The 72089-nt window shown below is 34.2% G+C and overlaps 3 protein-coding genes across 3 annotated transcripts; 2 read left to right on the forward strand and 1 right to left on the reverse strand.

Moving 5' to 3' along the window:
• The first annotated feature begins 20692 nt into the window (after positions 1-20692).
• On the forward strand, positions 20693-22001 carry LOC145035765 (uncharacterized). The gene is made up of 2 exons (XM_078984272.1): positions 20693-21145; positions 21297-22001. Exons 1-2 carry the CDS (start codon positions 20693-20695, stop codon positions 21999-22001), a joined length of 1158 nt encoding a protein of 385 aa, XP_078840398.1.
• Positions 22002-24734: 2733 nt separating this feature from the next.
• Positions 24735-26334, forward strand: LOC145036991 (uncharacterized). Its single transcript, XM_078985528.1, has 4 exons — positions 24735-25127; positions 25245-25412; positions 25491-25770; positions 25849-26334. Exons 1-4 carry the CDS (start codon positions 24881-24883, stop codon positions 26171-26173), a joined length of 1020 nt encoding a protein of 339 aa, XP_078841654.1. The 5' UTR covers positions 24735-24880; the 3' UTR covers positions 26174-26334.
• Positions 26335-32666: 6332 nt separating this feature from the next.
• Positions 32667-33819, reverse strand: LOC145035766 (uncharacterized). The gene is made up of 2 exons (XM_078984273.1): positions 33365-33819; positions 32667-33276 (listed from the first exon to the last, which is right to left on the reverse strand). Exons 1-2 carry the CDS (start codon positions 33817-33819, stop codon positions 32667-32669), a joined length of 1065 nt encoding a protein of 354 aa, XP_078840399.1.
• Positions 33820-72089: the final 38270 nt, after the last annotated feature.

Below are 72089 nucleotides of genomic sequence, written 5' to 3' on the forward strand. Positions count from 1 at the left end.
TAGACAAACATAGTGTGCATACTTGGGGTATGGCATAACTATTGTTTAGAAAACAAAGTGTACATGCTAGGAGCATGGGACGACTGTTGTTTTTATTCAAGTCTTAAGTTGATTATTTGAAACATTGAATAATGTGTAATCAATATGGTGATAAATAAAAGGTGGTTTTATTTATATTCAAAAGGGTTCTGAGACCATATTAGATTCGATTATTATTGTGTTTCACTTTGCATGTTTTGACTTCCAAAATAGCTAGGTTATTCTTTCCGAATGACTAAGTTATTTAAACAATCCACAGTCGTTCATATGTTGGAAGTAGGTATGAATCAAGATTGTCATGAATCGGGTTTGTAGATGGCTAAATGGGTTTAGTCATGGCAATGGTGCTACAACATTCATGAGTGCTCATAAGTTATGAGTATTGGAATAAACCCACGCTCACTTGTATCACTTCATGGAATTTATCTCGAGTGATCGTGAGACGGTAATATCATATAAATCTTCAAACCTAGAGATATGAGTTATTACCTATGAGTTGGTTGTGCATTGATTGCACGTAAACGCATCAGTAACTTGATGTTATAAAACGTGCCTTTGTGTACAATTCAACAAGTAGTAGAACAAGCATATGAGTCGAAGTTTATCTGTTCCTTCTAGAAATAGAAGCGATATTTGGGCCCCTCGATGATTTTGTTGTGACCTATGTACCGGCCGGTCAGAACTGAATTGATGTGTTCGATTAAGTTCTTTGTCAAACAAATCGAAAATCGGGAAACAAACTGCTGGATAATAAGTACGACGTTGTTCCATGTATTTGTCCGGCTGATATCATGAGAACAGAGGATTATATGATCCCTTATCTAATGGACAAGTCATTGACAAGGTCAGAGTTCATCTACAAGGTCAGAGTTCAACAGAAGCTTTTGAGAGCTACGATTGTCGGTTGGTTCCTGAAGTCATACGCAATAATAGTTTTAGACTTATCCAAGTGGGAGACTGTTGGATTAATGTCTAAGTCCATAACTATAATTGGTAAGACTTGACCCGACCCGGCATGGTCCATTTGGGTTGCATACCATCATGCACTTGGATAGACTATAATGAGAGAAATAAGACACTTATGGTTATTAATATATTATAAGTTCTAGTATATTAATAATAAGAATAATAAGATTATTTAATTAGTATTGATCAAGAATTAATCTAGGATTAATTAAGTGATCAAAAGAAGACTAATTAAATATATGGGTTGATTGTGTAAATCATTCATACTTATATAGTGGGCTAATGCTCCATGGATAATCAAGTTGGGCTAAAACCCATAGGATGGTCCATGGATGCTCCATGGTGTATTTGAACCCATGGATCCAAGGAAATGGAAAGCCATGACAATTAAGGATTTACCCTAATTGTAACACTATATAATGATATTATTCTTGACAAAAATCGGCAACTAGAGAGTGTAACAAAGGGCTAGCCGATTTCATGAAGTGTAGGACTCTCTCAAGTTATTCTAAGAGTTTTGATGATTGTGATTCCATTTGAGGCTTCCACACTATTGGGGCTAGGCACTCAAGCTTCATGAAGACTTTCTACATCAAAGAGGTATGTATTCTATCTTGTTATATTCATGTTTTGTATGATAGATTAGGATAATACCTTGGATATTCTTATTTGCATGTATAATAGAGAAAACATAGATCCAACGTATTTAGGGTTGCATGTACACTTAGGAGTGTTAGAATGCTCAAAACCCAACAGCTATTTCTTGGGTTCTTGATACCGGTTGTGGTTATCACATTTGTTCTAATGTGCAGGGACTAAGAAGAAATAGGGATGTGGAGCATGGAAGAATTAATCTAATCATGAGGAACAGAAGATCGTCACCTGTGAATAAGATTGGAGTGTATTCTTTAGTGCTTAGGAATGGTTTATGTTTAGATTTGAACAATTGTTGCTATTCGCCAGAAATGGCTAGAAACATCATTTCATTTCATGGTTTGTTTAGACAAGGTTTTAGATTTTCTTTTAATAATGAGAATGGTTCTATTTTGGCTTATCTAAATGGTGTTTTTATTTTGAAGCAATACCGTGTAATGGAATTTATGAAACTTTTATGATTGTTGATAACTTAGGAAATGATGTTTTATGCATGGATTCTTCCAATAGTATGGATAAGGCATCCTTGTGGCATTGTCGTCTTGGACATGTCAACAAGAAACGCATAGCCCAACTCCAAAAGGATGGAGTGTTGGAGTCATTCGACCTTAGGGAAGTGACACATGCGAGTTGTTTACTTGGAAAGATGACTAAGTCACCCTTCGCTGGTACGTGCGAAAGGGGTGAGGGTCTATTGGACCTCATACATACCGATGTGTGTGGACCGTTTAGATCTACCACGAATGATGGAAACCGCTTCTACGTGACTTTTACCGATGACTATAGTAGATATGGGTATATCTACTTAATCAAGCAAAAGTCAGAAACTTTTGAAAAGTTCAAAGAGTTCAAGAATGAAGTGGAGAATCAATTGTGCAAGAAAATCAAGATGCTTCGATCCGATCGAGGAGGAGAGTACCTAAGTTTTGAATTCCATGATTATCTCAAGGAGTGTGGAATAGTTTAACAATTAATGCCACCTAGGACACCGCAGTTGAATGGTGTGGCAGAAAGGCGTAATCGAACCTTGTTAGACATGGTTCGCTCTATGATGAGTCGTGCTTCGCTATCTATCTCTTTTTGGGGGTATGCCTTAGAGACTGCCGCCCATATCCTTAACCGAGTCCCTACTAAGAAGGTTGCCAAAACACCTCACGAGATGTGGACATGGAAAGCTCCCTCATTGGCACATATCAAGGTTTGGGGTTGTAAGGCTTTCGTAAGACGAGATACTCACGACAAGCTCAAACCTCGTAGTGAGCGATGTATTTTCATCGGCTACCCGCAGAAATCCTTTGGATATCTCTTCTATAGACCGAAGGATAATGTTGTCTTTGTTGCGAGGAGAGGAGTTTTCCGAGAGCGAGAACTCATAGGCCAAGGAGACCGTGGGAGGCAAATCGAGCTTGAAGAGATTCAAGAGCCGATAGATGAAGGATCCTCTACTGCTGGCACTCAACCCGAGGAGGAAACTCCGGTTGAACCGATTGACGTATCATTACCTCTTAGATGTTCCGAAAGATTTAGAGTTCAGCCCCAGTTATATGGTTTTCATATTACTACCGAAGGGGACACGTATATTAGTGATAGTACACTAATAAACCTTGATGAGCCTAATAGCTATAAGGAAGCCATGGCAGGCCCGGAGTCTGCGAAATGGAAAGAGGCAATGGATAGCGAGATCCAATCTATGCATGATAACCAAGTTTGGAATTTGGTTGATAATGTACCCGGACGTAAGACCATTGGGTGCAAATGGATCTTCAAGAAGAAGACCGATGTGGATGGAAAGGTACACACATATAAGGCGCGATTGGTTGCGAAGGGCTTTACTCAAACTCCCAGAGTTGACTATGATGAGACCTTCTCACCAGTTGCGAAGATAAAGTCTATTAGAGTGATGCTAGCTATTGTTGCATTTCATGATTATGAGATTTGGCAAATGGATGTCAAGACCGCTTTCCTTAACGGGAAGTTGGCTGAGGATGTTTACATGGCTCAGCCAGAGGGTTTTGTGGATCCGAAGCATCTGAATAGAGTGTGTAAGCTTGAGAAGTCCATTTATGGACTTAAGCAAGCATCTCGCAAATGGAATCTTTGCTTCGATGAGAAAGTCAAAGAGTTTGGATTTGTATGAAGCGAAGATGAATCGTGTGTATATGTCAAAGCCTGTGGGAGTATAGTAAGCTTTCTCGTTCTATATATCAATGACATATTACTCATAGGAAGCGTTGTCCCGACTCTGCAGGAAGTTAAGTCCTGGCTCGGGAAGTGCTTCGCTATGAAGGACCTCGGAGAGGCTTCCTATATTTTGGGAATAAGGATAGTAAGAGAAAGAAGTAAGAGATTGATAGGACTTAGTCAGAACACTTACTTAGAGAAGGTACTAAAACATTTTAGTATGGAAAACTCAAAGAAGGGAGAATTACCGATACAAAGTAATGCCAAGTTGAGTAAGACTCAAAGTCCGAGTACCGAAGCTGAGATAACTGAAATGAGCCGAGTTCCATACGCTTACACAGTTGGCTCAATCATGTACGCTATGACTTGTACTCGCCCTGATGTAGCCTTTGCTTTGAGCATGGTTAGTAGATATCAAGGGAATCCTGGCAGAGCCCATTGAATTGCGGTGAAGAATATCCTTAAGTACCTTCGGAGGACGAAGGAATGGTTTTTAGTCCTTGGAGGTAGTGATGACTTAAAGGTGAGAGGGTATACTGACGCCAGCTTTCAAACCGACAGGGACAACTTGTTGGATTAATGTCTAAGTCCATAACTATAATTGGTAAAACTTGACCCAACCCGACATTGTCCATTTGGGTTGCATGGCATCATGCACTTGGATTGACTATAATTAGAGAAATAAGACACTTATGGTTATTAATATATTATAAGTTCTAGTATATTAATAATAAGAATAATGAGATTATTTAATTAGTATTGATCAAGAATTAATCTAGGATTAATTAAGTGATCAAAAGAAGACTAATTAAATATATGGGTTGATTGTGTAAATCATCCACACTTGTATAGTGGGCTAATGCTCCATGGATAATCAAGTTGGGCTAAAACCCATAGGATGGTCCATGGATGCTCCATGGTGTATCTGAACCCATGGATCCAAGGAAATGGAAAGCCATGACAATTAAGGGTTTACCCTAATTGTAACACTATATAAAGATCTTATTCTTGACAAAATCGGACACTAGTGTGATCTAGAGAGGGCTAGCCGATTTCATGAAGTGTAGATTTCTCTCAAGTTATTCCAAGTGTATTTGGTGTTGTGTGAACCATTTGAGGTGTCACACTTGGGGAACTAGGCACTCAAGCTTCATGAAGACATTCTACATCAAAGAGGTATGTATTCTATCTGGTTATATTGATAGTTTTGTATGCTAGATTAGGATAATACCTTGGATGTTCATATTTGCATGTATAATAGAGAAAACATAGATCCAAGGTATTTAGGGTTGCATGTACACTTAGGAGTGTTAGAATGCTCATAACCCAACAGTGGTATCAGAGCTTAGGCTTGTTTTCTTGTTATACTTGCAAATGGAGCTGAAAAATAGAGTTTTGATGTTGTGTGCCCAGCAGACTCGCCGAGTGCAGGAAGGGACTCAACGAGTCCAAGGCAAAAAGCATCCAACTCGCCGAGTTGGTTAGTGCACTCGACGAGTTGGACCCCCAGACAGCATAAATTCGACCTTTTTGGCTGGAATTGGACTAGGAACATTACCCTAAGATGTTTTGAACTTATAAACTTGTTTTTGATGTGGTAATGTTCATGCTAATCCAATTTCAAAGATAATTGTCAATAGATTCATGTTTTGTATTAGTTTAAAGGTTAGACTAATTACATGAAAAAGTTTGATTTGAATTATCTTGTTCTTATGAGTTGCTTAGATTAATAGAAAAGTTAATTGAAATAGTTGTTTTCAATCCATTTTAATCTAATAGTTGAGTATAAAATGTGTTTGTGTAACTTGTCCTCAAGTTACATGAAGAGTCACATTAAAGACTCATAAAACTCATAAAAGTTGGCAATGGTTACAAAAGATGAAGAGTCTTGTCCTTAAGTTATGGAGGTTCAAGAGTCACTTCATTAATAAATAAATAAATAAAATATGTAACCATAATTAAACCCATAAGTTATAAAATAAAGAAAAGTTAATTCTTTTATTAGTTTAAAGTCTTCCATAACTTGTCCTCAATTTATGGAGCTTGAAGAGTTTTTGGGTTAAAACTACTTTAAACACATAAGTTATGGAATTAATTAGTTTTAAATAGTTTCAAAACTTGCCCTCAAGTTTTGGAATTTGTAAAGTTTTCTCTTATGAATACTTTAATTCCAAGTTAGCCCTTAGAATTTTAAAAGTTAAAATTCAACCCTTATACTTTATAATATTATAAGTGAATAATATATATATGTATAAGAGTAAAGTCAGTCTTACCGCTAGTACGCCTCATTCACGAAGCCGGTCTATAAGGTGGGTATAAGGTTGTTGCCTATAAAATGGAAACTTAATGGGTGTCCACTCTCACCCACCGCTTGCTTGACTGGTGGAGGGTCGTTAGTCGAACTGGTATGACAGGACTATAATTCTCCCTTCATTAAAAGTATTAATGATAAACACTAAGTAACTGAACTCTTAATAATACCCAATCTTAGTTACTTAGGAAAAATGTGAATAAGGTGCTAATCCATGAAATTACACTTTGCACTTTGTTTAAGTCGGTTAGTGGAGCGTGTGTGGTTAACCGGCACACTAACTCGTATTTAACAAGGTAGGCAAAGGGTAACTTAATGTTTATCATAGTATCGATGGAGCGTGTGTGGTTAACCGGCACATCGATTGAGGGGTAAACACTTAAGGGTACCCAGTAATTTGCGTGGTTACTTCACACCTTGTTTTGTGATTCTCGACATCCCAGTCACAAACCCTGAAGGGCACACTCGAGATTGAAACATGCCATTGAACAGTTCAATGAATCTCAAAGATCTAGGAGTTTCAAAACCAATTAAAACCTAATAATACATTTCGTTTATCTTGGTGTAAATTTGTGAATCGTCATTCACCTACCTTCAAATATTTTATAGCTTGGATTACGGCATACCTCTTCTAAGTTATAAAAATAGTTTGTTGGGTCCTAGCCTTAATATTTCATATTGGGTGTCATATTAAGGACTTTAAATCAACTATCTTGAATATCTCCCAAAACATGTCTGGTTTAGACATTTATGATCTTCCCAAATCTCTTGAAACAAGCTTTCCTAAATGAAGATGATGTCCCATGGAAATCATACTTCTTTCACCTCCTCAAATTATTCTCCCAACCCACAAGTTCAAAGTCACTCAAACCCTATTGGCAAGGCAAGGTCTAGGTGTGATCACATCTTGGAGATGTAGTCACATATTGACAAGCCGGGAGAGAAGGGTGTCAAAGTCTTGAGAAAGTTGGTGGTTCAACTACTTTCTAAGTCACATAGTGAGTTCTTTTGGAACACCTATGAAACAGACTATGACAATACCCTTAATGATCTTATTTATTTGTTAAGATCAACTTCCTCAAAACTTGATGGACATTGACAATAGTGACACAGGAAATACAGAAAAAGCATTCTCTTCCCAATGGAAAGGGATCGGCCATAGTCAACTCGGTTGACCAAATGGTAAAGAGAAAAACTAAGTCTGTGATAGTCCCGTGTACCATTATCAAAAGTTCCATATGTTTATATTGCCAAAGGAAGGGGCATTGGTTGCGAAGCTGCCAAATTTACCTAAGGAGGTTAAAGTCAATAAGTTGACTCTACTTCAGGTAAAGTCCACTATCTAACTCTATTGAGTTTCTATTCTGAGATTCTTGATACATGATGTGACTAGGTCACATGGTGATATTTTAAGAATCAAAGAAAAGTGAAGAAACTTAAAGAAAGAATATGCTGAATCTGATCGCGTAGATGGATTTCTATCGCGTAGTTTGAAGATCGGATTCTTGAGATACTTCTTAAGAGTTATGATATATTGCTTAGGAATAGATAACAACAAGTTTTCCATATGGATTGTAAGGGTAAATGTTTCCGCAAAGTCTTAAAATAAAAGAAAATGGTTTTGATTTTATTTATTTTAAGTATCCTTACAATGGCATTTGTGAAAAATTGTTGATTATATGTTTCCATTGATAAGCAATATAGGAAATGGATTTGATTCTTTCATTTGTGGTAGTGTCATAGTTTACCAAATAAGGAAAGATTCTCATCACCCAAGTTTCAATTGGATAGAAACTTGGAATCATGCAAGTTGTATTGTGTGATGAATGAGAATTTTCATCTTTGGTAAATTAAGACTAATTCCTTGTTCACATTCGCATGTGAGTCAAGTGAAGGACTAAAGGATTGGGTACACTTGGTTGTGTGTTGGTCAGGTCCACCACAAAGGTTGATAAGATTTACTAAAGTTTAGTAAATATGATTATGCTTACAAGTTTAAGTGTAATTCTGAAACATTGGAAAAGTTTCAATGTATGGCAGAATGAAAAAGAAGAATCAAATAAGGCAGAAAGATAAAAGTTTCTCCAATCTGAAGAGATGGGAGAGTACTTGTGTACTTTGTGTTATGATTATCTTAGTGATTATGAAACCATGTCACAATTGATCCTCTGAGGACACCTTAGTTCATTTTGTTTGACTAAGGAGAGGAATCGTGAATTGTTGAAATGGTTAGATCAAAAGATAAATTATACTTCGTTCCAATACAAGTCTTAGAGTCATACTCCAAGATTGTAATTTGAGTGACATGTCTTTAAGAAGGTTTAAAACACGTGTCAAATGTAAGAGTAAAAGTTTTCTACTCTTGTACATTTGAAATTGGTAAGTTGTGATGTTTTGGATAAAACAAAGACCAACTTAGGCCAATTGTGTGAAGTGTTAGAATCCACACTATCTCTTGGATGTTTGACAAGGGAGTCTTATAGGTCAAGAGGACAGTAGGAGTCTTAAAGGTCTTGAAAGTCTAAAGAACTAATCAAGAATAGAACCTAGAGTTCTTCTCTAGCACACGACTTAAGGTTTATAACCTATCGTGTTGACATATTCTGTGCCCATTCCAATTAAATTTGGCTTTGCATATGAGTTCTTAGAGTTCTCAATTGGTTGCACAACAACTTGGAAGCAATGGCAAGCCCTTGAGCTACCAGGTGGCAAGAAATTAAGATTGAGTTCAATCCATATGGTTTTGGATTTGTCATTATCTTTGTCTTGTGATTATGGTTTTGACAAATTCATATGGGTAGGAACTCATACACCATATAAATCTAAGTGTCATAAGGTTTCTCTCCGATTCATGAAAATGATGGTGAGGAAACACTTTCACTAAGTAGATTTTAGCTAGATAGCAATTGTGATGTTTGCATTCTCAAAGTCGTTAGTGGAGTGTGTGTGGTTTACCGGCACACTAACCTGGACTTGTGAGAAGTGGCAAAAAGGTCTAAGCATTATGATTACGGCATCCCTCTTCATAATTGTTTAGACACACAAGTGTGCTATCTAAGGGAAGGTGTATGTTTTTGATAAAGTCTTATCAAAACAATCTAGTATCAGAAATCTGAACTTTGGTAAGAAAGTCAATAAAGTATTGATTTCTAGAAGTCGAGCTTTCTGAGTACATGTCAAAGCTAGTGGGAGCATAAATGTTATGCTAATAATCATCATGTTAGTGGGAGCATGATAATTATGATAAGTATTGCAAGTTAGCAATGTTAATTATAGAAAACAAAAGTTTCAACTGGGTAAGAGTTGTTTTGCTATAATTAAGGGAGAGGAAATTATACTTCATCTCAAATTTGTAAGCTTAGATCGTGAGGTTTTAATCATTTAGTCAAGGATATATATATGAATTTCATGTTGGAATGGCTCAACATAAGGAAATTCTGTATATGGGTCCATTATTTGCGTTCTAAAATTCGATTATGATTACGGCATCCCTTTTCATAATCTAAATTATGAGAACTTGGCAAATAGAAATGGAAATATTATAGCAAAAGACTGTTTTGGTCTTTATGTGAGACATCATGAATCGTGTCCCATATGCTTCGGATATAGGATCGATTACATGTGCTATATTCACCCTTTCTAAAATTTTCCAAATGCCTGGGGCATTAAGAAAGGAAAAGGTTTAGAAATAGATATGACTAAAAGGATAAAACAATTGTCGAGGACAATCTAAGGATTACCAAAGATTGGTTGCTCAAGGACAATTGGAAGTATAGTGATAATTCTGGAAGGACCATATTGACATAATCTGTAAGGAGGCAACTCTTGTTCAGAAGTGATAGTCAAAATGGAATCTGGAAATGTTTCAATGTTAGAATTTTCAATCTGTTTAAGATTAGGAAACTTAATGCAAGAAGGATGTTTCTAAGGAGCTGATCTCCTTTGGAATGCTCTGTAATGGTTGTTGTCAAGTCTTTCTGAATTTGTGCATAATCATTACAAGAGGATCAATGCATATAAGTTTAGAATCTAACAGATTTCAGTAAATGGCATGAATTTGGAATTCTTGCATTTGCAGTAAGGATTTGGGACTGTGAAAAGAGAATTATTGAAGTTATGTTCAATTGATCTAGTTCACAAAGTAAAGATCATAGAAAAACATAGTATGCATACTTGGTGTATGGCATGACTAGTGTTTAGAAAACATAGTGTACATGCTTGGAGCATGGGACAACTATTGTTTTAAATTCAAGAATAAAGTTGATAGCTGAAACAGTATACAATGAATAATGTGTAATCATATGGTGATAAATAAAAGGTGTTTTATTTATATTCATAAGTTCTGAGACCATATTGGATTCGATTATTATTGTGTTTCATTTTGCATGTTTTGACTTCAAGAATAAACTAGGTTATTCTTCCGGAATGACTAAGTTATTCAAACCATCCACAGTCGGTCATATGTTGGAAATAGATATGAATTAAGATTGCCATGGGTTGGCTTGTAGAGGTCTAAGGTGTTGGACAAAGGGCTACAACACTCATGAGTGCTCATAAGTTCTGAGTATTGGATTCAACCCGCGCTCATTGGAATCACTTCATGGATTTTATCACGAGTGATCATGAGACGATAATATCTTATATTCTTCAAACCTAGAGATATGAGTTGTTACTATGAGTTGGTTGTACATTGATTGCACAAAACCGCATTTGGTAACTCGGTGCTATAAAACGTGCCTTTGTGTATGATTCAACAAGTAGTAGAACAAGCCATATGAGTCGAAGTTTATCCATTCCTTTTACCTTCGGGATAAAAGCAATATCTGTGGGCCCCTCGATGATTTGATGATGACAAATGGAAGTGCTCGGCCGGGCCAGGACTGATTTGATTTGTTCAATTAGTCAGTCGTCATAAATCGGAAATCGGGAAACAACAAATGGACAGAGAGAATGATTATAATCCATGTCTCAGTCCATATGATATCTAGAATGGAGGAATACATGATCCCTTATCTAATGGACAAGTCATTGACAAAGGTCAGAGTTCATCTACAAGGTCAAAGTTCGACAGAAGCTTTTGAGAGCTACGATTGCCAGTTGGTTCCTGAAGTCATACGCAATAACAGTTTTAGACTTATCCAAGTGGGAGACTGTTGGATTAATGTCTAAGTCCATAACTATAATTGGTAAGACTTGACCCGACCCGGCATGGTCCATTTGGGTTGCATGGCATCATGCACTTGGATTGACTATAATTAGAGAAATAAGACACTTATGGTTATTAATATATTATAAGTTCTAGTATATTAATAATAAGAATAATGAGATTATTTAATTAGTATAGATCAAGAATTAATCTAGGATTAATTAAGTGATCAAAAGAAGACTAATTAAATATATGGGTTGATTATGTAAATCATCCATACTTGTATAGTGGGCTAATGCTCCATGGATAATCAAGTTGGGCTAAAACCCATAGGATGGTCCATGGATGCTCCATGGTGTATCTGAACCCATGGATCCAAGGAAATGGAAAGCCATGACAATTAAGGGTTTACCCTAATTGTAACACTATATAAAGATCTTATTCTTGACAAAATCGAACACTAGTGTGATCTAGAGAGGGCTAGCCGATTTCATGAAGTGTAGATTTCTCTCAAGTTATTCCAAGTGTATTTGGTGTTGTGTGAACCATTTGAGGTGTCACACTTGGGGCACTAGGCAATCAAGCTTCATGAAGACATTCTACATCAAAGAGGTATGTATTCTATCTTGTTATATTGATAGTTTTGTATGCTAGATTAGGATAATACCTTGGATGTTCATATTTGCATGTATAACAGAGAAAACATAGATCCAAGGTATTTAGGGTTGCATGTACACTTAGGAGTGTTAGAATGCTCATAACCCAACACAACTAACGTTCGCAGTCGGCCTGGGTCTTTACCCTAAATGGAGGAGCAGTCACTTGGAAGAGTTCCAAGCAGGAAACCGTAGCTGATTCAATGTGCGAATCAGAGTACATTGCAGCGAGCGAAGCGTCGAAGGAGGCAATATGGTTGAAGAACTTCATCGGTGACCTTGGAGTTGTACCTACCATAAAAGGAGACCATGGAGATTTTCTGTGATAATGAAGGAGCGGTTGCCTTGACCAAGGAACCGAGGAATCATGGTAGATCTCGGCATATTGACAGAAAATATCACTTCATCAGACATCGTGTAGAAGAAAGACAACTCATAGTGAAGAGGATATCATCAGAAGATAACCCAGCAGATCCGCTTACGAAGGGACTGAGTAGGGTTAAGCACTTGCAGCATGCTAGGAGTATTGGGCTGAAGGATGATATTAGCATAGATTAGATAGTATTAGAAACGTGTAATAGATAAATGTAATTAACATTTGATGATTAAATAAAGGAGTTTTATTTATAAGTAATGTTACTATCTTATGTTAATTGTTTAACTATTGTTTCACTTTGCATGTTTTGACTTCCAGAATAATTGAGTTTATTAAGAATAATCGAATTATTCAAATTGTCCACAATCGTTCATATGTGGGAAGTAGATATGAATGAAGATTGTCATGAATCGGTGTGTAGATTGTCTAAATGGTTTTAGACATAGCAAAAGGTTGTTGCAACGTTCATGAGTGCTTATGAACTAGTTTTGAGCATTGGAATAAACCCGCGCTTGCTGGAATCACCTTATGGAATGTGATAAAAAGGGTGATCGCAAGACGATAATATCATGTAGTCTTAAAACCTAGATATATGGTTTGTTATTTGTTAATTGATTGTACATTGATAATGTGAAAACGCATCAATAACTCGGTGTTATAAAACGCATTGTTGTGTATAGTTGATTAATGCATAGGTAAATGCATATAAGTCGAAGTTTATCTGTAACTTTTATCCTAAGAGGTTAAAAGCGATATCTCGGCCGCTCGATGATTTGATTTGACTTATGTGTCGGGCCCGGTCAGAACTGAATTGATGTGTTCGATTAAGTTCTATGTCAAATAAATCGGAGATCGAGAAACCTAAAGGGTTGACTAATCATTCCATAGAATTGTCAGCATGATATCTAACAGAGGACTGTACGATCCCTTATCTAAAGGACAAGATTGATTAGATCAGAGTTTGACAGCGTCTTTGAGAGATACAATTGCAAATCGGATTGTACTTGTGCATATAGTTACTAGACTTATCCAAGTGGGAGACTGTTGGAATAGTGTCTAAGGCTGCAACTATATTAGGCAAGTATTTGACCTGATTGTGCATGGTCCTTTTGGGTTGCCTTCACCATAGCAACTTGATAGGATGATTTATTATGAGAGAATAGATATTATTAATATATTATGAGAATAATATAAGAAATAATAATATTGTTATTTGATTAATATAAGTCATAGATTAATTAGTATTAATTTGGTGACTTAAAGAGATTAATTAAATAAGAGGGTATAAACTGTCAATTGTTTGATAATTACACTTTGGGCTGTAAATCCTTAAGGGATAGGTTTTGGACGATTTCTAGGGCTAGGATAAGCCTCAAATTCGTCCAAGGCTTATCTAAGGTAAGGATTAGGATTGCTTAGAGTTTAAGTTATCCAATTAGGGTTTAAGAGTGAAACCCTAGGAGCCTTGCAAGTATAAATAGACCCTTAGGGTATGGGAAATCGACATCTCTTCTAAAGTAAGGAAACCCTTGCCGATTTCTTGCCTCTCCTCTCTCCTAAATCATCCTCTTGCTAGTTGGTGTTTGTAAGCCATTAGAGGAGTGACATTTGTGACTCTAAAGCTCCAAGAACAAGAAGATCAAACAAGTGTTTCAAGGTAAGCTTCTAACTCTGATTTTGTATTGTTCTTATACCTTATTAGTCATTAGAAGTCTTGGATTCAATGCATGTTTAATTAGAGAAACCTAGATCCAAGCATTAGGGTTTTCATGTGCACACAGGAATGTTCATATGGCCAACACACCATCAGTTTTCACTAAGAAAATGTTCGCACAAAGAGAATAGTCGCACAAAGCTCAATTAGGGTTTAACCCAGGATACTATATAAGACTACAGAAAATGGAGATCCCACTATTTTAGATATATATTATAATCTATGTAAAGTCTGGTCCTAATAATTAAGATTATAGATTAGATATGTATTCGATAATTACAGAGTATATCTACCTAATATACAAAACAATCACTTAGATCATGGAGATCAGGTTGTCGCTGATCAAACTATTGTTGGCCCTGGCGCCAGTAGACAACATGTTATGTGTTTGACTCATCAGATTATAAGGTGTGACTTTACAATAAGAGATATCCAATTGCTAGCCTTGCAAACATTTATTACATTTAGGGATAAGCATAGATGGGTACTTGACACAATTTAGTGGAACCGAAACTAGAACCGACAGTTCCTAGGATGTTGAAACTAAAACCATAACCAATTACACCAATTCCTAAATTTTTTTGAACCGCTACAAAAACCGTCGAAACCAATTCCAATTTTGGATACCCGCCTGCTCTGGTATGTTGCCTCGGCGTTCTTGAGACTGCATGGTACTTTCCGAAAGAAAAAAGTGCCACAGTCGGTATGAAAGGTCATTTTCTCTTCATCTGGACTTGATGATATCCCTTGTAGGCGTCGAGGAAGCATTTGAACTGGAACCCTTCCAAGGATTCAACCTTTTGACCATAATGAAGAACAAACAAAGAGTAAACAAGAACATAAAAACAAGGATGATCACAAAGATGTTTTCACTAAGAAAATGTTCTCACAAAGAGAATAGTCACACAAAGCGACGCACAAAGCTCAATTAGGGTTTAACCCAGGATACTATATAAGACTACAGAAAATGGAGATCCCGCTATTTTAGATATATATTATAATCTATGTAAGTCTGGTTCTAATAATTTGGATTACGGATTAGATATATATTCTATAATTATAGAGTATATCTACCTAATATACAAAACAATCACTTAGATCATGGAGATCAGGTTGTCGCTGATCAAACCATTGTTGGCCCTGGCGCTGGTAGACAACGTGTTATGTGTGTGACTCATTAGATCATAAGGTGTGACTTTACAATAAGAGATATCCAATGGCTTGCCTTTCAAACATTTGTTACATTTAGGGATAAGGATAGACGAGTACTTGACACAATTTAGTGGAATCGAAACTAGAACCAGCGGTTCCTAGGATGTTGAAACTGAAACCATAACCAATTACACCAATTCCTAAAATTTTTGGAACGCCTACATAAACCGTCGAAACGAGTTCCAATTCCGGATACCCGCCTGCTAAAATTTTCAAACTATTTTAAACCAAAAATCATGAGATTCTTAACAATTTTCTATACAGAGAATTCATAATCATTGTTTTAAAAACATTCAAAGTTGTTTTAACGCATTTTAATTTGCAACTAAACAATTGTTGAAGCTTTCTTCCACCAAGCGATGTGGGATAACCGGCTTACACATCATCTCGTTTGTGAGTATTAAAGATAATTACAATATGATTTGATTGTATTTTTTATTAGTTCTTAATAAATATTAATATCTTATTAAAAGGTTTTAAAGTCATGTGCGATACATTTGAGACAACTTGAGCTTTATTTAATAACAAGTTACTCCTAAATTATTTCTTAAACCTATCCAATTATGTCACAATAGAATTGAATCCTAACCAAGAAGGAAATACACCTGTATTTTATACATATTATTTGACCATAGGGAACCACAAACTCCATAATTCATATTACATGGGAACAAATAATATATATATATATATATATATATATATATATATATATATATATATATATATATATATATATAATGATTAAGGACTTTAAAAAAAAGTATTAAAACCGTCTTTATATAAGTAGGTTCATACAAAAATATAAATATCTTGCGAAATCGGGAAAACAAATTTTATCTTATGAAAATCAAACACATGTACTATAAAAAAATATTAAAAATCACGTCCTTAATCATTTTTGAATTCATGTTTTCATAATAAAAATGTTAAAAATCATACTTTGCTAATATGAAATAATTTATCATCTATCATCGATTATCATCATGTATTTCAAAGTTTGGATGAATTATTTTCCAAAATATAATGTTGAGGTGACAGAATATGTGACAACCGTCAAATTCTGGTCAATTCAAAGTCAAATAAAGTCAACAAGTCAAACCGGTCAACTCAACTAACCCTTGTGTACTAGGGCTTACGTTATGTATTTACTAAATAACTCGCTATTCTTATGAGAAATCATAAATCGAAAAGTACGTACAACTAGATCTCCTTAACCTAAAATTGTGGTAAGTGGCAAGCCAAACCGATAAAACAATGTTGCATACTCATCGGGAGTGTGTAAGATCCTTAAACAAGGCTTAACAGGGTTTACGGACCCATCATTGCGAAGCCGGGTACTCAAAAAGGTCACAAATGAAACCTCTCCCAATCATTTTCACTAAATCTCTCTCAAATATCTATTTGTATGAGAAATCCCTCCAAGAATGTCAAATCTCTCCCAAATCTCTCCAAGTATGTGAAATCTCTCTCAAATATCTCTTTGTATGAGAAATCTCTCCAAGAATGTCAAATTTCTCCCAAATCTCTCCAAGTATGTGAAATCTCTCTCAAATATCTCTTTGTATGAGAAATCTCTCCAAGAATGTCAAATCTCTCCTAAATCTCTCCAAGTATGTGAAATCTCTCTCAAATATCTCTTTGTATGAGAAATCTCTCCAAGAATGTCAAATCTCTCCCAAATCTCTCCAAGTACGTGAAATCTCTCTCAAATATCTCTTTGTATGAGAAATCTCTCAAAGAATGTCAAATCTCTCCCAAATCTTTCCAAGTATGTGAAATCTCTCGCAAATATCTCTTTGTATGAGAAATCTCTCCAAAAATGTCAAATCTCTCCCAAATCTCTCCAAGTATGTGATATCTCTCCCAAATCTCTCTCAAAAGTTCCCGTAACTTTTTAGAATCATTCGGGTCATTTCGACCCTTAACCGGGTCAAAAACGGCTCAAAACGGAGTGAAAACGAGTAAAATAGGCTTTAGGAACCGAAACCCTTCTTAGGAACCGAAACCAAGAAGAGAGACCTCTCGGGCCGAAACTCGCGAGGACCGAGCCTCTGCTCTGGGTCTCCCCTCTCGGTTCCCTTACGCGCCTCTCGGTTCCCTTGCTTCCCTCTTTGTCTCCTCGCCTACTCTCGGTCTCTGTCTCTCTACGCGCCTCTCTGCTTCTGTTCGCCTCTCGGCCTTCTCTCCTCTCGGTTTCTGTCTCTTTCTCTCCTCTCTGTCTTCTCGCGCCTCTATGTTCTCTCTTCCCACCTCTTGGTCTCTGCTCCCTCTCTACTCTTCTCTCGGTTTCTTCTCCCACCTCTCGGTCTCTGCTCTCTCTCTTCTCCCCTCTCGGTTTCTGCCCTCTCTCCTCTCGGTTCCAACATCAGAAGACCGAAACTCGGCCAGATTTCGGAATTTTGTCATTTTTAGCCCATTTTTGATATTTTTAACATTTTAAGCCCGTTTTTCGTGATTTTAAAGCGGGGTTTTCTCCAGAAATTATATTTTAACATAATAAACCCTAAATATTCATAATTTAAACATATTTTCATGAAAATCATTATTTAAATAATAAAAATCTAATGGGTGATTTATTTAAGGTGGAGTGTTGACCTTGCCTTATTTTATGTCACAAGCAACCACCCCACACCCACTCTATGACCAGCCACACCTCCCCACCTTACCTAGGTCACTTCAATGTCCCTTACACTCAATTTCCACCCATTCCCACGTTTTTAGAGCTGAAGCAAAACATCCTCTCTCCTCATTTGCTCTCATTTCACCAAGAATCAAACCACCACTTTTCTCTCAAACTTTTTCTACAAAATTCGAGATTCAAGGGCTGATCTTGAGTTTTTCCTCCACATTTGGTAAGTATAATCCATCCTCCATATGATTATTTCACTTCCTTCTACACAAATCAAAGATATCTTACACAAACTCCATCATATTTGTGTTAGATCTTCGAATCTTCAAGTGATTCTTCAAGTGTTCTTGGGTTGAACACTTTTCTTCTTCAACACTTATCTACTGAAATCACTCAATGTGAGTTCATACCCCTAAATTTTCATGTTTTCTCAAGTTTTTAGGGGGGGAATACAAGTTAAAACACCAAGAACATAACTAAATTTTTCTAACAGCCTTCATCAGAAAATTTCAACTCCATTCACGGACTGTTTTGGGCATTTTAAACATTTTTGTTTTCAAAACTGTACAAGGTGAAAATAGTTCAAGTTCTTAGCTTTAAAATGACTACTTGCACATCTCCATACGATTTTTCTACAATTTATGGTGATTTTTACAAAACTGCCTATCATTTCAAACAACAATCCGGACCAGTCTGTGATTTTGGACTTATTCACCCAAGTTTGAGGTCATTAAAAATCGTAATAAAAATTATGAGTAAACTAGACACATTTTGTGAACTCTCAGAATTTACGGATCTAGTTTTCGACTTCGTATGATTTTCTATGATTTTTCTAAAACAGTGCAAGAAGATTAAGAATTAGTTAACAGCTTCTAACTATCAAAACACTTTGTAACATGTTGAGCAAAGTGTTAAGTCTTTGATGACTTCGTATATTTCATGCATTTCTTGTTATGATATATTTGTATAATAGGAAATTACTTACTGAATTTATAAGAATCCTCCATCATAATCATTAGCACAAAACAAAGCAAGTTAAACATAGCTATATTGTACTATACATTTAACTTACATAGAATGGGATTCTTAAACCCCACAAAGAAATATACTAAACTATAATAGGTATAGTTAGGGTTTATATACATTCAAACATTTTAATAAACTATAATAGGTATAGTTGATCATTTACATAACATACTCGTACAAAAGGGGGTACAAATACAAAGTGTCGGGTTTATATATAAAAAGGGGTACAAATACAAAGTGCCGGTTTTTATACAAAAAGGAGTACAAATACAAAGTGCCGAGTTTATATACAATAAGGGGTACAAATACAAAGTGCCGGTTTTTATACAAAAAGTGGTACAATTACAAAGTGCCGGGTTTATATACAAAAAGGGGTACAAATACAAAGTGTCGGTTTTTTATACAAAAAGGGGTACAAATACAAAGTGTCGGGTCTTTATATACAAAAGGGGGTACCGATACAAAGTACCAGGTTCACTTAAAATAGTTATTATGATATTAAAACTATATTTCATCTAGAATTGTTAGACTTCAACTAAAATCGTTGAGCGTACATGTTTGAGTCATATAAGAATTTAGTCTTGATTGGCCTAGAATTAGTGGTGCCTGCCTCATCTCCTGTTCCTTGTTTGGTTGTGGACCTAGGGCAGACCCACTATATTCAACGTTTTATCTAATTTAAACCTTATATAACTTATATACGCTGGACGATTATAGAGGAACTCTACGGGTCATTCTTGGGTTCATTAATGCATCATATAGGAACATTTCTATTCACACTTAACTAAGAAAATATTGGATTTTCTGGAAATCAAACCATATCGATTTTACAAGGAAAACGGTTTCTACTTCAAACAAAACTCTTATGAACTCACCAACTTAATTGTTGACCCTTTTCAAAACTACTTGTATTCTCAGGAAATCAATGAAACAGGAAAACTTCAGCGCTTTGAGGATGGGACGTTAAACCGTAAATAATTTACTTTTGTCATCATAATGTAATTGATTTTGAAACATGTAAACATATACTTTGGTGTAACTTTTTCAATTATATTTATGTTGGTTGTATTTACTTTGAGCACTATTATATTTGTTGTTGTGATACTGTACATGAAGTCCTCTACCCCTGGACATTTCCGCCATCCTTGGTTTGGGGGTGTGACACAATATCATAAGTTTTTCTTGTTTTCGTTTTTTTGCAAATTATTTGCATTTTCACATAAACCCTCCACTATATATATATATATATATATATATATATATATATATATATATATATATATATATATATATATATATATAATAGGTTTCGACAAGTAGTGGTTTTAAAAAAATGATAACCGAAACCGAAACTACTTAAGACGGTACTGTAATCAGAACCGCCTTAAATGGTCCCGATTCCAATACCAATGATTTCGGTTCTGAAATCAGATACCCAGTTCTAATGCTCATTTAGGCTACACAGTGTGGTGCGGTCCAGACCGCGGTTCAATGCCACCTAATCATGGAACACCGCCCCCAGGACGCGGTTTCCTGCGGCCAAGACCACGGTGTGGCCCTTGAAGACCGTGAATTCTGATTGGTTGGTCACCTTTTTGACCGTTGAACACAAGATTCTTGTAATTTTCTTCTTCTTCTTTTTTTTTCTTTTGCTTTTTCTTTCCTATATATACACATATCAACTTAATTTTTTTTTTCACAACACAATCTCCTCTCTCTAAAAAATAAATAAATAAATAAATAAATAAAAAATAAAAATAAATCACCACTCTCCTAAAAATGTCATCTTCTGAAGAATTTCAAACTATTTTTGATATCGCTATTGCGTGTGTTCAAATGGCGGAACAAACATACAACGTTGTATGTAACAACGCAGCTGCAAGTTCTCAACAGAGAACACAAAGATATATTTACAAAAATCGTGAAGAAGCCAACCAACGTTTGGTGCAAGACTATTTTGCAGAGAATGCCACTTACCAAGGGTATTATTTTCGTAGGCGCTTCAGAATGCTCAAAGGTTTATTCGAACGTATAGTTGAAGATGTAACGAAGGAGTGCAGTTTTTTCCAACAAAGCTACGATGCTAGAGGTACACTCGGTTTCACTCCCTTACAAAAATGCACGGCCGCACTTCGTCAGTTAGCATATGACATTCCGCCTGATGCGTTAGACGAAAGTTTTAGGATGTCTTCTAGGATAGCACGAGACAGTCTCCATTTTTTCTGCAAAACTGTGATTCAGTTTTATGGTCCAAAATATTTACGTAAGCCTACACGTAATGACATCCTGCAATTGCAAACTCATCATGCTAGTGTGCATGGGTTTCCTGGAATGCTAGGAAGCTTAGATTGTCTCTATTGGGTATGGGAAAATTGCCCTACAGCATATCATGGGCAATTTACCCGAGGTGATCATGGTCACCCAACGGTCATACTTGAAGCAGTTGCATCACAAGATATGTGGATTTGGCATGCTTTTTTTTGGTTCTTCTGGTTCGATTAACGACATCAACGTTCTTAACCGTTCACCAATATTTAACAACATATACGATGGATCCGCACCAGATTCTTCTTTTCAAGTGCGTGGAACGCCATATAAGTATGGTTATTATCTGGTCGATGGAATCTATCCTGAGTATGTTGTGTTTGTTAAATCGTTTTCAGCTACACATGGTTCTAGACGAAAGAAATTCAAGAGAGCTCAAGAAAGAGCTAGGAAGGATGTTGGGTGTGCTTTTGAAGCTCTGAAGAAACGGTGGTTCATATTGAAAAAACTAGCAGCTTATTTGGGCGAGGAAAAACTTCAAGAAATCATGTATACATGTATTATATTGGATAACATGATTATTGAAGACGAAGGAAGAGCGATATGTGCGTTTGACGATAAAGAAATCATACCAGAGACACAACCAATAGAAATTGGTGGCGAAGAGTATATAAACAGGAGAGTAGAAATACGTTGCACTGAAACATTTCACAATCTTTGTAATGACTTGGTGAAATACATTTACGGGGTTCAAAACATTAACCTTAATTTGGATCCACCGGATGATCCCGAAGACGAGTTCTCGGATAACGACTTTATGTAGTTTGCTTTAGTTATTTTATTTATGTTTTTTAAGTTTCTAGGATTATTTAAATGTCGTGTGTGTGTGTGTGTGTGTTTTTTTGTAACGCAATGTACTGTTTTTTTTTTAATTTTCAAGTAATGAAGAATTATGTTTTTTTTATTAAAATAGAAGTTATATTAAATTAAAATAGTTAAAAAAAAAGTTTTATTAAATTAAAATACTTAAAAAAAACAAAAAAGTAAAAGAAATGAAAAGTGTGGCAAGAAACCACACTTGAGTGGTAAAAACTGACATGACACGTATGTGGCGGAGGAGGGAGTGTGGTTTCGGTAGCACTACTCCCTCCAGCCTTATAATTAGTAATTACATTTGTCTCATCAAATTTTTATTAACTTTAATTTGATAAAAAAAAAACTTTTTTCTTAACTTTCTCAATGTTTAGCATTTCCAAAGTTTTTTTTAATTAATTAATTTATCATTTATCTATTTTAAATCATCTTTTATAATTTATCATTTTTAAATACGCTTCGTATTTCGAAAACATAAAACGTGAGACAAGTTTCACAATATATGGTTATAAAAATAGAAAAGATAATATAAAATATTATGCGATAGCGTTTTGTTTTATAATATTTTTTTAGTTGTTTTATTTTAAAAGTTTTCAAAATCACTTTAAAAGATAAAACTTTTCTAAATTGTATTAATTTTTATTTTGTATATTTAATCTAATAGATTATGTATAAACTTGTATGTTATTCAATATTGGTATTCAAATCATAAAAAGAAACTAAGAAAATTTTCTTTCGTCCTAAAAACAAAAAAGTTTGTAGAAACTTATTCCAAAAATAAAAAACTTATTAGACAAAATTACATGGTCATTGTGGTTGAGTATAGGCCAACTTTAGTCCTTATGATGAATTGTTTGGATGAATAGACCTTGTAGTTTTAAAATATTGCAAAGATGATTCTTTTGATTAATAGTGTTAAATTTTATAGTTATGTCATATATGAAATGATATATTTATCCTTCCTTTCATAGGGGTCATTTATGTAATTTGTTCAAACCACATGAATCATTTATGTAATTTTGTCTATTATTTATTATCTTTATATTTATTTATTTATATTTTTTATGAATTAGTTTTTTTTTACGTTTTTTTGATATAATGTTTAATTTTTTTTATATTTTTTTTCACTTATAGTTTTTTTTGACCTTTTTGTTCAAATAAATTTCTTAAATTTTTTAACACTCTATTTGAATACATGTATTAATGTTTTCCTTTGCTTTTATGTTTTTTAATAAAAATTTTGATTTTTGTTCGAATATATTTTTAATATTTTTAATATTTTTTTACGTTTTTTTTATAGAGAAATTGAGTAATCTAACAATTTTTATATTGTAATCTATTTTAAATAACACATTTATTTTTTTCTGAAAAATAATCACTTAGTCCGAAATGCATACTTTTCAGGTGATGTTATTAAAGGGGTTAGATCTGATCCCATATTGTGGTCCCCCTGTCAAAAACCTCTATTTCGTATCATATTTGGATTTCTTTGTTTTTGGCTACTCTACGTTCGAAAAATATCTTATACCGAGGAAAAGCTCTAACATATGAGGGTACGTGTCAATTGTTTGTATGATTATATGTTCAAAATAAAATTGATATGTTTTTTTTTATGATTATATGTGATTAATCGGAAATAATTCGTTTTTATTCGGTTGCGGAGGCTAACCTTAATTAATTGGAATTATTTTTTACAATAGTACGAATTGGAAATAATTCGTTTTGCTTTGATTTTTTATAATTTTATGTGATTAATTCCAAATTAATCACTATTAACCACCGAAATCGAAGCATGAATTATTTCCAAATAATCACATATAATTATACAAAAAACAATTCAACTTTATTTTGAAAATATAATAAATATAATCATACAAACAATTGATACATATTCATAAATGTTGGAGCTCTTCACCAATATAATACATTTTTTAAAGTTGAAGTAGCCCGGAACAGAAAAATCCAAAACATAATACAAAATTGATGTCTTAGACTGGGGAACCACAATACCGAGACGGATTTCACATTTTTAATAATATGGCCCTAAATGTATACATTGTTGACTAAGTGGTTATTTAAAAAAATGGTTAGATTACTCAATTTCCCTATAAAAAACAAAAAGTAAAAAAAAAAAAAAAAAAAAAAAAAAAAACTTTAAAAATATATTCGAACAAAACATCAAAAAAAATATTTGAATAAAACATAAAACAAAACATTAATAAATGTACTTGAATAAAACGTCAAAAAATTTAAGAAATTCATTTGAACAAAAATATCAATAAATATAAGCGAAAAAAATAAAAAAAAAATTAAACATTATATTTGAAAAAAACATCAAAAAAATATAAATAAAATAAAATAAGAAGATAATAAACAATAGATAAAATCATATAAATGTTCCCTCTAGCATAGACAACTTATATAAACAGTCCCTATGACAGGAAGAACATATGTGTCATTTCAGAAAGAGGTTAACACCGTTAGTTAAAAGGATCATTTTTGCAACATTTTGAAACCACGACGACCATCTATGCAAACCGTTCGTCATAAAAGTTAAAATTGGTTTATTTTGTCAACCAAAAGGACCATATATGTAATTTTTGTCAGCTTACTATGATGAAAGATGCTCAAAAACAAATTCAACTCAAATAATGCCAAAAATATATAAAAGCGGCACAAACACCCTCAATAGAAGACGAGTGTTCCACTTCAAAATGGTCTGAATGTCTTCCATATACTCCTCATTCCAACATTTCTCTCCCCTTATCTCTCTTTAATTTTCTTCTTCCTCCATGAAACTTCTACAAATTTGATGTGTATTTGAATGCCATGGATTTCAGCATCTCAAATTTTAGTGAAAACCCAAATAACAACCAGAAGATTCACGAATCTTGGTTCTTGAATCAGAAAAGATCTGACCCAGACCCACATCTTGATCAACGACCCATCAAAAGTTCCCGACCCGACCCATACAACACGACAATGTCAATGTCCATGAGACCTTCTTTCAAGAATGAAAACCAGATGTCGCTGTTGTCTTCCTATCAGATACCACCTGCTTACATTGAAAATGGAGGTATTAATCTTTACATCGAACTTAACACCCAAATATAATCTTCCATTGAAACTTGAAAAAGTATGCCTTTTTATGCAAATTCATTTGAGGGTTTTGTTTGTGTAATCTTTTCGAAAGGACCCTTTACACCTTCTCAATGGATGGAGCTCGAACACCAAGCTTTGATCTACAAATATCTTGTCGCCAATGTCCCTGTTCCTTCGCTTTTGATCAATCACATCAAGAAATCACTCGACCCGTTTGTGTTTTCCGGGTCGTCTTCAACCTCAAATGCACCTAGTTTATGTAAGGAGCTTCTTATATATATTCTTGTATTTATTAGCTCATTCGTAGTTAAAGTTTGTTTTTTTTTTGGAATGGAAGATGGATGGGGAGGTTTCCGGTTAGGTTTTCCGGCGAATAATGATCCAGAACCAGGGAGGTGCCGGAGAACCGACGGGAAGAAATGGCGGTGCTCGAAAGAAGCTGTACCTGATCAGAAATACTGTGAAAAACATATCAATAGAGGTCGCCATCGTTCAAGAAAGCTTGTGGAAGGCAACAATGGTGCTCCGGCGACTGGCGGTGGCGGTGGCGGTGACGGTGGAATCAACAACCAGTTCAAGAACTTGCAATTACAACCCCAGAATGCTTCCACGAACAGGTGAAATAAAGAAATCATTTGGATGAACAAATGCTTAATTTCTTGTTTAACTTTTACAAAATTCCGATGGTGGTGTAGGCCGGAAGAACATAAACCGCATTGGAACACCCAACTGACGATGTCCATGGATTCTTCTTCGGATTTCTCATCGTCTTCAAATTCGATTCCAGATTCATGGAAGAGTTCAATGGGTGGTCCATTAGGGGAAGCTTTGAAAACATCTAATGGGGGAAACAGTAATCGTCATTCATGGTGTTCGTATTCACCCACCGGAGTCTTTTCACGTTCAAATAGCAGCTCCGGTAGCAGTCCGAGAGGTAACCAGGAGGACGGCGGCGGCGATGAAATGCTGTTTTTGACACATGCAGTGACGTCAGCTTCTTTTCAATCGTCAAGTAAATAGTGATCAAGTGACAAGTCTGATGCCTTTTTAATTTTTAGTCACGTCTTTTATGTGTTGTTTCATCAACAGAATTGGATTTTCGTTTTTAGTCACATGTTTTATGATCTTTATTGTGTACATTTTTAACCACTAGGAAATTGATTAATGGGTGTATCAAGTAAGTCCATGAGCATTATATGCATGTTTTCACTTATCAGAAATAAATTGAAGCTACTATAAGCAATTTTCAAAAAGAATATGTAATGGATATGCATGTACTACATCCATAACTTGTAAGGGAAACAAAATAGTTTATCCCCTCACGTGCTAGATTACTTAGTTGTGTTTTGTTATTAAACAACTTGTGAGGGAAACATAAAGTTGTGTTTTATTATTAACAACTTGTAAGGGAAACAAAATAGTTTAAAGTATTATCTTCGACTACATTTTGCTCCACCTGAAGTAATTCATCATTACAGTCAAATTATAGAAATTGTTTGATATAATAAATCCAATGCTAGCTCCTCTTAGACTGCTGAAAATAGTTATGTTTTCCTTAATTTGTTTTTTCTTTTTTAGAACATTTTGATTCAAATGTTATGTTGAAGACATATTTTTTATATAAAAAATCAATATTAATATGTTAACACTACGAGGGCGTTTGAATTGCTTTTTAAACAACTTTTAAACTTTTTACTTTTAGGAAAAATAAAAAGAAAATCTAGAAGTTATTTGGAAAGTTATAAAAGATTTTTTGAAGTAATTTTGGGGGTGCTGTTAATAAAAATGTTAATAAAAAGACACTCTTTTGGAAACCCTAATTACCCTAATTCAAAGGTAAAACTTTGAAATTTGTGTATTTTATACTTTTTTTTATAGGTGTTAGCTTTTTGCTAACTAAAACTGTAATCAATTTTTAACAACATTAAGAGTATTTACATTGAAACTTGATACAACCACTAACTAGAATGGATTAAAGACTTCTATTCTTTTATATAAAATCTTAATTCAGATTAATACTAATCAAACCAACTTTTAGGTAAAATCTCTAATCTAAGTTTTACATCACCATTTTGCAGCTAACATATAACTCCTACCATATCGATTTTTTGAAATAACCTCAAAAAAACCATTGTCCATTATTAAAATATTGTTCCACCAAGGTCGAATACCAGATTCCTCGTCATTTTGTTTCCTGTCTTTGGGCATCGTCAAGGCTATAATCACCGAGGGAGAGAGACGACGGTTGTGGTCGACGGGATCATAGGTGCGATGAGCAGCAGAGGTCCATTGAGTCAGAGGTTGAATCCGACGATGAGAGTGGCGACGATGGGAGTGAAGGAGTGGAGATTTCCAGCGAAGAGAGTGATAGTTGGGAGAAAAAAGACTATTGATTTTTGGAGGCGATGGAGACTTGATTGGATAATGAAAGGATTAGGTTTTTTTCAGTTGTATATGAAGATTGGTTTGAGTTTACAAATTGGGCTAACATGGACTAATATATATATATATATATATATATATATATATATATATATATATATATATATATATATATATATATATTAACAAAATGGGTTGGAGTAAAGTAGCAGTAACATGTTTTCTATACTAAAACTTTATAAAATATATATATTTTTAAATTACTTTTTATACATAATTTTAGTTGTTATAATCTTTTTTTTGTAGTGTTTAATAAATAATGTTGAACCCCAATGGAAATAATTTAAATGAAGGCATGAACACTACGTTGACATTGCCGTTTTCTACCAATAGGGTATAATATTTATCATAATAACATTTTTTGTCATTGCGTTACAATTTGTTAACAATTTTTTTGAATAGGTGTTTACGTCTCGTGATGAGTTGATGGAATGAGTGCGAAACATTGCATTCTCTCTTGGTTATGACATCGTGATGAGAAGATCAAAGGCAAAAAAATAGCGTAGTGTCTTATATCACACTTATTTGTGATCGTGGTCGTGAATACGAAAGTAAAGCAACAATAAAAAAATTCTGGAACCAAAAAAATCAATTGTAACTTTCAATTGGTAGGTTCGTACATCAAACAATATGACGGTTGGACCCTTAGGGTGATAGGTGATCAACATAATCATTCACCTGCACAATATATGGAGGGATATGTTTTTGCTAGGCGGTTGAAAGAACACGAGAAACAATTGGTGGCTAACTTGACAAATATGAATGTTACACCACACGACATACTCTCAATAATAAAGGAGCGTGACGAGAATAATGTTTCTACACTAAAAACCATATACAATGAGCGTCTCAAGCTTCGCTCGTCCCGGAATTACGGAAAAACTCCAATGCAGGTTAGTATATCCAACAAGTAGTATTTTAAATTTAATTTATATATTAATTTTTTTTATTAATTAACAGTATTTAAATGTAGGTTCTAATGGAAATTTGGAACGAGAAACATTTTGTTACGGATTTCTCGGTAAACAGTATTTCAAATGAACTGGAAAATATTTTCTTCATTCATCCACGGTCGTTGAGTATATGGAAGGCATTTCCACACGTTTTGATTATAGATGCAACATACAAGACCAATAAATATGGTATGCCTTTTTTCAGATTGTTGGCACAACTTCAACCAACAAGATATTTAGCATAGCTTTTGCATTTATCGTTAATGAAAAGGAGGAGAACTATAATTGGGTGTTAACATGTCTAAAGTCCACACTAGACAAGTGCATGCACCCACGCGTTATAGCCATAGACAGGGAATTGGCACTGATGAACGCATGTCAACAAGTTTTCCCTAGTGCCACTCGATTACTTTGTAGATGGCACATTACTGAAAATATTAGAAAGCGTTGGAGGAGAAGATTGAAGATACACGATGAGTGGAAAGCCTTTCGTATAATGTGGACTGTACTTGTTGACTCTCCAACATAGATGTTTGTCTCGGTCTGGATTGATTAACATCTCAACTTTGGACAACGAACTACAAATAGAGTTGAGAGCACATTCAAATCTAAAGTACTTAGATGGCACAAATTCTTCTCTTAGTAAATTTATCGGTTGTCTTGATCAATTTGTGAGGTCTCAACTTCCATCGATACATGATAGTCTTGAAAAGAATAGAATTGTTCGTAAAAGGGAACACGACTTGCCATGTTTTAGATTATTGTGGGGTTCAGTGTCACATGAAGCTCTCGATAAACTAGTTGGTGAACTTTATCGGTTGAGTGAAAATCAAATTGACTTATCAAACTGTGGTTGTAAAGTACAACATAGTTGTGGCTTACCATGTGCTTGCATGTTATTAGTTTACTTGAACTCGGGTGAGTATATTCAACAAGTATTTTTTTTTTTTTTAAATTTTAATTAATATATTGAATTTTTATATATTAATGGTATTTCAATAGAGGTGAGTATATTCCATTAGAATCGATAGATATAATTTGGAGAAAGCTTGATTTATCAGAGTCAATTTATGTAGCTAATGAAGATATTCGTTGTGAGGATGATTTAGAAATTATTAAAGAAAACTTCTATCAACAGTCAAAAGCAGGAAAAAAGTATGATAAGAAAGTTAAGAGATATTTTCCTACTAAGTAAAACACGCATTAAGGAACCCGCAATTCAAAAAAGTACTCGTGGACGACCAAACTTGAAGAAACAACAACAAAAACGAGTTGATTCTACAAATCAAGCTCCTAGAAGATGTAGCTATTTAACCACATCAAAATATGTTGGATTGAATTCAACATGGATGAACAAGGAACCGGCAAGACATAGTTCATATGTAACCGCAATTCCAGACATGAATGAAGCAATTCCAGAATTTGATGAAGCAATTTCAGACTTGAACGAAGCAATTCCAGACTTAAATGTATTTATGGATTTGAACCAAGAGTCTGAGTCATGCTACATTCATCCATTAATGGATGACATTCCACTCGTGTTTCATCTATATGTCTCACATATACAAAATGTTGAGGGTGACAGACATTGCGAATTTTGGGTAATATCTGTTTGTCTTGGTTATGGCGAAGATCAATGGCTCTACGTTCGAAAACAACTAGTACACGAGTTACAGAGTGCATTCGATGTATATGCTACGGTTTTCACAGGTGGAATCCATGAATTGTGGAAGTCATTGTATTTTTTTTGGACCGAGTGCACCAACGGAACATTAGATGCTTATGCCTGAAACAGGTATTCTGATTGCTAACAAGTTTGGTGTGGTCCTTACTTTCTTAACCAATCGTGGTTCATTAACTTTCTTTCCTCTTTGGAAAGGCCCGGAAGAATTTTTGGACCATCGGATTATTACAATTTGACTTATACGTGGTCCTCATTATGGTATGGTACAATTAAAAGAAGATTGTCCGATGCCTACCATTTCGACTTTATGGGTCCGTCACAGAGCCCCGTGTGCAGCAGAATGAGAAACGATGTTTATGTCACGTCTGCAAATTTATAGACAATTGAAACATTGTAATCGTGATTTTATAACTATAGCGGATTGTTAAAGAATATTATTTATGTCTTCTATTTGAAGAATTATTAAATTAGTTGATTATTGAATGATTAAAGTTTGTCTCACATTTTTGTGTTTATGTATTTATTAATTTTTAATTATTAGATAATATCATTTAAAATAGAAGGTTAATAAAAATGATTATTTGGAAATAACAAACAATAATTATATAGTTATATAATAATTATATTATAAATTTAATAAAAATATTAAACACCAATGTATATACGTAAATTAATTAATTAGAACAAACTTTACAAATATATTTATTAATAGTATTTATTATTGTTTTAGTATAAAAAAACAAAAAGTAAAACATACGTATATAAGTTAAAAAAATATATGTTAGTTAATATTTTATTATAAAATATTATTTAAAATAAAAGTTAATAAAAATAGTTATTAGTGTTTATTATTGTTTTAGTATCAAAAAACGAAAAGTAAAGCATACGTACATAAGTTGAAAAAAAATATGTTAGTTAATATTTTGTTATAAAATATTATTTAAAATAAAAGTTAATAAAAATAGTTATTTAGAAATAAAAAATACTAATCATTTTTAAAAAAAATCAAAAGTAGATAATCATTATATAAATACTATGGATTGTCTATTTAGCCATATATAGTCTCTTTAGCCAATCCCAATTTTTGGCAATGAACAAAATCCTCCGCTTTCAAAAGTCATGGATACATGATTTTTTTTTGTAACTTTTGAAACAAAATAGAAAGTAAATTACATTAATACCCTTAAACTTACTAGTTATCCAACACTATTCTCACTCAACAACATTAAATGTTCTTTTTACCCTTCAAAAACTAATCTAAACATAATTTTAAAAACTTTTTTTTTACCAAAAGTCCTTTTACAAAAAAAAAAAAAAAAAAAAAAAAAAAAAAAAAAAAAAAAATCTTTTGAAACTAAAAAGTAATCCAAACTCCCTCTATATATTATTAAAAAGTTTCACATATTTACAGATAAACATTTTTGGTAACTATAACATAAAATCATAAATCTACATTTTACATCAATCAGATTTAAATTTATTATGAATAATTATTTGTATTATTTGTTCAATTACAAAATGTTCATCATTAGAATTACTTTAATTATAATTGTCAATCGATCTTGAAAAGTTGAAGGTGAAATTACAAGTGTGATGGTTTATGTGATTCTTATCCTCTCTTGACTCTTGACTATTGCCGCAAACACAACACAGAAACGTGAATTTGTAATACTAATATTATTTTCGTTGTCGCATATTTAATTTGATCCAAAGCCCAAATGCAATTTCAAAATTTGAGTTGGGATATAGACCTTCAATGTTGGGAACATGTAACTATATTTTATATTTGTATCTAAATTCTATTGATGTTAATAATGTATTTACCAAGATCACTTTTATTATTAACTAGGTGTGAGACCCGTGTAATATACGGATTTTTTTTTATTTTTTTTATTTTTTTTAAATTAATATATTTTATTAAACATTACATGTTTTTTAGTATTAATTTAACATAAAGACAAAAGTATATAAAGAATAAATTAAGTATTTCGAAATATAAATAAATAAAATAAGAACGTACATATTTATAAAATGATAATGACAATAATGTTATAAACATTAAACATTAATTAAATAAAAATTGCTAAATATATAAAAACAAAATGATGAATAAGTAGATAAGATAATGTATAATAATAAAAACAAACATTGAAATATTGAGACTTATTTTTATAAATTATAAATTTCTAAAGACTTCTTTGAATACAACATTAGATGTCTTATTGGTTAGTTTACCATCTTTATCTAAAATTAATATTTTTAATCCATTTTTACTCTTCACTCTCGACAATGCAACATACAATTGCCCATGAGTAAATACTGGTTGTCTCAAAAACAACCCCACCTTCAATAGTGATTGTCCTTGACTTTTATTTATTGTCATCGAAAAACATACAGCCAACGGGAATTGTCGTCTTTGAAATATGAAAGGAATCTATTTGTCCGAAGGCGTCAAAGACATTCTTGGAATAAACGTACGGTTTCCGATATTACTTCCAGATATTATCTCAGCTTCTATAACACGTTTGCCCAACGCAAGAACCCGTAGCCTTGTTCCATTGCACAATCCAGATTTTTGATCAATATTTCTTAGTAACATAACTGGAACACCGACTTTTAATACCAACTTATGAATTGGCATACCTGAAGGTTTAAGACCATTTAGAACATCAGGGGAGTATAAAGTTTCATCAATGTTATCATGAACAAAATCTGCATGTGAAAGACTATCTGAACTTAAATACTCCTGTTGGGCTCCCGGAAATAATTTTAACAAACGCTCGTTAATATCTTGAACAACTTCATTCTTCGGTGCAAGGATTGCTCTTTCTTGAAAATAAATCGGATTCTTGGCATTTTCAACGATTGAAGGATAGACAAATTCAATTAATGAACCAATAGGATCAGTAGAATCAACAATAAGAAGATCATCAGGAATATCAATAATTGTCTCTCCATCATTTAAACCACCAACCTTTCCTTCTCCTATATCCAAAATCCAATTTGCAAAATTTGTCGTTTCTTGAATATTGGATGCGAGAACACTTAACCTCATGTTTTTTTGTCAATGTTAACACTTTGCAATTTGACCAAATGTGAGAGGAACATAAAGAAGCATTAACAATTTCTTGCCTGCTTCCGTTACGAATAACAGGTAGAATTTGTCTAAAATCTCCTCCAAAAACAATTGTTTTTCCTTCGAATGGCAACTTTGAGTTGGTACGAAGATCACAAGTGAATATATCTTTCATAGAACGATCCAAGGCTTCAAATGCATGCTTATGAATCATAGGTGCCTCGTCCCATATAATCAATGATGTTTTTTTTAACAATTCGGCTACATCACTGTCTTTCCCAAAAGAAAAAAAAGAATCCTCTGTAAGATTTAGAGGAATTATAAAGCATGAGTGTGTTGTTCTACCTCCGGTTAGTAACAACGAAGCAATACCACTTGAAGCAACATTTAGGACGATATCACCTTTAGACCTTAAAGATGCAGATAAAGTCTTCCAAAGGAAAGTTTTACCAGTACCTCCATAGCCATAAACAAAAAACACTCCTCCTTTATTCTCTTTAACAACTGTCATGATTTCATCAAAAATTGAGCGTTGTTCAACTTTAATGATTCAAGTAGCTGATGAGATTCTTTTTGTAGAATCGTTATATCAAAATCTAACTCCTCAGTAATTAAACGATTGTTTGTAGAAGATACCAAATCATGATCAGGGTAAGGCATCCCAACAAAATCTCTTAGGCTTGAACTATTTTGGAGTAGAATTTTTTCAATCTCATATAGCGTCAAGTTTTTAATCTGATCGTCATTAAGTGATAAACCTGTACAATAGTAAAGTTAATTTAAAAATACTTGTATAATTATTCATGTGAAAAATATATATAAATAATGTGTCTAATGTAAATAATGGAAAAAATAATAATACCTGGAGTCTTTAATCTTATTCGTTGATTGTAGAGAATTCCATCAGATAAGTACTGCCAAGTATTTTCCCAGACATAATATGGTCTAGACAAAAGGCGTTGATTGTAGAGAATTCCATACTGTTCATAGACCCGATAAATATAATTAATCCAATACTGTTCATAGATCCGATAAATTCGTTGATTGTAAAGAATTCCATCAGATAAGTACTGCCAAGTATTGGATTAATTATATTAATAGGGGATAAATTATGTACCTCATTCAATTCGTGAATAGCGGATATTTTATAAAAGGCGTTCTTTTGAAGAAAATCATCATGTAGTGAATACATGATCGATGATCCTGATGCACGTGAGACCGAAGAACACGAAGAGTCTTTTCTTGCTTGTAAACTGTTATTGTAGCAATTAATAATTATTATATATCATAAATATGAATTAATAAAATATTGTATTGAAATGAGAAATCGTTTAGAAAAATCATGAAACCTTTTTTTGAAAGCACTTATCTCCTCAATGTCGTCCTCAATAAAAAGCTTTGTCGCCAAGTACGTGTTGTTGACATATGAACGCTCTGAAATGGGTATTTTATTTTTGGGATAATGATTTGAAAGGGTAACGAACTTTCGACTTTTGTCACATTTAGTCACTAAACTTTTTTTCGTTATCTATTTGCCATTGAACTATTGAAACTGTCCACATTTTACCCTTATGACCGGCTGTTACCGGTCATAAGGGTAAAATGTGAATAGTTTCAATAATTTAGTGGCAAATAGATAACGAAAAAAAGTTTAGTGACTAAATGTGAACAAAATCGAAAGTTCGTTTCCTTCTAAAAAGTTCAATGACTAAATGTGAACAAACTTCCTATTGTATTATGTTTTAGCAAAATTATTTATTTTTGTTTAATTGTAGTAACATTTGTTGATGAAGAAATCTATGAGTTAAGAAGAGAGACTCGACGAGTTGACGCCTCAACTCGTCGAGTAAGGTAGCGACTGATGACTCGGATTAATGAATGGACTTGTCGAGTCGGTGAGGTGATTCGACGAGTCCGCACTGTTGGCAGAAACCCTAAATCTTTGGGCCCGAGCCATATTTAAAGGAACTTATGACCTTCAATTGCGACTACTTTTCCCATAAGTGAGAACCCTAGCGAACTTGAGTGTGTAGAGTAAGAAGAAGAGCTATCTTGAGCTTTTTGGTGTGATAGATCTGGACCCTTCTAGGTCCAGAGAGACGAGAATATGAAGCTTTAGTAGAGTAAACATTGGGGTTCGAAGTTAGGAAGCATAACCTTAACCAACAATGTGATGAAATAAAATGATGAGAGATAGGTGATGATAGAAAGGTGATGATAATTAGGTAAATAGATGATGGTGAATATGTAGTGTAGGATGAAAGGAGATACCATAACCTTAACCAGCAATGTAGCGATGTAGTCATCTACCGGAGTATAGATGGCGACCACAGACTATTCTAGACAACCCAGTGGAAACACCAGCAAGCTCATAACTTGTAGGTGATGAATTACGATGTCAGGCGATACTGTAACTACATATTCATCCGATGATACTCTAACCCCTTACTATGAATTACGAGTTCAGACGATGTTGTAACTACATATTCATGGGATGTCACAAATTTCGCATGCCAAACCAATGGTCATAATTCACATCAGTGAGAACGGTTCATTTTTTTGTAAAACCAAAATCAGATTGGAAATTTTAATTTTTTATTTTGGAAAATGTCAAACCATTGGTTTTTTATTTCGGTTTTGTTTTTTTGGTTTTTTTTAAATATATTTTCAGGGTTTTTTTTTTAATTTTTTTATTTCATAGATTTCTTCATCAACAAATGTTGCTACAATTTAACAAAAATAAATAATTTGCTAAAACATAACACGAAAGGAAGCTTGTTCACATTTAGTCATTGAACTTTTTAGAGGGAAACGAACTTTCGATTTTGTTCATATTTAGTCACTAAACTTTTTTTCGTTATCTATTTGCCATTGAACTATTAAAACTGTTTACATTTTACCCTTATGACCGGCAACAGCCGGTCATAAGGGTAAAATGTGAACAGTTTCAATAGTTCAATGGCAAATAGATAACGAAAAAAAGTTTAGTGACTAAATGTGACAAAAATCAAAAGTTCGTTACCCTTTCAAGTCATTATCCCTTTATTTTTTGTATGAATGTTAATAGTTTCATAAAACAAAAATTTTAAGAATATAAATATTACAAATTAGTATCATGGTAAATACATACGTCGGATATTCTTGAACTTAGCAAGTTGAATAATCATTACAAAATGACCATGCTGCTTTGAAACATATGCAACAATTTCTTCAGCATAACGTCCCCATAGAGTAACAAAAACTTCATGTCCTCTGTAAAAAGAAATAAAATTAAATAACAAACCATCATTAGAATAATAAAAATATTTATAAAGAATGAAACTCACTCTAAATTCTCCATTTTTAGTGTGATTTTCTGCTCTGTTTGTCTTTTGGAGGTTCCAATGGAAAACATTGGAAAACATTTCCTATAATATCTATATTATAGAAAACGAAAAATGTAAGGATGTGTTTGTTATGGTGTAAAAAATCAAAATTGGATAAGTTAATCCATTAGCAAAGGGATTGTAGAGAATATACTAACCAAATGACACATTGGGTTGGATTGAATTAGAATGAAGTTGTTTGAAGTCAATGAAAGCAAATGAATTCCGAGGCCCACAAAAGTCTTTGCATCTAATAACCTTAGTGCTATACTGGAAATAGAGTTTATGTGGACCATCAACACACTTTATAGCATCATTATTTAACCCTATTGTGGGTTTTTGAATGTAGTAATCACCATATTCTTCCAAAGTCTTTCCTTATAGGGATGCAAATGGTCTATCGACATTACATTCAATTTTGGCGCCCTATTAATAGATGAAATAATATAATAATAAGGCATACTACACATAAAAATAATTATAACTTAACATGTATAAATAAATTATTTTAAAAATAATAAACTAAAATAACCCAAAATACCCTTTCGTCCATCAATATCATTCCAATCATACGAATTTGTTTCCACAGACGGATGATTCGAACCTTAATCATGTAGTCATCTTTTGCAAGTGCCAAGTCACTGATCATGGTAACATTGGTGTTTTCCATTAAACTGTAAACAAAACGTAGTAACAAAGATTAGTTGTTATATAACAGAAAAGTATTATAAATAAATGACAAAAATAATTTAAGGAAATACAAATCAGGGACATATAAGGAAATATATGGTGAAATGTTAAAAATACCCTTATGTGAAAATACCAGCAATATATGTAAAACCAAACAGAGAAGAAAAAAAATTTGATACACTTTTATGTTCAAAAGGCAATTATGTTGTGGATAATAAAATGAAGGTGAAAACATACCATTCCTTTAATCGACATGTATGCTAAATGTCAAGTAGGAAGGTATATTTTTTGTGAAATAAATGCAAAATATATAATATATAATATTGGCATATATGTAGCCACTGCTTTAATCGACATGTATGCTAAATGTGGGAGTGTAGACCATGCATTTCAAGTTTTTGAAAACATGCCTTTCAAGAACATTGTCACATGGAATGCCATGATTTCTGCTTTTGCTTTCAATGGAAGGGCAAAAGAGGCAATATTGTTATTTAACAGAATGCCGGTTTTCACTTAAACGACAACATATGGTTTTTTTAACTCGGAGTAAAAGTGCAAAAAATAACAATCACAATTGTTGCAGGAGGGTGTGTGACAGGGAAAAAAATTTCTTTGAGGCATTTAATTGAACACCTTATATGCAGTAAAAAATGTGTAAACAGTTAGTATATAAATTTGTATATAATAATCGACCATATGATGGAAAGGAGAAGAGGAAAACATCAAATGTTCAAATAAAAAAGAATCAAATAATTTTGGTGATTCTGTAAAGTAATTGTATCGATAATTACATAGGCTAACCTGGTGTAGAAGATATTGTTGATAATGGAGTTTGATGATGAACGTGGTGATGCTGTAAATCTTCAATCTCTCAATAAAAGGTGCCATATGAATAAGATTGAAGCTGTATATATTTTTCAAATTTGATTTTGGAAAGGATATGAAGAATAGCTGTGATTGAATTGATTTGATAACTTTCTGCAAATTAGAGTCAATATGAGTGTTGATTACCGACAATTGTGTATGCTATTTAGGGAGATGTATTTGGAGTAAATGTATTTATTGACAAAAAACTGAAGGATATCGCCGTTTCCTTTATTTCCTTTAATTTTGTATAATGCAGCAAATAAATGAAAATTTTTAATTTGAAAAAAAAAACAAAAAATCCATAATTTGCCAAGTGAAAAAGAATTTAATTGGAAAAACTATAAAAATGTCATTTGTCATATTAAATGAGAGGTTGCCATGTGGCAGAATCATTTTCATTTATTAAGGGAGATAAAACATGAAAGAGATTAGTGTGAATATTTTTTTTTACTGACTCGTTAATGGTTAGATGTTAAATTTATCTAGTTAATTCGTTTATGTTCATGGTTAAACTTGGGACCTCCAATTTAAAAGGCTTCTATCCAAGTGGACCATTTTCATATTGAAAAATATACTTTAATTAGTGTATTATTTTCTCTATGCCAAAATTATTATCTACAAAAAAAAAACATATATATTAAGGAAGCATTAATTACCACTAACTTTATACATAGTTTTGTCATTAGTTTGTATTTAATGTACCATTAAATGCTTAGTTGGTTAAGTAATAATGACAGACTATTTTGATAAAAATGTTATTTATTTTTAGAAGTGAACCATTATTTTGGGACAAACCTAAAAGGAAAGATGGACTATAATTTTGGGATGGAAGGAGTATTATTTTTATGTTATAACCATAAGTAATATAATATCAAACGAAATATTCAGACCTCTTATGATTGCACACACACACACACGCACGCCCCCCCCCCCCCCCCCTACACACACACACACACACATATATATATATATATATATATATATATATATATATATATATATATATATATATATATATATATATATATAGGGTAAGGTTTATGTGAGACCACTATATTTTGTGAGACAGTGAGATTCAATCCTAACCACTTATTTTGTAGATAAAAAAATATTTTTAAACTGCAAAATAATTGAATTTTTGAAATTTTTTTAAATATTATTTTGGTCACTTATTTTATCAAAAAAATAATAATAATAAAAAAACTACCGATTTTTTAAAATATCTATTCTAGTAGAATATTAGAATATTTTACATATCTAACAAATCTACTAGAATACTAGAATATTCTAACATTCTAAAAATCATATTGGAATATTTATAGTGTAATATTTTATTAGAATATTTCACGTATTTAAAAAAAAATGGTTATTTTATTTATTTATTTTTATTATTTTTTTTTATTTTTTAGGTAAAGAAAATGACGAAAATAATAATTAAATTTTTTTTTTTTCAGATTTTTCCTTTTATTTTGCAATTTTAAAACTAATTTTAGAATAAAATTAAAAAGGTTTCAAATGAATTATATATATATATATATATATATATATATATATATATATATATATATATATATATATATATATATATATATATATATATATATATATATCTTATTTGCCCACATTGTTCTAAAAATGCACCTCATGATACAAACAAACACATTTACTGCTGCATTTTAATTGACAAAATGTTACATGATTTTTTTTTGATATATAGTTTTGTGTTGGAATCCAATGGAATTAGAAGGAATTGGAATTTAATTTCACCATTTTTTTTGTTTGGTTCAAGATTTTAAAAGGAATTGAACTCCTAAATGAGTCAAATTTTCCGTCAAACAAGAGAAAACAAATTCTATTAAAAAACTTAAGAAATTAAAATTCTTTTCAAGTGAGAATGTTAAATGTAACCATATTATCCATTTTACTTGTAACAATATATATGAAGCCCTTTTGTGCCACCATCACTACCACCCACCATCCACCACCACCGCTACACACCATCACCACCACCTCCACCGCTACCCACCATCACCACCACCGGTACCTTTGCTACCACCACCTGCCACCCACTAACATCATCCCCTCCACCACCATCGACTACCCACCACCGCTATGACCACCTCTGCCACAACCACCACCACTACACATCACCGCCGTCATCACCCACTACACACCACCTCTACCACCACCCATAACCGCCACCACCACCGTCACCACCTATACCACCACACTACCTTTCACCTCCACGACCACTCACCACCACGCCTATACCATCACTGTCACCATCACCGTCATCACCTCCGCCACCACCACCAACACCTTCATCACCAACACCGTTACTTCCACCATTGCCACCTCCACCACTACACCACCCACCACCTCCGTCACTACTCATGACAACCACCATCGTCATGACCTCCACCACTACTCACCATCACCTTTGCCGCCATCATCACCACTATTGTCACCGTTAACATCACTGTCATCACCATCATTTACAAATTTTATAATTTAATATATTTTTACATATAAATTATAAAACAAAGTAAAAATAAGCAAAAAAAAGGGTAATTTTTTCATTTTATATTATTTCAATTTTATTTTCAACCAACCAAAAATATAATATGAAATTAGATTCAGTTTTCATTCCGGCCAACCAAACAACATATGAAATTGGATTGCAATTTCTGACAGATTCAAATTTAAAAAAAAAACATTCAACGAACCAAAAACCACTTAAGTTTTCTCGAGATTCCTTTCTAAATCAAATAATCAATTTATCCCTTGTATGCAATTTTGTTTCGCGATTTATTCACGAGGTTCGCTAATTCCAGAGATTGTATGTTGGTTATTGTTTTACATTGATAACTTTCGTTGATGACCAAATAATAGTTTTTTTCAATATCTTCTACCATCTTTTAATGAAACTTCTTTAAATCTATAATGCATTATCATAGTATTTTCTACCATCTTTACCTTGAACCTTGGAACTTATATTTGAGTATAAACTATTTTCGTTGAGTAATTTGATGGTGAGAATTATATAACATGTGCTAGATAATCAAATCATGTACTATCTTGCAAATATTCCACTCTTAATATATTGTCCACAAAAAATGGCATGATGAGGTGAATGACTTTACTGCCACAAACAGCTATGTTGTATGTTGTAGATCTAACATAAAAGTAATGGCAAAAAGTAACAATAAATATTACAATAAGGATAAAAATCTCAGTTAATAGCAAAAATTAAACACCACATGAGGAACAAAATACACAATTAACTAAAATTTCGGGGACCATCCAAGCGAAAAATATGAAATTGGGACGAGAGCATTTGTGATAATTTGTTTTTTTAAGTAAATATATAACCTTTAAAGTATTTGTACTATCGAATTATAGTTGAAGTTAGGGGAAGATGATTTAAAAGATAACCAAGTTTAAAAAATATACAAAAAAAAAATTATTGTCTTTTTTTAGTACACAAAATATCATTAAACCGATTATTGTAGGTAACTATCATTTTATCTATCTGGTTTTCAAAATTTTCAAAAAATATCATTGTTATTTTTTTAGTACAAAAAAAATAATAATATTAAAATATACTATTTGTACACAGAATACTAACGAATGTTCAAATAGAATCTTGTGGTAATCAGGTAGTTCAGGTAAATGGAAAAATGACTTAAAAAACATAACGAAGTTTCCAGAATATTAAAAAAAATATCATACTTTTTGTCAACTTCGTTGTCGGATTGTGTAGAACACAGTCATCGGGGATGATACACTTTCATATCAGTTCAACAGTTGTGCAATCTTTTTCATTCTCTCACTCGATCGTTCTTGTGGTAACAAGAAAAATAAACGGGTAATAACTTAGATAAACATTCTTGCTTCCCGATCACATTATATGCCTCAAACCTAATATATATATATATATATATACACACACACACACACATTAGTGTTGGGACACAAGAGAGACGTAAAGGACAAACATGCGTGACGTTATGTCATGAGAATTCCTAAATATGGATGTAGAGAGTAGGAATTGCTTTTAATTATCTGGAACCGATGAGAGATGAATTGCTATGAACAAGCAGTGTTATGTGGCTGATTTGATGACAATTTGTAGTCAAAGTATATATATATATATATATATATATATATATATATATATATATATATAGAGAGAGAGAGAGAGAGAGAGAGAGAGAGAGAAGAAAGAAAGAGAAAGACATGTGTTGGAGCCCTTGAACGAGTTGCATACTAATTGATAGATTCTTAGTTTTGTGTTTTTCTATGAATGTATTTAGATATAAACTGATCGACTGAGGAATAAAAAAGAGCTCACAACTGGTAGGATGGTGAATGAATAATCTCCGATGACCGCGTTTTACATAATCCGGAAACAACGAAATTAACAAAATGTGTTTTGAAAAAACAACAATAGTATTTTTTTTTGAACAATTTGGAAACTTCAATGGTATTTTTGTACTAAAATGAGTACTTTGTTAGTATTTTGTATACAATTGTATACTTCAATGGTATTTTTTTTTTAACATTTTGAGAACTTCGTTACATTTCTAAGTTATTTTTCCGTTTACCTGAAATAACCGGTTAGCACAAATTTGAATACATATGTATTTCGTTGGTCTTTTATCAACAAAAAATATACGTTAATGATATTTTGTGTACTAAAAAAAGACAATGAGTTTTTTTTTTTTTTTTTTTTTTTTTGTACAATTTTTTGAACTTCATTACCTTTTTAAGTCATTTTCCCTTAAGTTAACAGAGTATATGGTACTTGTATTTCTAGAAATATACAAAACAATGAAATATATTGGTAAGTCAAATTTTTGTATATAAAAAACTTTAAAACTTACAAGAACGTTACAAGTGTAGGAAAGAGGATACATTGGAATGATCAAGTAAAATCTTTGCTTCGGTGATACCAGTCTTATAGTGAAGCACGATAAATTGTAGGGAAGTTGAATTAAATTGATGGTGTTTTGTGACCATGGAATTCAAGAAATCCATCCTATTTTTGGAAAAGATAGTTAAGACCAATGACATGTTGCTAACGATTAATTATTGAAATTCCTTAAGGGCCGCAAGCGATATTGGGTTCTCTAGTATACATGTTACTTTGCAATTTATTTAACCGAGAAATGAGGTTTATAGAACCCGAATATCACCCACAAACCATACTTTAAACTTCTATCACCAAATAACCCCTTAATTTAAGAACAAGAACCTTAATCTCATGAATGTTGAAAAGTTATCACTATCGATGTACGTCATGAATTTTCCAAAATCGATGGAGCCCAATGATATTTAGAAGTGTTGCAAGGCCTATAGGTTTGTTTATGATGTATACACTACAAGAAAACTATCCAAGCTTAAGAAAAAATTTTGTTTTGTGATATTTCTTCGAGTATAAGATAGGTTATGAATTAATGTTCCTTACATGGGATTTTGTTGGGATAACAACAAAACAAATTAAGCATTTTAGACAAATATCAAAACAAACATTGATGAAATTTGAGGGATAAAATTTCTCAAAAACTAAACACAATATTTAACATAATTCGTTTAATGTTACCTACGTTCACGGGCAAATGGGAGAGGGAAGGTTTTATTAAACTTTCAAGAAAAAGTACAATCACACACAAATGTTGTTGAAACATGAAGTGATCCTCGACAACTAAAAAATGTATCGAAGTACCGACGACCCGTTTTGTTTGTTGCGGTAGAAGCTTTTGTTGAAGATCAATTGCGAAGACTTAGAAGATCATATTGAAGACTTGGTTTGCTGGAGTGAAGGAGGTTAACATGAAGAGAAATTTGTTTTTGTCTTTTGTACGCTGAAGTGTTAGAAAAGTAATGTTCACTTTTTCTGACATTGTGTGTTAGATGAGCTATGTCAATCCAACCGTGGCAAGCATGACCACCTTACTTTGGAATATTTTATTATTTGTCTTTTAGTTCGTTCTATTATATATAGATGATGATGTTGACCGATTTAAGCACCACTTCTTAGACTTTCATTGTATCACTTTTAATTGAATACAAGTCTTTATTATCTTCATGATCTCTTATTTATGTTGTTCATCAATTACTAACTTGTGTTTGATTGAAACCTTGTTATGATTCAACAAAGTATTTTACTTTCTTTATATTACTGATTAATCTTGTTGTTGAGCTTTCTAGAAGATCCATTGAAATTAACTTACATTTCCACAAATCAATATTAAAGTTTTTCTCTCAACAAATGTTACACATTGCTTGAACTCTCAAAACAAAAGAATATCTCTTGCTTACTATTTTCTCCAAAGGATGTTCATTTAACCTCACAATGATCCTCTCTTGAAATTATTATGCACATGCATACACCCACAAGGAATAATGAATGAGATATGAGCCTATTTATAAGCAAGCATGGGAAACCCTAATTCTGATGGGTCAGATGCATCCATAATTAGTATATAAAGGGGACGCCCTAATTTCCAACCAATCACAAAATGTCATGTAGGGATTCTAGAACCTTCAACATCATCCATGAACAAGGGCATAGTTTTATTAGGGAGAGGGGGTTGTGCCCCCCCCCCCCCCCGGTCCCCCCCTTCTGATTTTTTGGTTAGAGGTAGCCCTTATACTTTAATTTTATACATATTAGGTCCAAAAATATAAAATTTTGGTTGTGGCCCCTCCTGTTCACCGATTTTTATATATATTATATTCCCCCCTCCCCCCGCCCCCACCAAAAAAAATCAAATGTTGAAGCTCCGTTCCTGTCCATGAACATCATCCATGATCATTATCCATGAGCATTATCCATGAGCATCATCGATGATCATCATCCATAAGCATCGTCCATAAGCATCATGAATGAGCATCACCCATAAGCATCGTCCATAAACATCATCCGTGAGAATCGTCAATGATCATCATCCTGCCAAATGGTGCCTCTTGACTATATATGGCGCATCCATCAATATGGAACCTCTCTGATGCTATATTCCCTTCTCATATGCTTCATTATCATCTTAGGTGATCTATTCCCTTCTTAGTTGCTCGAGTATGATACATGATGCTCACTTATATATCTAAGTGCTCTATTTGACATTCTAAATGCTCCAGTAAAATATCTAGATGCTCTATTAAATTTGATCAAGTCTTCACACCCCAACTGATAGGTTTCTTGGATCTTCAAGAGACTAAAATGGTTATAATGGACTTATTTAAAGAGCATAAATGTGTGTGGGGAAATATCCATTTGTATTATGCTTGCAACACATCTTGGGGTATGTCAGGTGATAATATTTTTATTTGGGATCCCCCGATGAATATCATGCCACTTATATGAAAAACATGATAATTATAGAAGGGGAATGAGTTTTCCATAAACTTAAATGTTATATGATTTACATTATGCGCCTCAAGAAAATGGAAAGAAAAACACTCATTTAGATGTACATTCAACATTTTATTCATAAAAATCCTAGATGTTATATTTTAGAGTAAATTAAACGAATCGTCGAAAGCACGGTTAGTCACTATTTTCAAAAATTAATTCGGATCGTCCCTTATCAGGTTAAAAGCTGCACATTTCATCACTCGTTAGTTTAATTGTGCGCGCTTCATCCCTTGCGAGACATGAAATGACTGTAATATCCTTTTTAATTTGTTTTTCAATTATTTTGATATTTCTATTATTTTTAATTATTAAAATATATTTTGATTAAAATTGTGATCCATCTAACCTTTTTATAGTTATAAGCCTAATATATATATATATATATATATATATATATATATATATATATATATATATATATATATATATATATATATATATTTGTTGAGAACACGTGACCACCACAAGAAATTTACGCCACCACCGGAAAACTAAACAACCACAATCGAAAAACTTCTTGACCGCCATCATTGACTAACGTCTCATTTCGCTTACTTTGTTCATGTCTAATGAGTACCACCTCCATCAGAGATGTAGATCACTGTCGGAAATAAAATCAACACCCTCAATTTCTCTCCCCCTAATCTCCCGTGATCTTCTCATATAACCCTACCGATGTCATCAAAAGTTGAGAGCCATATCGTTGCATGAAACCCTAGCGCTATTGAAACCATCATATTTCTTCTTCACCCGTTGAAACCAACATATATCTTCTTCACATAACAAAACTCTAGATCTGAGGTGATGGTTCTAAAGATCTAATGAAGAGAATGACAAAAATCATATGAAGAGAGGGATCGAATACATGTGTTATTCTCTGATGGTCCAAATCTCAGACAAAGACGTTAACACGTCTGATAATGGTGTTAGTCATCGACGATTAGGCTTTTAACAATATGGTGATTGTATTAATCATCTGTGAGATAGAAAGGGAGAGAAGTTGTGGCTTCCGATGGGCAACTATATTTCGCAGCGATGGACGATGGCTCCGGTGGAGAGGTAGTGGCGAGAGGTTTCTGATGGAGAGAAGGTAAAAAAAGGTCATCAGATTTTAGGGTTTCAAGATGTAAAGGTATTCATCTAGGGTAGGGTTGTATGTGGTAGGACCACCATCTTTTCTAAAAAATACTTAATCAAAAATAAACAAATTAAATTGAAATACTTTTTAATAATTAAAATTAATGAAACATTAAAAATAATTGAACAAGAATCAAAAAGACTTGGTATTGTTTTCTCTCAAACTACGACCAATGATTTTAATGATTTTATTAAAGACGTTAATCTTTGCCAGCTTCCAATAGGTGGGCATTCGTTTACTAGAACTAGAATAAAGAATAGTGGAGACAAATTTGGTAAGTTGAATAGAGTTCTATTCTCGGAAGAAGTGCTTGATACTTTCCCGAATATTACATGTGAGGTGTTGGATATGTTGGTTTTTAATCACCGACGAATAGTTTTTAACCATAATGTTAATGAATATGGGCCCATTAATTTTAATTTTTTTAATTTTTGATTGGATATTGGATAATTTGATCAAACCATGAGGAGTACTTGGGAATTGGGATGAATATGTAGAAGTGGGCTCTTGCAATAAATTCATCTTCTTAGGAACACGTTAAAAAACGTAAAAAGAAGTATTAAAGCTTGTCATAATGACTACAACAAGAAAAAGGATGTAGATAGAAACCTTATTCGAAAGAGATTGGTAAGTTAAGAGAAAACTATTGAAGCCATATATGTTATAGATCAAGTGGTTCTTGATCGTATTGAACTTATAATAAAAAAAAATGGCAAAATCTGACAAAATAAAGATGCTTAATGTTGAAAAAGTAAAATGGAGTGCTAAGCGAGATGAAAACTCCAAAATTTTCATGGTATTTTTGAACCAAACAAATAGGTTGGAGTCGTCTTTTCCCTTCAAGAGGTCAAAGATGCTATTTAGTCTTAGGGCTTGTGGAGGTGAAAGACCTTATGATCAAAGATACTATGGAATTTGTCATGGAATTCCATGATTTTTCAATTATTTCTTACGCTTATTCTAAAGATTTGTAGTCCTATGATAGTGAGGGATTTTCGGTCCATGAGTTTGATTTGATAGGAATCCCCTATTAAACTATTGCCAAGGTTATGGCTAATAAACTCGCAAAGTTAGTGGATAATGTAGTAGGCATGGAGTAATGTTCCTTTTTAAAGGTACACAAATTTTTGATGGTCTAAGTTATGGTGAATATGATAAGAGACTAGTATAAGAAGAAGAAAAAGTAGGTTATTATGTTTAAAGTTGATTTATAAAAAAACATATGATTCTCTATCATTATTACTTGGAAAAGATCATGTATTTTATGGGGTTCGGTTCCAAGTGGTTGGGTTGTATTCGATCTAGCTTGGTTTCGACTAGATCTTATATTCTAGTGAATATTAACGCATCTAATGAGTTTCATATTAAGTGATGGATTAGACAATAAACTCTCCTTTATCTTGTTCGGCAATTGAAGGTTTAACACCATTCACAAATCACCATGCTATTGGTGTGGTTTTATATAAAAGAGCAAAAGTGGGGTATTTTGACTTTGTAATTTCTTACATTATCTATGTTGATGGTGTGCTATTATTAGGATCATGGTAGACTAGGATCATCTAACATTGTTTTATTTTGAAACGTTTTTAGTTAGGTTGGTAGGAGTAGAGCGGGGAAGGGAATTGCATCCCGACACACAACATCGAGGCTGCGATTTAGGTAGTGCGGAGAAATGGTGACAAGAGGGTAACCATCCCTCTCTCTTATCATGTGATTGACCAACTCTATTCTTTTGTATTTTCTTTATTGTTTTTAGTTTTTATACATAATTTAATTATATATAAAAATTATATCAAAATTTATGGTTTTTAACTATCTACAAAACAAATATATATATATATATATATATATATATATATATATATATATATATATATATATATATATATATATATATAATATTTTTTTAATTTAAAAAAAAAGAGAGAGTAAAATATGACAATTTCCTAACTTTTGGTGATTGAAAGGAGATGGAATGGAAACTTGATGTGGCATATAAAAAGTGAGTAATGAAAGGTGAGTACACCTTCCAGTATTAGGTTCAAACAAATCTTTCTGTCTATATTGACCGGAAAGACAGTTTAATATGCACAAAAAATGGGTTTAAAAAAATGGATTTTTCCCCGTAAGATATATCTTTCCTAAAAAACTTTAAAACCATATTTTTTTCTAGTTGAATAGGTTGGAAAGACTTTGCTTCTTTCTTTCTTGCATTATTAATTTCTTTTAAATAAGTTTTTTGATTTCTTTTTTATTGAATTATTATATATTAATAAATTTTATTTTTAATATATAATATTTATATATTAGTTAATATTATTTTATTGGATTATTAGTTTCTTTCAAATAATTCTTTTTTGATTTCTTTTTAATGGATTAATTCTTTTTATTGGATTATTATATATTAAAATAATATTATTTGTAAATATATAATATTTATATATTAATATATATTATTTTATTGATTATTAATTTTTTTTAGTTAATTTTTTTAATTCATTTTTACTGGATTAGTTCTTATTTTTTGTGGACAACACTACCATCATCATAATATATTTTGAAAAAAATTCATCCATCCTACCACTATTGAATTTAAATATGGTCAAGAATCACATGTTGAGTTAGAAAAAAAATGTAAAATAGTAGAAAAAACATTAACTTGAAAAAAAAAACTAAAACAACCTAATCGACATTCTATTTGGGTTTTTAAATAATTATTGTGTAATTTTGATTGTGTATGACAATTTGTATGTTTTTATAATTATTCAGTAACTTCATCCATCACAATATAGAACAATTGGGTAATATTGTCATTTTGCATCATTCAACACAGTCAATCAGATGTACAATCAAACAACATAGTTTCTTTCTCAGTAAAAAAACTTTCTCATACAACACTTTCCTATACAGCACTTTCCCGGACAAAAACTATCAAACGAGGCCTTACTTTGTGGTTAAAAATTAAACTTGTTTGTTGTTGGTGTCAGTTTTCAAATAGTTGTAAAACTTAGAGATTTCCTTTCATTTATCTAGATATTCCGATAAAATCTAAAAAAGAAATCAAAATCAATTATTGATAGGTTTCATAAAAAAAATATCAAATTGGAAAAGTACAACCTATGCTTTGAACCTCGATGTTAGGTTCTCTTGGATTGCAATGAGCAAGAGAGCTAAGGTTTTTTTTAGTGATAATTATAACCAAAAGATTGAATAGGTGAAACTAGACATGTTTTGTTAGAAATGCGGGGGTATAGATATACTTGGATCAGTGAGAGTTGTGAAACACTTTCAGATTAAAACATTTCGAGGGTACATTCAAAATATCTAATCGGATGAAACTCACTATTTTTCTAGAATATAGAATGAAGAAGATGTTATGAATCTATACCTAAAAGAGAATCCAAAATTGATCATATATAACAGAAAACTAACTTTTTGTCTTAAAACTGCCATATGGTAGTTATATATAAATAACTTCCTATCCAAAAATGACCATATTACTTGTCATAAACTACCATAAAACCGGGTCTATAAATGGATCACAAACCGGGTGTTTTTATCAAAATACAGATACCGCCCCTTGGACCCCGCTCCCAGGGGCGCTGCCCCCTGACCCCCGTTAGTTCAGCGACTTCGCCTCTAAATAGCAGTATACTTTCAACAATAACAAAATCAAACAAATGTGCACTCAGCACCATACTAATTTGTTCGATAATTGTCAAAGTGACATTGATAAACAAATTAACCCCATTACAATTAAATAATATTAGTGATATAAAATCACCAACATGTTTTTGCTTTTAAAGAGAAAGAGGATTATCTATACATAACAATTAATATTTTAAAAGATTATACAACTTATATATAAGCCGTAGATAAATTTTTATGCATAATAAATAATCATTATTTACAAATCAACTCTCAAAGAAAAAAAATGTGGAATTAGCAGTGGAGGTTTAGGGTCACTACTTCAAAAATGACTATTGGAATTTATTAATGAAGACACACATATACGGGTAAAGGTGATTCAAGTTTTAAACGTTTTTCATGTGGGTACGACTTCTAATTTTGACAAAAACCGAGACCATGTATTAGGCTAATCGGTATGATCACCACCAACCCACTAGAAAAGTGTTGTTATATATACGTCATATCAGGTCCACTACATGTCTACCACCAAACCACTAGTCTGAAACTAATTGGATTTATTTTTTCTCCCGTGTCCCCCCATTACTATACGTATCATAATACGACATAATTGTATGCTCTTTTTTTCGATTTAGGTTTTTGTGACCATGTAATAAAGTTGGTATCTATATATATTTATCTAAAGATATATCTTTCATTACAATAGTTATATGACAGGTAGGTTTTTGTATCGCAAAACTATGCCCTCGAGCACGAGGTTTTAATCTCTAGTCATTGAAAATGGTTACAACTCATTTATGTTTATCTTTTTTTTGGATTTAAATAAATTAAAAACAATAATTGTTAAATGAAAATAAAACATAAATATTTATTAAAAACACACAAATTAATTCCTAAATCACTTTAAAACATTAAAAAATTAAAAATTAAAACCCAAATTACTAAAATACATAGAATATACTACTCGTCATCGTTGTCGTCCTTATCGTCGTCGACCTCATTTTCAGCATCACATCCTCATTCTCCTTGATTATCGTCATTGTATTTTTGGGATTGCCTTTGCCACATGTGCTCAGTCAAATTGTAACGCCCGATGGTTCCAAGGTATTAATAATTTAATTAATGGTCTAATTGTGTAAGTTGTGTGGACTTAGTATATTGGGCATTATTGTGTGTGTGGGCTCACTAAGGTCTTACGCTGGGTGTAAGTCTGGTGTATGCGAGTCGTAAGTTGATCAAGTGAAACGTAGAGGCATGCACGTACGTTTAGCGTACAGGTTGGTACGCGTAACCTACGTGGTTAGGACAAAAAACCCTAATTTTTAGGGTGCAATCCCTATATAATGTCATTATGTCCCAAGTGATGGCCTCCTTATCAGCCTCTTGTGTCTAGAAACCCTTAAATTGAGTACACCTTCCATTGATTAGTGTGTGAGATTTTGGTGTTCATCTTTGTGCATTTTGAAGGAGTTGAAGAAGCTAGAAGTTGCTTAGCCTGAAGAGGAGGTCTAGGATCCAGAAACTATACCTTATTTGCCAAGCTTTTGACGTATCAGGTTTTCATCTTGTTTGCTAGATGCTTAGATTGTATGTTTTTATCCATGTTTTGGATGGATGTTAGTATTAGGATGTCCCAAATTCCTATTCCTTCGGATCTAAGGTCTTCATGGACTCCTTTTACATAAAGGAGCTAACTTTATGGATTTTAAGGGCTTCATGCATCTATTAAGTCCTTCTTAAACCCTTTTTGAGTTTTAGAGCTTCTTATGGTCATGCATGGACGTAAAGTTAGCAACTTTACATAGCATTTCAACTTAAAGGGACCAGATATGCATTCTGGAGCAAAGTCTTAACGAATTAGGAGCTTAGTCTTGAAGTTGGCTAAATTGGTTGAGTACGCTAGGCGTATAAGCCTGACGCGCAGAGTACAAGCCTTCGATGCGGTATGCTTAGCGTACCATCTAAGTACGCCTAACGTACTCAGTCTGATGGCATTTCAATTATTGGACTTTCGGTGTGGGCCTAATTGGAAATTGGGCCATATTTTGGGCCTTGGTAGATTGTTTATCTCTTGGGCCCATCGGATTGAGCTTATGGGCTTCACTCTTGGACCAAGCTAAGGTATGGGTAAAATGGTCTTTTTATCCCAAGTAGATATTTTTGGTTATTATGTAGATCCCAAATGTTAATTAGTTATTCTGTGGCAGTTGATAGCTCTAGGAGCTGTAGAACCAGTAGCCAGAAATCATTCGTTTCATTCAGCTTTTCGAGGTGAGTTTCCTTATTGGGTTTAGCGGGTCAAACGCACCATACTGGCCCATGATTATGATATGTTAGTATGCTAACTGTCTTTGTGACTCTTGCATGTGTATGTGTTTATGTGCTTGTCGGGATAGGGTCGGATGACTATTTGTATGCTATGTATATAGGTGATTATTGCATGTGTATGTGATTATTTGATATATGTTATATGTATGCTAGGCAGGGCCCGATCCATTACCGAGCGAGGCTCGATGCTAGGCGGGGCCCGATGCCAGACGGGATCCGATCCCGGACGGGGCCCATTATATGATTATTATATGTATGGTATGAGATAGTTTGGGGAACTCACTAAGCTTTGTGCTTACGGTTTTTAGTTTATGTTTCAGGTACTTCCAGTTCCAATGGGAAGAGTTCGGGTTGACTGCATCGCACACGCTATTAGGATTCTGCATATGATATTTACTCTGATTTTTATAACATTTGATACATTGGTTTTATTGAGATGTATGGATGTTATTTGAAAACACTATTTTATCTATTTTAAAAATGAAATTTTTTGGAACATATTTTTAATTATTTCAAGTTGGTATATGAGTCTTGGTTTGAGAGATTCGGGCACACTCTTGGGTGTTTCTGAACTCAAACAAAGGACTTGGTATAAATTTCCAAAAGAAAAATGTTTTATAAAAAAGATTTCTAAACGAGAAAAAGGGTGTGGTGTATGCAATCATCCGAGATCAAGTAATTTGTCCCAAAATACCTGTACATGTTTATGATATGTTTTGAATTGTGAATATGTGAATCGCAAGATAGATTAGGGCTAAGGATCTAGGAGAGATGCCTTTGTATTCCTGCTATATGAGCTTATTGATTTGCATGCTAGTACTGATCAGTCAATAATAGGATGGCCTGATTAGGTTATGCTTGGTTCTGATTACTTTGTGCTTTTAGGAATTCTAACTAGCTTCAACTAACTAGTAAACGAATATGCTAAGTTACATATTATGGAAACTAAATAATTTTATAGGGTTAGGTTTTAACTCTATTGCACAACTCTTGTTTGAGTCCAGCCGTTGTAGCGTGAGACCTCTCATTCGAAGAATTATCTAGTTTTTGAAAAATGTAATTGTATGCATGGTCTAGTTAGAGGAAGTTAGCAGGAGTTCCTTCTGGAGCTGATGGCGAAGCGTGGTGTGGAGTATGCCCCAGGAAAACCTAAGATGAGATTTAGTGTTAGGAGCCTTATCTATGAGGAATTGTTGGATATAAGTAACTTGGCTGTGTTATGGCACTTCTTTTGGAAAGTATGTATAGATGTACTTGATTCAGTGAGGGATGCGATGAAGCCATGGAGCTTGTGGAGTTGTGATTTCCCTGATGTGTATATTTGATGTGTATTCTGGTGGTTTATATGGTCTATTTTCAGTATGGTGGTATTGTGTGACATCCCCAAATTCACGATCATTTTAAAAATTTTATTTATGCTTATTTGAAAATCAGAGTATCCATTTTAAAGAAATATGTTGCGGAATTTGTTCCCAGAAAAACGTGATAAACATATTATCAAAGAATTTCTGAAGGAATGTATTTTGTTTATATTAAAACTTTGGGATGTCATTATCAATACAGAAGCATAAGCATAAATAGACCTTACATTCATTTATAATAGGGTCTACACCTCCTTTATTCTCTCAGTGTAATGTATCTTCGTATCGATACCTATGATATAAATAAACTGGGTGGGTCAGGTTGGGAAACCTGGTGAGTACATAGGGTTTGCAACCCACAATAATAAAGTTATTATGTTTCATCATCAAACAATTAACCCAATTACTCATCCACGTTATCTTCTTTATTCTTAAGTATCTTCCCTAAGAATTATCTATTCCTCATTATTCATTCCAAAGGATTATCCTAAGGAATAGGCATGAATTCCATCATTGCCAGGGTTTATATAACATGCATCAAGTTCATAGTTGCCGATGTCATCTGTTAGGTACTAAGTCCATAGTTGTAGGGTTTATCTCTTTTATTGACAATATTATTTTAGGGATTCTGCCCACAATACATGTCAATGGGTTTTTAGAATACAGCCGGTGAACACATCGTTCACAACACCTATAGGTTGTGAGCCTGCTAGTGTTCTATTGGACTGTGTAGAATAGTCCGTGGTTATCATCTATACTCTGCTAGATGACTGGGCCATCGCTTGGGTCATCGCTTCTCACCATCTTTCACCTCTCATCATTTATATCATCTTTCATCTCTCATCTCATATTATCTTTAATCTACTCATATTTACCCATCATAATTATAGGTATAAAATACATATACATTTTAAAACGAATAAAACATTTATATCTTGTTCATCCAACATAGATATCAAGAACACATACAATATGCACACATAACACGTAATTCATATTAAATTCTTCATATATATATATATATATATATATATATATATATATATATATATATGTGTGTGTGTGTGTGTGTGTGTGTGTGTGTAAGATGAATGTAACTATGCACTCACTTTAGTACCGTGATTTGATAGAATCTAACTAGAAACGGTCAGCGGTTTGTGATCGTCGGGCTTGGGATAAGGAACGCCTTCAGCAAATGAGAGAGAGAGAGAGAGAGAGAGAGAGAAAGAAGATTTGGTGTTAGGAATGAAAGGGTCAAACTTGCTATTTAGAGGGTGTTATGGGCAAGTTCACATCATAGACATGACATGTTCACATCATGAAGCATGGCTGAATCACTTCGTAGACTTGTTATCTACGTTCTAGCTTCGAAAGGTGTCCGGATGACATTTTCATGCAGTGAAAGTTATAGGTTCACGTTGTGAAGTTCCATGAGTCATCTTGTAGCCTTGGCAAGTGTTTTCTAGCCTCGATTAGTGTCCTTGACTAATTTAATGTTGTGGACTTAATGTTCACATCGTGACTTAAGGTGTCTAGGGTTTCTGCCATGTGTCATGCCCTTAGACAACTACATCTTCGGAAGATCATAACTTTTGCATATGAGCTCTGTTTTTGACGTTCTTTATATCCACGCATAGGTGGAGATGTACTCTTCAACCTTAATTTAGATAGAGAAGGCTAAAATGTATTTATCATAAACTCAATTTTTACGAATCCCGATGTTGTGTTGGTTTTGTAGCGAAACTTCGACAGACCATAACTTCTTCGTTATAACTCGAAGATCGGCGTTCTTTATGTGTACAAAACTCTTATGATATATATTACAACTTAGTTAAGATTGTTTCTAAATTGATTAGCCCGAATCTGGGGCGTTACAATAATTTCCCCCTTAGGATGATTATGTCCCGGAATCATCAACGAAACAGGGCTTGTACAATGACTCCATATGTTATTTTTTCATTCTAGGTAATAACCGTAACTCCTACGTTCCTTCGAATGAGCATCTAACTCTTGTACTTCTTGACTGCAAGCGATCCTCGATCTTGCACCCGCTCTCTATTTCGCGTTGGACTTTCAATTATAACCTTCGAGTTACAAAATCAATCCGTATTGGAGACTCCTTCTTCTTCTTAATAGAATTAAGATAAGTTCTTTCATTCGATTACCATAATAGACCGATATGTCATGTTCTAATGACCTTTCATCGTATGATGCGAAACTTAGACTTAGGTCTTCTTAAGTTTGATTCCAGAATGGAAGATAACTTCCTTCATGTTCTAATGTGATATAATCAGATTCTAGCATGTAGCACTTCTAGCTACAAGCTTCTTACTTTAACTGCGATTACGATACTTTTATTGATCGCTTCGATTATCTTTTACTTCAATCTTCTGGCTTATGTCGGATGCTACATCGATATTGGTTCTCTGAACCATGCAACATACTTATCTTAGTCGGACTCGGTTTGATATGAACATTAGGGTCGAAAAAACAATCATCTTCTTAGTCATTACCGATATGATGGCAACAATGTACTTGAATAAAACGGAATCAATTATCAATGCCTTGGTAACCTTGTGACTTTCTCTGATCCAAGTGTGAGTCCTGTGCTTTCGGTAGTATAGGCCTCTAATACCATTCAAACGTACTCATACTCGTCCCAAGTATAGTCTTGCAGTTCTCCAAGTCACCGTACAAGAATTTCACATAGTCATTTAACACATCGAATAACATAACTAAGGTTTATATTATTTCTTGAAACGATAACATAGGTGTAACATCCCAATTTTTAAAGCCAAAAATTTTGTTTTTAGTTAAGTGACTTATAAAAACCGTTTAACAAAAACAGTATCGATAATATATCAACCCATAAAACCATATTAAAGATGTCTTAAAATCATATCGTCAATAGTAATAAAACCGGAGTACAATCCCATGAATCACATAGTGCGGAATCTGGTGTGAGTGTGATGTGCCGTTACCGCGCCGGCTACTTCCCATTTGTTGAAGAGGTACCTAAAGCAAAACTGAAAACTGTAAGCATAAAGCTTAGTGAGCTCCCCCATAATACCACATACCATACAATCATATAGAATACATACTGCCAGACAATTCTGGGGTGCCCGACCTACCCGGTCCAGCCATTCTAAGGTGTCGACCTACCCTATCAAGCAGTTATGGGTGTTGGCCTACCCATGTCAAGCAATTTTGGGGTGCTAACCTACCCTTCGGTCCTAACAACCAAATTCCAGGGACTATTTCACCCCTACTACTACTACCACACATATCATAACATAATCATACTATCAGGCGGATTTGGGGTGCTCGACCTACCCTTCGGTCCTAACAACCGAACTTAGGGACTAGTCCCTTCCCACTACCACTATCACATATAGCATATCATGCTAGCACATAAAATACCAGGTAGTAGAAAACTAGACAATTATCACAAATACAGTTGTCTCAACTATAACCAACTACTAATGGGCCGCCTTGGTGCCTTAAACCTACTTCTAGTGGAAGGTAACTCACATCGATGTCGTGTAGTGTCTGCACTGTCCTCGGTATGGAAATCAACTCATCTCAACTCCTCAATCCCTACACAAAATGCTTTCTCGATTACTATTTCATACTCATAACCCCTTACAAGGGTCAACTGAAGTCCAAGTCAAAGTCAAGGTCAAAACCCTAGTCAAAGTCAACTTCACTCAAAGTCAATTTCGGTCAAAGTCAACACTGGGTTGACTCGACTCGCCGAGTTGGCCCCCAACTCGTCGAGTCCTCACTTTCACAAAATGCTAAACCCCGAATCTACTCGCTGAGTCTCGCAAGAGCTCGATGAGTTCCCCTTCAACCAAAACATCGAGACCTTCTTCAACCGACTCACCGAGTTCATCCTTAAACTCATCGAGTTCATCGTCATCTGAATGAAGGTGTCTAGTCTATGACTCGCTGAGTTCTCCTTGAACTCGTCGAGTCCGTATTCATGGATTTGGGACATTGCCTTGAATTCGTTGAGTTAGTTCATACACTCATTGAGTTCCATGATTTCCAGATCCCTAATGAGCCCAGACAACTGAGTGTTTTTCTATCTTAGCACCTGGTCCCTTAATAGAAAGGGTTTGATGGGAAATATGATCTAACTCACCGAGTCCCTCTTTGTCCAAAACTATACAGTCGATATCAATTGGTTTTAATGCATATAAACCATAGATCTAACCTCCTAAGGTCCATAGTATACGCAAGGTTCCAATCTTGACGTCCATGCATGGGGTATTTGGCCCAAATGGCCCTAAAATGGAGTCTACAACGTGCATGGGGTGCTTATGGCAATACAATTTGCACCTTTATGCCATAAGGACCCTCAATGGTTCCAGATCTGAAGTTATACCTTCAATGAACCACAAAATTCCAAGTATGGCACTTCTAAGGCTTAGAAAAAGGTAGAAATGAACCCTAACTTGAGTTCTAAGAGATAGATGGTCAAGGTTTCAACTTTATACCTCAAATAAGCTGGAAATGTGCCAAAAACTCTAGATCTTCTTGCTTCCTCTTGCTCTCTCAAGCTTAATTCTCTTCCTCAAACTTCAAATACACAAAAATGGCACCACAAAGCTCAAGAACACTCAATAAATGGTTAGGGTTTCGAGTTAGGGTTTTTTGGGAAATGAGAGGGACGATGGAGGCTGGGTTGGGATGAGATAAGTTATTTAAATAGGGTGGAAACCCTAAATATTAGGGTTTCATCCACATAGCTTCTACTCGTCGATTCGGTCCCCCGACTCGTCGAGTAGGTCACTAAAACCCCCGAATAAATTCGAGTCAACTCGATGAGTTGGGCCTCCAACTCGCCGAGTTCCAGAGTAAAATATAAATTACTTGAATTTAAATATGTACCAAGAACCAGGTGCTATAATAGGTGTTTAGGGTCAACCTATACTATTCCTATAATAGACTATACCACATGATACTATCCACATGGCTACTCTATATCTTAATATTTGGATATAAAGTCCTCACTCTTGATTCCTTGCATTGTCACCTGCTTCGTCAAGGATCATATGAGATACTCTTGCCTTTGGCCTTAGAGGTGCATTCGCTCTTGCTGCTTCATTTTTCTTCGGGCAGAACCTAGAAAAATTCCCTTCTTCCTTACATCTATAAGACACCCTCTTGTTAAATGTACATTCATTGGCATAATGCCCAGTCCTTCCACACTTGAAACAAGTCACCTCCCTGCCATATTTTCCAGAGTGTTTATTTTTGACTTCTCACACCATTTTTCTTTACCTCCTCCTTCTCCAGGTTTTGAGAACATGTTTCTCTTGTTGGACCTTGAAGATCCCTCAAATTTCCTATTCTTGACAACTTCAACCTTATTGGCGGTTTTGTCTTTGGTCATTTCTTCAACAGACTTAGCAACCCAGATGGCTGTCTTAAGAGTAGGTGCCTGACGTACTAGCATAGTAGGTTCGTTCTTATTTTGTTGAAGTAGATGCCTTGTTTCTTCCATCTACCGATCCAACATCATCTGCATCATTGCTTGTACTCATGCCATCGTGATTGGCTCGGGTGCAGCTACTACTTCTGGTGCACGCTCAACAACTTATGGCTCAGGCTACGGGCTACTGTTTTCAAATCCGTTTCGAGTACTCACCATGTCGATCTATACACCAAATTTAGATGTTCGGTGTGTAGTGACAATTATTTAGATAAGGGAATCAGACGTATAAATCTCCTTATCATTTTGAAAGTTACATGCCAGTTCTAATATCGTATTTAAACGTTTAAAAATCTGAACACATAATTTTTTTTAGATATGGTCGGCAATAGACCATGGATCCGATCAAATAATAGCATCATAAATCATATAAAGGCTATAACATAAATCATTTAGCACATAAAATCAATTTATGCATCTAATCCTAAAGTAAGCTAGTGTTTGTGTCAATTCAGGTGTAATACCTAAAATATATTAGACACACTCCTCATGATCATCGCTTAGCATTCTAAGTTAAAGTCAATAAATAAATCCTTACTCCTCGTTCTCTTAAACTAATACTCTGATACCAACTGTGACATCCCCATATTCATGGTCATTTTAAAAAATTTATTTATGCTTATTTGAAAATCAGAGTATCCATTTAAAAGAAATATATGTTGCGGAATTTTATTCCCAAAAAAACTTGATAAACATATTATCAAAGCATTTTCAAAGAAATGTATTTTGTTTATAGTAAAACTTTGGGATGTCATCGTCAATACAAAAACATAAGCATAAACAGACCTTATATTCATTTATACTAGGGATCTACACCTCTTTTATTCTCTCAGTATAATGTAACTTTGTATAGAGACCTGTGATACAAATAAAATGAGCGGGTCATGTTAAGAAACCTGTTGAGTACATAGGGTTTTCAACCCACAATAATAAAGTTATTATGTTTCATCATCAAACAATTATCCCGGTTACCCATCCCCATTATCTTCTTTATTCTTAAGTATCTTCCCTACGAATTATCTATTCCTCACTATTTATTACTAAGGATTGTCCTAAGGATTAGGCACAAAATCCATCATTGCCAAGGTTTATATAATAGGCACTAAGTCCATAGTTGTCGATGTTATTTGTTAGGAACTAAGTCCATAGTTTCCAGGGTTTATCTCTTTAAATGACAGGATTATTTTACGGAGTCCACCCATAATACATGTCAATGGGTTTTTAGAGTACACCTGGTGAACACATCGTTTATAACACCTACGTGTTGTTAGCCTGCTAGTGTTCCACTGGACTGTCTAGAATAGTCTGTGGTTGTTATCTATACTCTACTAGATGACTGATCCATTGCTTGGGTCATCGCTTCCCACCATATTTCACCTCTCATCATTTATATCATCTTTCATCTCTCATCATTCATCTCATCTTTCTGTTGGATTAAGTGTCTAAGCCCATAACTATAATTCGTATATACTTAAATTGATGGTAGCACAAGTCCTTTTGGGTTGCCTTCACTTATGCAACTTGAGAAGATGACTTTTAGAGAAAGAGGTTGGTGCATAAATTGATTTATTAACATATTATAAGAATAATATATTAATTAGAAATCATATTATTAATTGGTATTTAATCAGAAATTAAATTGGAATTAAATTTGGGGTTAAAGGAACTAATTAAAAGTACAGGAGTTGTTTTGCAATTAATTGATTGTTGTGAAATAGGGCTCTTGGACTCCTTATATGGGAGTGGACAAAAATTATAGGGTGGCCCTATAAGTTTTTGTCCATGAATTCTTATTAGGTAGTCCATGGGCTACTTAGTCCTTAAGCAGGAAATTAGGGTTTCCACTTGTAAACCCTAGCTTTAGGACAAAGCAACCACATGTATATAAGGAGGGTAACCCCTTGTATTTTCAGCGCTATGCTATTAACCCTAGCAGAGCCGAAAATTCTTGTGTGCCTCCTCCTCACTCTTTTTGATCCTCTTGCAAAGAGTGTTTGTAAGCCATTACAGGTGTCACATTTGAGGCACTTGCTTTCAAGAGCTAAAGATCTACAAGGATTAATTGTTATTACTACATAAGAATCGAGGTATGTATCTAAACCTTTATTTTCAAATTATATAGATGCATGTTAGGGTTTTTCTTTTGTATTCAAGTTTGCATGTTCAACTAGTGAAAACCTAGATCCTTAATTATAGGGTTACATGAACACATAAGATTTGTAGTTATGCTCAAAACCTATCAGCGGTATCAGAGCCTAGGATATTTTCAATTGAACTTGACGCAATTGTGAGTCGTTTAAAAGAGAAGGGAGCAGAATCATCATTATGTTCATAGAACTCGACAAGTTCACGTTTGGAACTCGACGAGGTGGCGCAACTCAACAAGTACATTGCTCAAACTCGACGAGTTGGTCTGTCAGATCCCTGATTTTTCAATTTTGATAATTGTTATCTTGGCTTGATTAGGATTATTGTCTTAATTCGTTTGTCCTGCTTAAAATTGATTTTTTTAAAAGGTAATTGTATATCCTTATCAAAAGTTATGATTTGGTTAAATTTGAGATAAGGATAAAATTAATTTATTAATTTAATTATTTAAAAAGTTAACCTAGTATTTAAAAAAAAAGTTTTAAAAATACAGCCTTTGGTTTTATAATTTAAAATTTTATTAAATAGTTTAATTTTGAAATTTTAAAATTTGGAACCCTAGTATTTTAAAAGTTTAAAATACACCCTTATACTATATATAAACATAAAAGTCTTATATATATATATATATATATATATATATATATATGTATGTATGTATGTATGTATGTATGTATGTATGTATAAGAAAACCCAGTCCTACCGTTTGTAGGTCTCATTCATGAAGCTGGTCTATAAGGGGTGCTTAAGGAAGCGGTCTATAAAATGATCGTCATTGGGTATCCATTCTTACCCACCACACCCTTGACTAGTGGAGGGTTGTTAGCCGAACAGGTTTGAAAGGACACTAAACTCTCATTAATAAGTATTATATATATATATATATATATATATATATATATATATATATATATATATATAAATATAAAGTACCTAAATGCTTTTATAAACTTCTCAATGTTAGTTACTTTAGGAAAATATAAATTTGATGCTAATCCATGAAATTGCACATTGCACTTTATACAAGTCATTAGTGGAGCGTGCGTGGTTAACCGGCACACTAATATGGACTAATAAATGGTGGATATGAGTAGCTCCTAAACTATCATTGATCAATGGAGCGTGTGTGGTTAACCATCACATTGATTAAGCAATAAATGACATTGAGAGTACCAAGCTAATTAGCAAGATTATTCACACCTTGTTTGTGATCCTCGGTATCCCAGTCACAAATGGAAAGGACATAATCGAGATTAAACATGCCATTGAATAGTTCAATGAATCTAAAATGATCTAGGAATTTCAATTTAAAAACTAATTCATTTGAATTTCATTTTCCATGGTAGAATTAGTAAATCATCCTTTACGTACCTTGAAATAATTTACAATTGGATTACGAAATCCCTTTTCTGAATTGTGAATTATTGTGTTGGGTCCTAGCCTGAATATTTCATTTGAGTGTTATATTAAGGATTCCTTATCTAATCAAAAATTTTTCTTTCTTCTTTTGTAGATGTCAAATTCTAACAACGCTTCTGGCTCCAACAACAACAACTCCTCGAGCACCTTCTTGCTCTTGAGCATTTGTGCCAACGTCACATTCGATGGCTCTAACTTCAATGATTGGAAGCACAACATTAGGATGGCCTTGCGATTTGAGGACAAGGAATATGTCCTCAAAAAGGAGCTGAACGAGATAGATGGAACAAAAGCTACTCCTGAAGAAATAGCTGAGTATAGGGTCCACTGCAAAGATCTGACCAAAGTGTCGTGTATCATGGTGGAAAACATGAATCCTGAGCTACATCGGTTTTATGAGGACTATTGGCCTTATGAGATGTGCAAGGACTTGATGGAGAAGTACCATCAAAGAGCACGTCAAGAAATGTATGAGATAGTAGTGTTATTCATAACCACCAAGATGAAGGACGAAGAGTCCGTCACAACCTACCTGCAATGCGTGCAACGCTATGTGGATCGTTTGATGAAACTTAATGTGAACTTTGATGAGGAGCTGGCTATTGGCATAGTCTTGCACTCTTTACCTTCTTGTTATGATCAATTCAAAATACTTATCATTTGAACAAATAAGAAGTCACATTGAGTCAGCTTCAAGGCTTGATGAGAACCGCTGAGAGTGGATTAAAGACAAAAAGTATTGACTCTACTCCTACTACTACTGCTCCCATTTTGGCTATATGGCAAGGGAAGGGGAAGAAGAAGAAAGCTCCCTCAAAACAGAACTGGAAGGGAAAGTCTCGAATCGGGTTGTCAAGTAATGTCTCTAAAGGCAAGTCTAGTTCTGAAGCCCCCTCCTATGATTCAAAAGAGCTTGTCTGCTTCTATTGCCACGACAAAGGGCATTGGAAGAAAAGTTTCCCCAGGTACTTGCAAGAGATAAAGGATGGAAAGATCAAGCCAAACTTGGCAGGTATTTACATTATTCAATCTAAGAACTCATCGTATTCTAATTCTTGGATCCTTAATATAGGATGTGGTTTTCACATTTTCTTTGACTTGCAGTGACTAAGAAGAAGTGAGGATGTGGAGCATAGGAAGATGAACCTGATTATGGGTAATAGGAGATTGTTACATGTTACCAAGATTGGGATTTATTCTTTAGTGCTTAGTAGTGGGTTAAGTTTAGATTTAACTAATTGTTGCTACTCGTTAGAAATGACGAGGAATATTATTTCATTTCATGGTTTGTACAGACATGGTTTTAGATATTCTTTTAATAATGAGAATGATTCTATTAATGCTTATTATAATGGTGTATATTATTTTGAAGCATTAACTTGTGATGGTGTATATGAAACTGTGATGGTTGTAGACAGCATAGGAAAAAGTGTGTTACAAATTGATGTATCTAATGGTTTAGACAAAGCATGCTTGTGGCATTGTCGTCTTGGACATGTCAACAGGAAGCGTATTGCCCAAATCCAAAAGGATGGAGTGTTGAAATCATTTGACCTGAGGTCGGATGATACATGCGAGTCTTGTTTGCTTGGAAAGATGACTAAATCACCTTTTACAGGTTCGTGTGAAAGAGGTGAGGGATTGTTGGATCTCATACACACTAATGTGTGTGAGCCCTTCAGATCCACCAGAAGGGACGCAAATCGATTATATGTGACTTTTACCGATGATTATAGTAGATATGGGCATATCTAATTAATCAAGCATAAGTCAAAAACCTTTGAAAAGTTCAAAGAGTATAAACATGAAATCGAAAATCAATTGGGTAGGAAGATCAAGATGCTAAAATCCGATAGGGGTGGTGGGTATCTTAGTATTGAGTTCCATGACTACCTCAAGGAATGTGGAATTGTTTCACAAGTAACACCTCCCAGAACACCACAGCTTAATGGTGTGGCTGAGAGGCGTAATAGAACCTTGTTGGACATGGTCCGTTCCATGATGAGTCGATCTTCGCTTCTGATATCATTTTGTGGGTATGCCTTAGAGACTGCCACCCATATTCTTAATCTAGTCCCAATGAAGAAGGTTGCCAAAACACCTCACGATATGTGGACAGGGAAGGTTCAATCGTTGGCACATATCAAGGTTTGGGGTTGTGGAAGCTTTCATTAGATGAGAAACTCACGACAAGATTGAACCTTGAAGTGAGCGATGTATTTTCATCGGCTATCCACATAAGTCCTTTGGATACTTATTCTATAGACCTAGTGAAAACTTTGTCTTCATAGCACGAAGAGGACTCTTTCGTGAGAGAGAGCTCATATTCAAAGAGGACCATGGGAGTATAATTGATCTTGAAGAAATTCAAGAATCAAGCGATGAAGGAACGTCTAACACTAGCTCTCAACCCGAGGAAGAACTTCTTGTTGAACTAATTGACAAGTCGTTGCCTCATAGACGTTCCACACGAGTTAGAATGACACCGGAGTTTTATGGTTTCCATATTACTTTAGATGGTGATATGTCTATCAATGATAGTACACTGGTAAATTTGGATGAGCCTTCTAACTTTAAAGAAGCCATGACAGGCCCTGAGTCTGCTAAGTGGAAAGAGGCAATGGAAAGCGAGATCCAGTCCATGTATGAAATCCAAGTTTGGAATTTGGTTGATAATGTACCAGGTCAGAAGACAATTGGGTGCAAATGGATCTTTAAGAAGAAGAGTTACATGGATGGAAAGGTACACATTTTCAAAGCACAGCTGGTTGCGAAGGGCTTTACTTAAACCCCAGGGGTTGACTATGTTGAGACCTTCTCACCAGTGGCTAAGATTAAATCTATTAGGGTTATGTTAGCCATAACTGCGTTTCATGATTATGAAATATAGCATATGGATGTCAAAACTGCTTTCCTTAAAGGAAAGTTGGCTGAGTATGTTTACATGAATGAACCAGATGGTTATGTGGATACTAAATACCGCAATAGAGTGTGTAAGCTTGAGAAATCAATCTTTGGATTGAAACACGCTTCTCGCAGATGGAATCTTTGCTTCAATGAGAAAGTTAAAGAGCTTGGTTTCTCTAGGAGTGAAGATGAGTCATGTGTATATGTCAAAGCTAGTGGGAGTATATTCTAGTTCCTGGTATTGTATGTTGATGACATACTACTTATAGGAAATGACATTCCAACTTTTCAGGAGGTTAAGTCCTGGCTTGGAAAGTGTTTCGCTATGAAGGATCTGGGAGAGGCTGCCTATATTTTGGGAATAAGGATTTTGAGGAATTGGAGTAGAAGACTAATTGGACTTAGTCAAAGTACTTATTTGGATAAGGTGCTAAAGCGTTTTAGCATGGAAAATTCAAAGAATGGAGAGTTACCTATCCAGAGTAATACCAAGTTGAGTAAGACTTAGAGTCCGAGTATGGATACAAATATAGCAGAGATGAGTCGAGTTCCATATGCTTCCGACGTTGGCTTGATCATGTACGACATGACATGTACTCACCCTGACGTGGCTTTTGATTTGAGCATGGTTAGTCGATACCAGGGAAATCCAGGTAAAGCTCATTGGATAGCGGTTAAGAACATTCTTAAGTATCTGTAAAGGACAAAGGATTGGGTCCTTGTGCTTGGTGGCAGTGATAACTTAAGAGTTCAGGGTATAGCGACGCCAACTTTCAGACCGACAGAGACAACTTCCGGTCTCAGTCAAGCTAGATGTTTACCCTAAATGGAGGAGTAGTAACTAGGAAAACCTCCAAGCAACAGATCGTAGCAGATTCAGCATGTGAATCAGAGTATATAGCTGCGAGCAAAGCGTCAAAGGAGGCTATTTGGTTGAAGAACTTCATTGGAGACATTGGATTTGTACCAGCCATTAAGAAGCCGATCAAAATTTTCTGCAATAATGAAGGACCAATTTCCTTGACCAAGGAACCAAGAGATCATGGAAGATCTAGGCATATCGACATGAAATATCATTTTATCAGACATCGAGTAGAAGAAGGACACCACTATGTTAAGAGGGTATCATCAGAAGAGAATCCTGCTGATCCCCTAGCAAATGGTCTTAGTAGGATTAAGCACATTCAACATGCGGGGAATATTGGTCTGAAGGATGATATTAATTTTAGTGATTAGATAAATATTTAGAAACTTGTAACAAATAAATGTAATTGGCATTTGATGATTAAGTAATGAAGATTTATTTATGAGTATTGTTTATTATCTTTTGTCAATTTTTTATCTTTGTGTTTCATCTTTGCATGTTTTACTTCCTGAATAATTGGATTATTCAAAACATCCACAGTCAGTCATACTTTGGAAGTAAGTAGTGAATTAAGACTGTCATGAATTGGCTTGTAAATTGTCTAAGTGTTTAAACATAGCAATGGTTTGCTGCAACGTTCATGAGTACTTTTGAAATGGGGATTTGAGTATTGGATTAAACCCACGCTCATAGAATTACTTCATGGAATTTATCACGAGTAATTATGAGATGATAATATCGTATAATCTTTAAACTGAGATATATGAGTTGTTGTTTACTAGTTTTTTGTGCATTGATAATACATAAATGCATCAGTAACTTGATGTTATAAAACATATTGTTTTGTACAATTTGATGAGTAAATAGTACAAGAATATAATTCAAAGTTTATCTGTTCCTTTTGCCCTAAGGGGAAAAGCGATATCTTGGGCCCCTCGATGATTTGATGTTGACTTATGAGTCGAGCCCGGTCAGGACTAAATCGATGTGTTCAATTAAGTTCTATGTCATTACAAATTAGAAATCGAGAAACAAACTGTTAGACAATGAGAATGACTCTGTTCCATGTCATTTGTCAACATGATATCTTGTAGAACGGATATGATCGCTTATCTTTGGACATGTAACTGAACAAGTCAGAGTTTGACAACAACTTTTGAAAGCTACAATGTGCTTGTCAATTTTTGAAGTTGTACTTACAATTATAGTTATTAGACTTATCCAAATGGGAGACTGTTGGATTGGGTGTCTAAGCCCATAACAATAATCGGTATATACTTTAATTGATAGTAGCACAAGTCCTTTTGGGTTGCCTTCACTTATGCAACTTGACAAGATGAATTTTAGAGAGAGAGAGAGAGAGAGAGAGTTTGGTGCATAAAACGATTTATTAACATTTTATAAGAATGATATATTAATTAAAATCATATTATTAATTGGTATTTAATCATAAATTAATTTGGAATTAATTTTGGGGTTAAAGGAACTAATTAAAAGTACAGGGGTTGTTTTGCAATTAATTGATAATTATGAAATAGAGCTCTTGGACTCCTTATATGGGAGTGGATGAAAATTATAGGGTGGCCTTATAAGTTTTCATCCAAGAATTCTTATTAGGTAGTCCATGGGCTGCTTAGGCCTTAAGTAGGAATTAGGGTTTCCACCTACGAACCCTAGCTTTGGAACTAAGCAACCACATGTATATAAGGAGGGTAACCCCTTGGATTTTCGGTCCTATGCTACTAACCCTAGTAGAGATGAAAATTATTGTGTGACTCCTCCTATCTCCTTCTCATCCTCTTGCAAAGAGTCTTTGTAAGCTATTAGAGGTGTTACATTTGAGGCACTTGCTTTAAAGAGCTAAAGATCTACAAGGATTAATTGTTATTACTGCATAAGAATCGAGGTATGTATCTAAACCTTTATTTTCAAATTTTATAGATGCATGTTAGGCTTTTTCTTTTGTATTCAAGTTTGCGTGTTCAACTAGTGAAAACCTAGATCTTTAATTATAGGGTTGCATCAACACATATGATTGTAGTTATGCTGAAAACCAATCACTTTAATATCTCGTCTCATCTTATCTTTAATCTACCCATATTTACCATTTTCAAATTTTATAGATTCATGTTAGGGTTTTTCTTTTGTATTCAAGTTCGCATGTTCAACTAGTGAAAACCTAGATCCTTAATTATAGGGTTGCATGAACACATATTATTTGTCATCTCGTAGCCTTAGCATGTGTTTTATAGCCTTTATTAGTATCCTTGACTAATTTCACATCATGGACTTAATGTTCACGTTGTGAACTTAAGGCAGCTAGGGTTTCCGCCACGTGTCATGCCCTCAAACAACTACATCTTCGGAAGATCATAAATTTTGCATACAAGCTCCATTTTTCATGTTCTGTATATATCGTCACATAGGTGGACACATACTCTACAACATTTGTTCAGATCACTATGGCCAAAAAGTAATTTATCGTAAAATCACTTTTTATGATTCCCGGTGTCGTGTCGGTATTGTCACGAAACTTCGACATGCCATAACTTCTTCGTTATAAATTGGATTTTGGATTTCTTCATATGTACAGAACCCTTGTGATATTCTAAACCATAGTTAAGATTATTTATTCTAAATAATTCTCTATCAAAAATTCATTTTGACACTTGTCATCTCTAAATTGACTAGCTCGAATCTGCAGGTGTTACATATTGAGAGGCAGACCAGTGGGTAGTTTCGGTGCTAGGGAGTGTTCAAACTTAGGTTCTGGAGTTGGGCAGCTTTATGACCAGATAAGAGAGTTCATCTCGTTTGAGATTACACTCAGTATCTTTGAGTGGACTCCTGTGATCTTCGGTACGGTCAAGGAGGGTGTTCTGGAGATTCTTGATGAGTGGTTGAGTGCCTTTTGCACTGACTTTCATGTAGTTTAGGGCATGTGGAGCTCCAGATTGTCACAGGGTGAGGGACCCCAATGCGAGCAACAGGTTGTTAGCCGATGTTGCTAACGCCTTCCTTACTAGCCGATGTCCCAAGGGGGACAAGGTCAGAATAGCTTCCTGCCTCCTGAAGGACCAAGCTCGTGAATGGTAGGAGGAGGTAGGGCATGCGATAGGAAATGATGATGCTATTGATTCGATGACCTTGAGTGATTTCTAGACTAGGTTTCAAGCTCACCTGTAATTGAGGTGCAGCAGCTGGTGCGAGAGTTCCAAGATCTCCGTCAGATTACTGAGACGGTGGGTGAGATCACCGTATTGTTCAGGGAGATAGCACTTCTAGTTCCGCAGTATGTGGCGGATGAGGAGATGAAGAAGGCCCGATACCATGAGATGCCGAGGAGTGATATTCTGCGGTTTGTTAGCCGATTGAGCTACAAGACGCTGGAAGACATGATAGCGAGGGCTGGAGAGAGAGAGATTGAATTGGAGATGGAGAAGAAGAGGAAGCCAAATTCTATGACGAGTGTTGAGGGTTTGGGGAAGAGGCCCAAGGTATCTGATTCTTGATCGAGAGGCCAGCATGACCATAGCCATTGTGTTAAGTGCGGCAAGGTGTGTGAGGGGGCGTGCATAGTGGGTGGTTATGGCTGCTTTAGGTGCACTCGGACTGGTCATATCAGCAGGGATTGAACTGCTACCACCCCCATCACTCAGGCATCTAATCTAATTTGCTTTCAGTACAATCAAAGGGGCCATAATAAGGCTGGTTGTCTTAGTTTGGCTGCAGCAGGACCGATGTCAGCACCCGCTCCTACGACTTTGAGGATTATTGATGGCATCAGGGCCGAGCAGATGCGCCAGTGGAGAAGAGTAGGGGTTTCCAACCGATAGTAGAGGAGGCACATGCAAGTCCTATTGTGGTGATAGGTATGGTCTTCTCCTTATCTCTTTCTTTATATTGAATTGTTGCTTATGTTTTTGTGTTTTATTTTTAGGATTGTTCTATATGAATGATATCTCTACTTTGGTATTATTTAATTCGGGGGCTACCCGATCATTTGTAACTCTTACGCTTAGTAAGTGATTTGTTGGAGCTCTGAGGGAGCTAGATTATCCTCTAGATTTTTAGATTGCTAATGATAGGTCTATTCGGGTTGCGAGGATTCATCGAGGTTGTACTCTATATTTATTCAGCGCGTAGTATCCGGTCGATCTAGTTCCCATTTCTCTGCGTGAGAACAAGGTTATCGTAGGCATTGATTGGTTGAGCCCTAATGGGGTAGTGCGGATTAGGACCCCAAGTGGGGGAGAGTTGGCGATTCAAGGTGAGAGACAGCAACATGGATCGATTATGTGTTCTGTAGCGAGGGCCATATGTTTTTTTTTCATCAGGTTTGTTTGGTTTTTTTCGCCTATGTCATCGATATCTGGGATAAGGGTAAGCAGACCATGGATGATGTGCCGATCATGCGGGATTATCCGGATGTGTTCCCTGAGAATTTGCTAGGGGTACCTCCAGAGAAGCAGGTGGAGTTGTCTACACAACTGCAGGAGCTGTTAGACAAGGGATTTATCAGGCCACACAGTTCTCCTAAGGGAGTCTCGATTCTGTTTGTAAAAAAGAATGATGGGTCTCATCGGATGTGTATCGACTACTGAGAGTTGAATAAGGTAAATGTAAAGAACCGTTGTCCCCTTTCGATGATCGATAATCTTTTTGACCGACTTCAGGGTGCATATTGGTTCTCTAAGATTGATTTTCGATTGGGTTAGCATCAGATGTAGTTCGGGTTGACGATGTGCAGAAGACACCTTTCCGGAATTGATATGGTCATTATGAGTTCGTGGTGATGCCATTTGGGCTCACTAATGCTCCTATCGCATTCATGGATCCTATAAACCACGCGTGAAGACTAATGTTGGATCGGTATGTGATAGTCTTTATTAATTATATATTGGTCTATTCCAAGACTCAGGAGCAACACGAAGAAAACTTGATGGGAGTGCTTGAGACCTTGAGGAGGGACAGACTTTTTGCAAAGTTCTTCAAGTGCAAGTTCTTGTTGTGTGAGGTGCAGTTTCTTGGGAACCTTGTTAACCAGAAGGGCATTATGGTCGATCTAGCTAAGGTCGAGGCCATGATGCAGTGGGAGGTTCTGAGGTCTCCATATGAGATTCAG

The sequence above is a fragment of the Lactuca saligna genome, chromosome 3, assembly GCF_052625555.1.
Source record: "Lactuca saligna cultivar CGN05327 chromosome 3, ASM5262555v1, whole genome shotgun sequence".
Classification (NCBI taxonomy): Eukaryota; Viridiplantae; Streptophyta; class Magnoliopsida; order Asterales; family Asteraceae; genus Lactuca; species Lactuca saligna.

Excerpts from the sequence above, each read along its gene's own strand:
- LOC145035765 (XM_078984272.1), top strand. The coding sequence starts at position 20,693 with ATGTCATCTTCTGAAGAATTTCAAACTATTTTTGATATCGCTATTGCG. Across the intron at positions 21,146-21,296 it reads TCCATTTTTTCTGCAAAACT|CATATCATGGGCAATTTACC; the intron begins GTGATTCAGTTT and ends ATTGCCCTACAG.
- LOC145036991 (XM_078985528.1), top strand. The coding sequence starts at position 24,881 with ATGGATTTCAGCATCTCAAATTTTAGTGAAAACCCAAATAACAACCAG. Across the intron at positions 25,128-25,244 it reads TGCTTACATTGAAAATGGAG|GACCCTTTACACCTTCTCAA; the intron begins GTATTAATCTTT and ends TCTTTTCGAAAG. Across the intron at positions 25,771-25,848 it reads CAGAATGCTTCCACGAACAG|GCCGGAAGAACATAAACCGC; the intron begins GTGAAATAAAGA and ends ATGGTGGTGTAG.
- LOC145035766 (XM_078984273.1), bottom strand. The coding sequence starts at position 33,819 with ATGACAGTTGTTAAAGAGAATAAAGGAGGAGTGTTTTTTGTTTATGGC. Across the intron at positions 33,277-33,364 it reads GTTATTCGTAACGGAAGCAG|TGTTCTCGCATCCAATATTC; the intron begins GCAAGAAATTGT and ends CATGAGGTTAAG.